At 42.6% G+C, this 60,948-nt stretch overlaps 1 protein-coding gene across 1 annotated transcript; it reads right to left on the bottom strand.

Moving 5' to 3' along the window:
* Positions 1-7,305: 7,305 nt before the first annotated feature.
* Positions 7,306-33,825, bottom strand: LOC149462370 (carboxypeptidase A2-like). The gene is made up of 11 exons (XM_089677004.1): positions 33,758-33,825; positions 27,189-27,270; positions 15,336-15,470; positions 15,130-15,228; positions 14,184-14,285; positions 13,576-13,674; positions 13,369-13,479; positions 12,343-12,433; positions 9,982-10,181; positions 8,469-8,553; positions 7,306-7,558 (listed from the first exon to the last, which is right to left on the bottom strand). Exons 1-11 carry the CDS (start codon positions 33,820-33,822, stop codon positions 7,371-7,373), a joined length of 1,257 nt encoding a protein of 418 aa, XP_089533130.1. The 5' UTR covers positions 33,823-33,825; the 3' UTR covers positions 7,306-7,370.
* Positions 33,826-60,948: the final 27,123 nt, after the last annotated feature.

The raw sequence follows: 60,948 nt of genomic DNA, 5'->3' as shown, positions 1-60,948 counted from the left end.
TACTCTTTATTTATTATATTTATTTATACTTATTAATCACTAAAGCAGTGATTGACTGCTGTGTGGAAGACTGGGCAGAGATATGACAGCTCTGCCTAACCCTCCATAATGAATGGGTGTGCGGTGACATCATCACACTCCCAATGTAAACAGAGCAGGAAGTGCTGTGTTTACTTTCATCAAGCGCTGCTTTGGTGCACTCTGTGAGAGCATTGGAAGCCCAGGAGCTGATCATTTAGTGCTGGATGCTGGATGCCAGCTATCCCAGTGCAGCTTTAAAACTGGGATGGGGACTAGAGTGGTTAAAAAGGTATTCTAGCTGGTGGTGCAAACCTATATGCTATTTCCACTGTCAGTGTCCAAAAAAAGAGATTTTTTTTCAGATACTAACTACCTGCTCAGTCACTCAGAGATTGTGGCCAGTCCAAACAGACTTTTTAGCTTCATGGCAAACCTGTATGTTAGTTGTATTTTCAGTATCTAAAAAACACATTGTTTTTTTTTTTCTTTTTGAAATGTCTGTTAAATCCCTCATGAATTATGGCCCGTCCATACAGGTTTTATAACTGTACTGCAAAACTGTACATCTTTAGTCTTCAAAGAAAGATACAAATTTAAGATTTCAAGTGTTTTCTGATTTCTGCCTCTACTTACAACACTTGAACGTTATCCAACAGAGGCGTAACATAGAACTATAGTCAGAACTATAGAGCAAGGGAGGGTTATAACTCCTATCAGATTTTTCCCCATCTGTGTTCCATTGCAGAGATTTCCTTTCACTTCCTGTCTAAAAGCCAATGAAAAACCTTACAAAATAAGGAATCCTCTCCTCAATACTGTTAGATGTACAATTGTTAATGACATCTTAGATAGATTGAATATTTGCAATTCACTTTCTTGGGTCATGTTCATGTCAGCTGGGCCTGTTATTTCTTCCCTCTCTTGGTGCCTGTGTATCCCCACTACTTCCAATTTCTCAATTGCTGGATGGGATAATCTAAAAAATTCCCATGATTTCCTATAGGAGGTCTTGAAAAACCTCTTCTACCGAGTCCCCTCCTAGGGGTATAGTTGTATTCAGTTCTACTGTCACTTGAGTCACTCTGTCTTTCAGTACCATCGTCAGTCTTTGAACTACCGTTTGTTTGACTCTGTTCTCATAGATGTCTTAGAGGAAGTTATATTTTTGCATGTCCATGAGTAGACTCTATCACTGGCAAAATCCTCTGAGCCTCTTACAAATTTCCTATGTTTCTTAGTTTATGTTGTGTCTTTTTGTGCCTCTCCTCGTTTTTGTAACCTTTCCTCTAATCTCTTGAAGTCAGTGTGATCTTTAAACTTAAGGATGTTGCTTTGTTACTGCTTAAGTTGTTTATTTAGTTCAATAAATTGAGTTCTCTCAATATCAAGGAGGTGCTGCATCATCCTTAACATATTCTCTGTCTGAAGGTTATTTCAACACTGCATGAATTCTACATTAGAGCTGAACCCCAGTGCTTGAACCTACACATACTACTCAGCACCTCACAATAGCTTCAAATGCATTGATCACTTTTTTGTACACCAATCCTTCCTTCCAGATATTCTAAATCTTAGAATTTTGTCTCAAATGCAAATCTTTGATTTCTGGTACCAAAAGAGCTTTATTTGAAAGATTAACAAGACACATAATCTTGAATGATACATGACAGATAATGTTCAGGAGAACAGTAAACAGTCTCATAGTGGCAGAAAGAAACTGTGTAGGGGTCCAAATAACAATAACAACAAAAAAAAAACAATTATAGTGCTCAGTTATTTAGGAATACATATATGGAAACATGGCGTTCACATGACCGAGAATATGAGCAAGTCTGATAGCCTTCAATAGTTTCTTATAGGAAAGTTGAAAAAGTGGGGGAAACAGCTCCAGATTTCTAAAAAAATAGAATGTAAGAAATTTGAGAGGAGTGGGAGAACATGGTTTATGGTGATTCTATGCACCAGCCATAGAGGCCATAGCAGCGGACATTCAAAAAAAAAAAAAAAAAAAAATGGAAAGGAGACGGGGGGAGATTGAAAAAGAGAAAATCCCATCATCCCAGAAGGCAAATCTTTGATTTCAACCCCGAGATGTTATACATGGCATTTTTCTGACACCATGTTATCCTTTAAGGACACAATTGAGGCGATTTGGACCTCTGTCTCTAATTGTTTATTGGACCGTGACCCTGTGGGAAGCTCATAAAGCTTCCATCAGGTGGACTCCATTCAACTCGCTTCCCACAAGAAAAAAGAGAGGGAAGCCTCTCTCAAGTCACTCTCTGACACACTCATGCAATTGAAAACACAATGTAAAAAGTTAGAATCCACATCACTACGAAAACAAATAAACTCAACTAGAACCAAATTCAACCTTCTCAACAGTTGAGATGGAACAGTCGAAATTTCTATGCTTGCACCTATAAATTAACTTACTGCTCATGTGTGGGACACCAAACCCATTAAATTACCCCTGTCAAATAATGTTATCACCACCAACCCTTCCACAATTGTGGACAAATTTACTTTTACTTATCTACACATTACCAACCCTCAAGCCTGTTCCCTACAGACCTGGCGGAAACCCTTTTTCAAAGTATTACACTTCCTTCTCTCTCTCAAAAAATGCTGGACACATTAAAGGCCAAGATCACCATCCTGGAAGTCCTTGGGGCAATGAAATCCCTCAAAATGTAGAAACTTCCAGGCCCCGGTGCCTTCTCAGCATTGTACTACAAAAAGTTTCTGGACCTCCTTGCTTCACATTTAACCAAACTTTTCAATCACCTGCACACATTTTCAGATCTACATCCCTCCTCTCTTGCTGCACACATTGTAATGCTTCAAAAACCTGTTAGAGATTCGGTAGATCCACACAACTACCACCTCATTTCATTATTAACCATGGATATTCAGATACTGTCTAAGATCCTGGCAACCAGAATCAACACATTTTTACACACTTTGATCCACAAGGATCAGGTGGGCTTTGTCCTAGGTGGTCTTCACCAATCATCGGATAACACCCGTAAAGTCATTCATCTGATCTATCTGATGCATCAAAAATACATCCCTGGCATGGTACTTATTCTTGATATCAATAAGGCCTTTGATTCTTTTTCATGGGACTACTTATATTACGCCTTAAGCAAATGGGGTATCCAACTCACTTTCTATCCTGGCTACAAGCACTGTACCATAACCCTTCGGCTACAGTGCGTTATCTTTCCTGCCACTCTACACCTTTTCAGATCCACAGAAGCACCCTACAGGGATGTCCTCTTCCTCCAATCTTGTTCATTTTAGCCTTAGAGCCACTGGCGTGCCTCATCAGATCTAGCCCTGATATCTGAGGCATTGATTTGGGACCTAACTCGTACAAAATGAGCCTGTTTCCCGACTACCTACTTTTAACTCTAACCCAACCACATACCTCTCTACCTAATTTATCCTGTACCCTTAAGCAACTCTCAGACATATCAGGTCACTCTATCAACAAAAACAAATCTATGGCCCTTAACGGCACACTTCCTGATACAGAGATAACCTCCTTGAAGTGAATTCTTAAATATATATGGGCATCCTCCTACCTTAATTACTTAGGAATTAAACTCACCTGTTCTTATCAAGCCCTATATGCTGCCAACTATATTCCAACTTTTCATAATCTAAAAGCCCTCCTCTCCAGCTGGTCCCTCCACCACTTTCTTGGATAGGGAGGATCAACGGTATCAAAATGACAATACTGCCGAAGCTGCTATACTTGTTCTGCACTATCCCAACCCCCACCTCCTCATATGCTCTGAAATCCTTTCAAAACCACATATTTCGTTTTAAATGGTCCAATAAAAAAACCTTGGATCCCCCGACATACAATGTTTACACATAAAGGACAGGGTGGTTTTGGAGTCCCTAAATTCAGTAAATATTTTGCAGCTGCACAAATTACCCCTTTTACCTTGCTGTATGTATCCTGACAGGCCCCCTGTGGGTGGATCTGGAGGCATTCTGCTGCTCAGCAGTTGCTATTTGCTCACTTCCTTGGTTCCTACCTAAATTTCATCCTGCTTCTATGAGCACTCTAATGAGACATAGCCTTGCAATTTGGGATTCCACCAAATATTTTAGTTACTCTCACCACACTTACCTCTCTCACCCCTTCTGGGTAACCCAATGTTTATCCCGGGACTTTAGTCCCCCAGAGCCTTCCATTGATGGCACCCTCACAAATTTATTTTTGCCCATTCTTTTCTTAATGGCCGCACCATCTATACTTGGAAAGAAATTAGGGAAAAATGCCATGCCCCGTCCTCCGAATTATTTTGATTCCTTCAAATAAAACATTGGCTCTCCACCATATTTACTGATGAAGCCCTTACAGGTCAGCTATCACTATTTGAACATATATGCCACCATACGCCTCTCTCCCCTAAACTGATCTCTATTCTCTACTCTCAATTGAATAATTCTAACCACCATACCAATCACGCTTATGTTTTCCAAGTAGGTGTTTGACCTCCAGCGCACTAGGGATAGAGCAGACTGGTTACAAATCTGGGACATAATAGCTTCCTGCTCTATTATTGAATCTGCATTCAAAACAGTTACCGGATGGTACCTGGTCCCATAACATGTAGCCCATCTTCAGCCCTACCATACTGGTCTGTCCTTTCGTGGCTGCACAATGCCGAGTGATACATATACATACTGTAACTGGTGGATATGTTCTATGCTTAAACAGTTTTGGACCAAGGTCTTGAAGCTCATACATTCCTTGTTCCTTTGAGAAAGTTCATCAACAGATAGACGGGTTCTTTATTAATGAGAAACTGACCATCATCCTGCTGGACACACAAAATAAATTCTCCCAGACCCCATGAATACAATATGCCCATCCATCACTGTTCATAGAGAGCTATACCTCATTCTAATAGTCCAACTTTGGGATGCTGGTTTTGGCAATTCCTGACGCTCACTCCCCACACCCCACTTCTCTTTCCCACCTTCCTGCTGTGAAATTCCTTCTTTCCTTTTTCCTTCTATCTTATTTTCTTGTTGCAGATCATACTGTTTACTTACATTTGGTATTTTGATCAGCTTATTGTTTCATGACCTGCAACAAATCTACCTGGCTCATTAATACCTATTCTAACTTGCAGGCTACACGATTTGCTTATTAATAAGCTATTTATACTGTTGGATGTTTTTACATTTTTGGAAGCTACATTCTAGCTGTCTAACATCTTCTTGGTAATAACAAAAAGTATTCTTGAGTTTTTCAAATTTATTGAAAGTGAAAACATTAAAAGTCAGCAGCTACAAATACTGTAACCACTGCCTTTTAATAGGAAGACACTTACCTGTACAGGGATCCAGTGCTGTCCTCATCCTAGCCGGTTCTTCACCAGTCCTCGGGTCCCTGGAACTGCCATGTTAACTGTGGGAATCCGGCTGTGATTACTTGTGGCTTCACATCTGGCTCTCCACTGCACATGTGCAAGCTGCTCTGCACCCTGTGATTAGTTCTGCAGCCTCCTGGGACCTGTGACATGTCTCAGGAGGTTGGGGGGGGGAGAATTTCCAGTGGTATCACCTAGGCAATTCCAGTCAAAGTGTCAGTGGGTACCTGTTAGTTATAGGTACCTCCTGCCCCCAAATAAGTCCCAAAAGTGTTGGGGGGGGGAGAATCAGCTAAACTTCCTTTTTGTAAGTTCCCTATGAAGTTCCTGTTAAAGTTCTGCTTTAATTTCATTATTTTTATTACTACCAATAAAACTAACTTGATGTATAGAGGAGTGTCCTCGGTTATCAGCTACACTAGAAACTCCACCAGAATGCAGGACCTCTGATTGGGCGAAAATACTACCTCTTCCTATTCCACTCTGAGTGCTGCTGTAAAGGATAGCGAGAAAATAAAATCAAATCTAACCCAGGCATTTATAACAGTTGCATTAAAAATATATTTAATTATTAAAAAAATATGTAACATTTGTTGGTTGTTTTTAATATCTTCCTGGAGCTCAGCTATAAGATAAGGAAATTCAACACCAGAAAATTCCATGAACACTCAAAGGGGTTTTGCATTGCAGTCCTGTTTAATCATTTGCCTACCGGCACTTATACCCCCTTCCTGCCTGGGCCAATTTTCAGCTTTCAGCGCTGTCCCACTTTGAATGACAATTGTGCGGCCATGCAACATTATACCTATATGACATTTTTATCATTTTGTTTTCACACAAATAGAGCTTTCTTTTGGTAGTATTTAATCACTGCTGGGTGTTTTATTGTTTGTACTGATATGAAGAAATGATGGGCATTGGTAGGCAGCACTGATGGGCATTGATAGGCGGCACTGATGGACAGCACTGATGGGCAGCACTGACTGGCGGCACTGCTGGGCAGCACTGCTGGATGGCACTGCTGGGCAGCACTGATGAGTGGCACTGCTGGGCACTGGTGGGTGGCACTGCTGGGCACAGGTGGGCACATGTGGGTGGCACTAATGGGCACTGATGGGAACAGGTGGGTGGCACTGCTGGGCACTGGTGGGTGGCACTGCTGGGCACTAGTGGGTGGCACTGCTGGGCGGCACTGCTGGGTACTGATCATCAGGGCAATGATCATCAGGGCCTATCTGTTTTCTGACAATTGCCAGTTATCGGCACTACTTTCCTCACGCAGTGGCAGCGTGAGGAAAGTGCAGCCGATGACCGGCAACTGTATTTACTTGGTGATCTGCTGTGTCATTGGACACAGCTGACCACGTAGTAAAAGGCCGCTGTGATTGGCCGTTTACCACATCACGTGATCAGCTGTGTCTGTAGGACTGGGGGCCTGCGAGAGGGCGTTTTCTGGGATGATGTCATTCGGCTATAGAGCGGTTAGCAAGTGCTTAAAGAACACATATTTAATTTATTGACATAATACATACTGTCCAACATTCCCAAGGGTAGCCATGACACTGTATGTTTGAGGTAAATGCCCAGGTGCTCACCCACAAAGAAATATGTACAAATCCAAAACAGGTATAGATGAACTCACAGATCTTGCAGAGGAAATACATCAAACCAGCAATATTTTATTGGTGATGTTTTGATGAAGCTCAGTCTATTTCTGCTTTAGAAAGATGGCTGAGCTTCATTGAAACATCGACAATAAAAACACTGCTGGTTTGATCTATCTCCTCTGCAAGACCCATGAGTGCCTGTATATCTGTTTTGGATTTTTTACTATCTAACATTTATATATTTTAAAAAATGAAATACAAAATACAGACAAAAAAAATGTTGTACATGAACTTTATTACTACCTAAATACTATGACAAGAAACTTAGACAACTTTGCCTTTTTTAATAAGGGTTATCATGAATATGCTCCAGAATTGTTTTAAGACCCAGATAGGTCTCCTGTGCAGTTGGTAGGATCTGAGATGCTGGAAGCAAGAAGCCATAGCGCCCTGTATCTCTCAACTCAAAAGCAAATGAATACTTAATTCCAATATCATAGGTCCAGTCAATACTTCCTCCACTAGCTTGATCTGAAAAAAGAATAATTATCAGAGCAAAATAAGTTTTATTACACTCAACATACACAAACAGCAAGGAGGTACATGAAAGCCAATTTACATAAAATGATACAAAAATAAATCAATCACAAACAAGCTTTTATCCAGTGTCCCTCTTACAGCTGTAAAGAATTGTATTTGGTTTTATTATAATGGTTTATTGCACATAACTATGCTCTACTTATGCTGTGCCAATTGGTAGGAGATCTGTGCATTCTATAGTTTACAGTACAACTCCAGTAAAATTCTAAGATTAAACCTATTCCCACTCCATTTTAAGCCTATTGTATCTACCCTGTAAAAGAAAAGATGTGTATAGTTACCTATTCTAAAATTTCTTTGGTCTAGTCACATGAGCCCTCCAGCTCTGGGTTCAGTGTAGAGGAGAGATTGACAATGACTACAGAGCCTGGATGAAGATGTCACCCATAGGCTTACAATAGGTTCTGTTGGCTGTCTCTCTGAAGCCGGTGCTTGAAGCCGATCATGTGACCGGCAACTTCCGAATAGCTAAGTATAGACATCTTTTTTTTTACAAGGTAGATAGAATAGTCTTACAAAGAGGCAGGAGTAGGTTTAGGCTTAGTTAGAATTTGACTGGAATTCTACTTTAAGTTGCACAAGTCTTCTTTGCACAATGCTGGAAAGCATAGCTTAGAGTATCAAAGAGCTAATTTAAATTCACTATTTCCTATTTTTTGCTTTCTTCTTCCAAAGTCATATTTCTTTATGTTGGCGTATTTAGTGTAATTTAATACATGCTAGCATCCAGAGAGAACTATTACCTGCAGTTATATTCATGCCATGTAAAGGCATCCATGTATAGTCCTGTGCCTACAAGAAATCTAAATATGGGTAACGTAATCAGAGAAATTTGACTTACAGATAGTGGAGCAGATTGTTCCAACTTTGTACTGGGTGCCATAGAGAGATCTCAGTGCGTTAGCAGCAGCGTGACCAACTGTGTTCTAGAAAGAGTAAAACATATTCAATTAAATTTAATTCATGTAGGCTAATAACCTCTGTAACACCTATTCAGTCCACTTTCATAAACCTGGACTAACAGGTTTTTTTTGGGGAAGATTAGAAATGCAAAACAATTCCATAGACATATACATCACATAAGTTTCAAATTTGACATGAAGGCATTGTTAACCTTGAGCATCTATTCATGACATCTTGCCTGCTCCACCCAACCACCATGTTAATATTTTTATTATTACTGTAAAGACATGCATAAACATACACTTTAAATATCAGTATAATCATTGTGAATGTCACATGACCAAGTTTAAAATATCAGTTTAATTATGGTCAGTGCTACTCAGTTTGTAAAAGCAAGAGAATCTGCTAGGGATAGATATTATTCACTAGACTATTATAAAATCAAGAAGTTTGCCACAGAAATGAAAAATTCTGACTCAAAACTCAAAGTACTTTTTCTAAGCTATTGTTACATATAGAGCAGAGGAACTGGCACTAAAAAAATCAGAGGTTAAAAGACATAACCAAGTAACAAGAACAGGAGAAAACATCCTAAAGAAGTCTTCAGTAGAAAAATCCAGGAGAAAGAAGGAACAGAGCAAGGCAAAAGAATATATTGATTATTGATCTGCAGGAGGACCTAAGACATCTGAAAGCATGACTCTAGTGATTGAGAGTGATGGATTGTGTAGAATGGGCAGGAGGTCAGGAATCTTCAAGGGTTATAGTGCTAAAGAGAGAAAGAGATTTCCTCATTGATATATAATATATCCACTAGACTGTTCAGAGAGCAAGGGTTTTGCCACAGAAATGTAAAATTGTGACTCAAAGTACTCTTTCAAAGCTATTGTTTTATCTAGCTCTTATTGTTTTATTCATATAGCTTTATATATTGTTTTATTATAAAATATGTATTTTACTTTTGTGGATTTTGTTTCAGAGTTATAATATAAATGAGTCATGTGAAATTGACCATATGACATTCACAATAATCTTACTTATATCTTATAATGAATGTTAGTAAAAATTATTATTATTATTAATAATAAACTATTTTCTCTGTAGCTCAAAAGACCAGGGTTTAAATATTTACTTATTATTACAGGTATTTATATAGCGCCATCAATTTATGCAGTGCTTTACATATATATTGTACATTCACATCAGTGCCTAACCCTCAAGGGGTGTACAATCTAAAGTCCCTAACTCCCATTCATACATACACATACTAGGGCCAATTTATACAGGAGCCAATTAACCTACCAGCATGTCTTTGGAGTTCAGGAGGAAACCGGAGAACCCGGAGGAAACCCACACAGGCACAGGGAGAACATGCAAACTCCAGGCAGGTTTATATTATATGTCATGCAATGTTATTGTGTGTTTTGAAACTTACTCTTAGACAGACTTACCAGCTCGGCGTAGTGAGCAGGATTGGTGCACTTGTATCCGTAAGGGAATAGCAGAAGCTGAGAGTAGCTGTGGATGCTTATAAATCCTTTGACGTTTCCATGACTCCTAACAAAGTTGGCAATAGACTTTACTTCCACCTCTGATTCTGCACTGGGTCCATGGTATGCATCAGAACAGGGGCTAGCGTCGGCTCCTGGCCCTACATTAAAAAAATCAGAGTTATTTAATAGATATTTTTATGTTACTGCTGCATGTATGAAGTTTGAATTTTTAGACTACACATAGCCCATTTTGCCCTATTTCTCAAACAATTCAGTGTAACTGACTGATGAAAACATTTATTTATTTACAGTGCCTTGAAGAAGTATTCATACCCCTTGAAATTTTCCACATTTTGTCATGTTACAACCAAAAACATAACTGTATTTTTTGGGGATTTTATGTGATAGACCAACACAAAGTGGCACACAATTGTGAAGTGGAAGGAACATGATAAATGGTTTTCAATTTGTTTTACAAATACATATATAAAAAGTGTGGTGTGCATTTGTATTCAGCCCCCCTGAATCAATATTTTGTAGAACCACCTTTCTCTGCAATTACAGCTACAAGTCTTTTTGGGGATGTCTCTACCAGCTTTTCACATCTAGAGAGTGACATTTTTGCCCATTCTTCTATGAAAAATAGCTCTAGCTCTGTCAGATTGAATGGAGAGCATCTGAACAGCAATCTTCAAGTCTTGCCACAGATTGTCAATTAGATTTAGGTCTGGAATTGACTGGGCCATTCAAATAATCATTAATATGCTTTAATCTAAACCATTCTATTGTAGCTCTGGCTGTATGTTTTCCTGTCGGAAGGTGAACCACCGTCCCATTCTAAAGTATTTTGCAGACTCTAACAGGTTTTCTTCTAGTATTGCCCTGTATTTGGCTCCATCCATCTTCCCATCAACTATGACCAGCTTCCCTGTCCTTGCTGAAGAAAACCATCCCCACAACATGATGCCGCCACCACCATGTTTCACAGTGGGAATGGTGCAGTGTTAGTTTTCCGTCACACATAGCGATTTGCTTTTAGGCAAAAAAGTTCAATTTTGGTCTTCTCTGACCAGAGCACCTTCTTCCACATGTTTGCTGTGTCCCCCACGTGGCTTCTGGCAAGCTGCAAACGGGACTTCTTACGGCTTTCTTTCAACAATGGCTTTCTTCTTGCCACTCTTCCATGAAGGTCAGATTTGTGGAGTGCACAACTAATAGTTGTCCTGTGGACAGATTCTCCCGCCTGAGCTGTGGATCTCTGCAGCTCCTCCAGAGTTACCATGGACCTCTTGGCTGCTTCTCTGATTAATACTCTCCTGTCAGTTTAGGTGGATGGCCATGTCTTGGTAGGTTTGCAGTTGTGCCATACTCTTTCCATTTTTGGATGATGGATTGAACAGTTCTGTGTGAGATGTTCAAAGCCTGGGATATTTTTTTTCATAACCTAACCCTGCTTTAAACGTCTCCACAACTTTATCCCTGACCTGTCTGGTGTGTTCCTTAGTCTTCATGATTCTGTTTGTTCACTAATGTTCTCTAACAAACCTCTGAGGGCTTCACAGAACAGCTGTATTTATACTGAGATTAAATTACACACAGGTGGACTCTATTTACTAACTAGGTGTCTTTTGAAGGCAATTGATTCCACTAGATTTTAGTTAGGGGTATCAGAGTAAAGGGGCTGAATAAAAATGCACACCACACTTTTCAGATATTTATTTATATTATAAAAAAAATTTGAAAACCATTTATCATTTTCCTTCCATGTTACAATTATGTACCACGTTGTGTTGGTCTATCGCATAAAATCCCACTAAAATACATTTACTTTTTTGGTTGTAACATGACAAAATGTGGAAAATTTCAAGGGGTATGAATACTTTTTCAAGGCACTGTATTTATCCCTGCTTTAGATCTGACATACTAATTGTTGGTTGTAGACGAAGGACATTACAGAACTAATAAAATGCCTATATGTCAACACTGAGATTTTGCTTACAGTAGCCATGTGAAACATTTTTAAAAAAACAATAAAACTGATGCTCAAAGCTAAACTTTCATTATCATTTTTCATATTTCATATAATTAGTATTATGGTTCTTTGAATATATTCATTAGTGTGTTCGAGAATTTGAATCCCATATTAAGTAGTATTGCACACCCTGTGTGTTATCCTCTAAAATATTAAATTACTAGTGTAAACAACAGACTGATATCAATGATAACATCTTTTGACAAACATCTTTTAATATGTTTAGGGTGGTGGGAACTAGTGACTGAAATGTAGATATGATCCTTGGTTTGTAAAGTTGTATTTACCTCCAAAGCCTGCATCCCAGTTTCTGTTGGGGTCAACACCTGTACATGTGCTGCCTTTATTGATGGAACGGGTTTTACGCCACATACGGTTCTAAAAACAATAAATAGTAATATGGTGAATACTAATATGTTGTATTATTTCTAGTCAGCAGATGGAGCTCTAATTTCCCTTTCACATATCTTCTTGAGGCTGCTTAGCAGTCTATTGTAAAAAGCTTGTTGTTTACAAAGCTCTGTAACTGAAACGGCAGTTACACACAGAACTGAATAACTAATTAAAGTGATTATTCTCTTACTCAGTCCGAAGTTTCAATTGGACAATGCCAGCCACAAGGCATGTTTTTGTATTGTCTCTTTAGTCATCCCTTTGTGCTCTGAAAGTCCTTTTGTCATATATTAATATTTGTTTCTAAAACAAAGACTGTGTACGTAAAGTAAATATACACTACGAATAACTCATAAACTAAGAAAAAAAACAAAAAAACAAAATGACCCTAAACTATTATATTTTACTTTTACGTAAGGGTTTATTTTAATACAGCCAAAACAAATATTTACATAGTTATATAGTTAGCTAGGTTGAAAAGGACACAAGTCAATTGAGTTCAATCAATAGAAATTTAAACAAATATATAAAGTGCAAGGAATAACAGGAGGTGAGACTCAGCAATGGCAAGACTTACAGAATAAACCTTGAAAAATTGCTGTCTGAAATGCCACATGAATCTTCCTAACCTGTAACACCTACTGTATATACATAGAAATGCTCCCCTTGTTATATCACAACGTATATTCCCGTTATACTTCCAATTCCTTTAGAAAGGCAACTAGGGAAAGCAGACTCAATTTATCTCACTGAAGAATACTACATGGAAATTTGTACTGTCACAGCAATTTACAAAGTATTATTGTATGCTTTCTTCTCATAACACCTTTGGAAAACTTAGAAACAGACTGAATTTGTTATCACTATGTTGGAATGAACTTGGTACCACACAGGAAATATCATTGGGGTTAGATACTTACAGTTGAGTGAGAGTAGACATATCCATCAGGATTGGTGACAACCATAAGGAAGACATCATAATTATCCAACAAAGAGGTAACAGATGCGTCCTTTCCATAGTCAGAAGCAAGCTTAAAAAATACAAATCAGATTTTGCTGTAAATTAATGTACCTTTAAAACAGGAGAGTATTGGCAGGGAGTCTCTATCTGTGTAGATTGCACTTACCTTATGTGCAGTCCACAGGGCAGTAGCTTGAGTTACCCACTCACGTGAATGAATACCAGCATCTATCCAAATGGCAGGGTGGCCGGCTCCAGTGCTGAACTGTAAGTAGAATATTAACCATTTTTATTAACCTATCAATAAGGTAGTGTGAGGAATATTTCACTTTTTTAGATCTCATGGTTTCCATTTTTAATTTACAATCCCTGATATAAAGCAGGACTTGTAAAAGCAAAAGTAGAATGGTGGTATTTGAAACTACAGTAATTCAAAATACCAAAGATGTGTGTTCTGAATTTTTTATTTTTCAAAATAAATTGCAGTGAAAATTTATTGTAATACTTGTTTTGTACTGCAGTTGAAAATATAGCTGCTTTAATAATACACAAACTATAAATGAAGGCAAGACTACAAATCTGTTGGCATTTTGGAGGTCAAAAAAATAATTTATTTCTTTAGAAAATGTTATTCTATTATGTGCTTTGCTATTTAACATGTACTACACATTGCTTATGTCAACTACAGCTTTAGAAAACTTTTCAGTCAATATAAAGTTATAATATCATTATCTACCTCATACTGTATATCTCAAGTATTATTAACAGAATCACCTTAAGAACATTGAGAGGACGCCCTTCATATGAGTTACCAATCTGTTGTTTGCTGACAATTGCTCTGTAATCTGCTAAAATTAGGTCAATGGCAACGTTTATCTATAATAAATAAGATAAAGCACAAATTACAGATACATTTAAAGAACATAGAAATATTTAATTTTCATCACAGCTGCACATACTGTATATACACATAATATGTTCAAAAGAAAAGTATATCTCAAGCCAAAGTTTTTTTTCTCATTTTTTAGAGAGTGTAGGGAATTAATCATTTTTCTTTTGCCTATGTGTCCCATTCAATAGATTTTTCCCTCACTTACTGTCTTGTAGACAATACAAAAAAAAGTGAGGGAAATCACCTCTTAGACAAATGTTCGTATTGGAGGATTTCCACTTTATTGCTGTTCTGGTGATAAACCAAAATGATGGATTTTCCTTCGCTTTCAGACCTGGTGACAAATAATGGATGTGTAAACCCCCCCACCTAAAAAAAAAAAACACCTTCCCATTCATATAAGGGATAGCAATTAAATCCCTATAAGGTTTTGGCATTAGATATCCTTTAATTGGAGTTTTCATTTGTATATGTTATATATATTATTCTGTTTAATGCCAGAATTAGACATATCAGACCTGTACCTAGAAATGGCAAATATTAAAAAAAAAAAATTCCTGCGATTTGCATGTGAAATTATTTTCTGCTTCTAGCAATGGAAAAGCAACTCAAATTAGTCATTTTTTTGGGCAATATTCTTTTTATTCTGTAGAGAACACAGTAAAATTAGAGAAATACACAGTATGTAAATGATATGTAACTGACTCATGTATGGGGCTTATAGTTATTTACTGCTAGAAAGGTAACATTGATATTATGTTTCTGGACACCATGCACAGAGGGTTGTGGACCACCAGTTTGTGAAATCTAATAGATTTAATTTCTTACAGTATCCAAGGTGTGATAAGCGCCAAAGTTAAAAGAGCCAGAGTTGCGTTCCTTTCTTTCATTGCTTTCCATTTCTTCTTTTTCTTTGTCGATCACTTGCTACAATAAATAAATATGTACCAATCAATAACTAGAAAAATCAAGTTTAGTTATCATATCAGATATTCCTATATTAATTATGCACATGTCAGGTTCAAGTAACTCACCTGCAGGTCTTCTATCATGATGGAGTAGTCAATGTTGTTGTATTCCAGATAGGCCTTCACAGACTGAAGACTTGTGAAGGGAACTCGGACATCAACTGGTATATCAGGTTTGGCAGGTTCAATCCAGAAGTCAAGCTTTTAAAAGTAGAAAAGGATTTGTGATGCATATTATCAGTTAGGGCATCTGACACAGGGTTAAGTCACTACAAAGTGAAAAATACATATGGCTATGTAATATTTCCCAAAATATGAGACACATATCACTAGTGGTACATATGCTCACTCTGCATGGTACATGTAGTGACTTAGCATTTACAAGAAGGCTTGGACTTAAATATCTGCCCCTATACTGCCTGGAAGCCACTTGAAAAATCACACGTGGGAATATATATTTATTATAGTAAGAATCACTAGAAGTGGTGAAATAAACTATGGGCTGGTAGTGTACATTACAGTTTCACAGAGATCATTTTTGGGAGAGCAGGGTTTTATTTTTATCATTGTATTGAGGTTTTTTAATCAAGTGTACAAAAAACCAAGGGGTTGCGGCCCACACAGGGGTGCACCAGCCTGCTTAAAGACAGGTACTGAGTCTCTTGGTCATATCTCCAATATATTTTACAGATGGGGATTTGGTCCTCCCTTCTTTCAATAGGTTTCATCCCTCTACCACCAACCCAAAGCCTATGTAAAATATGCTGGCTACTGTTCTAATGCATTTTCTATTTGTCGGGGGAACTAGGCAGGGCTGCCCCTTCTCCCCTCTCCTCTTCACTCTGGCTCTTGTACCACTAGCACAGCTGATACACTCCAACCAGTACATCAAGGGGATGGAGTTTGGGGATGCCTGCACAAACTCTATTTCTTCACAGATGATGTGCTCCTTTTTATTATGTCTCCACACACCTCAGCACCCAATCTTCTTCAAACACTGGACGGTTTCTCTACAGTCCCTGAACTAAAATCGCAGGTACTCGTTATCTTACCATCTTCATCCAAACTTGCTTGACTGGGGCTCTCCACTTTCTGCTTTACCTAGACATCAAACTTTTACATTTTTTGGATGATCTATTTCAACTTGACTATCCCCCCCATGCCAACCCACTTCACACCATTGCTCTCTTGTTGGTCCCAATCCCAGTTTCATGGATGGGGAGAATAAATGTAGTCAAAACGACTATGTTGCTCAAAATCCCATATCTCTTCTAGGTCCTGCCTATTCCAGTTTCAGCTTATTACTTATGAATTTTACAGCATTGGGTTTCATAAAACATATAAGGAAAAAAACTTGTTTATCTAGGTGTCAGGAATGGATTCAGCACTGGTGGTGGGACTCTCCTGCCGTGTGGGCTGCAGTACCAGAGCTGACCAGCGGGTGCTCTCAGCACTGGTGGTGGGACTCTCCTGCCGTGTGGGCTGCAGTACCAGAGCTGACCAGCGGGTGCTCTCAGCACTGGTGGTGGGACTCTCCTGCCGTGTGGGCTGCAGTACCAGAGCTGACCAGCGGGTGCTCTTAGCAGCCAGAAGCTCACAATCAGCCAAACCTGGGGCTGATTACAGAAAGGTGTATATAAGGCATGACCAGGCCTGTGCTCTGCGCCTTGGTGTATGTTTCCCCATGAGCCCCTGTAGCCTGTTCCTGTGAGAAGATACCTTGTTGCCGACCCTGCCTGATTCTGATTCCTGTTGACCGTCTCCTGTTCTGACTACTGGCTCATCCCTGACCATCCTTCTGCCTGATCCTCTGTACTGCGCTGTCCGTGAGTTACTGAACCCGGCTTGTGACCTTGACCATTCTCTGCCTGCTCCTTTGATACCTTGCTGCCCGCACGTTGCTGACTTGGCCCGTCTGACCACGCTCACTACTCTGCCATCCATCCATCCTGCACGGATCCAGCTGTACCTGCACATACCTCTGGCGGATCCCTCTATCACTAGCAGGTGTACTCAGGGGCCGCGACCTGGTTCCTGTCTGCTCCAAGTCCATCCCCACCATCAGGGGCCCTGGTGAATAGCAGACTGGGACTTAGACTCCGCGCCCCGGGGAATCCTGCCCTGAGGACCGCTAGAGGTACCACCAGGCAGTCGTTACAGAACCCTACGGCCGGCCTGACCATTCCACCTCTCCAGCCCTGACTACGCCTGTGTTCCTGCACCTCCTAAGATTAGTGGAAGGTTAGTTTGCTCACTGTGCGTTTATATATATATCTGGGTGGCTAATAATAACCTGTATTATACTATACCTGAAACCTGCGTTTCCCTGTGTCAGTCCACACCTTTCTGGTCATTCCTTGATTCCTGACATCACACCAAGGCCTTTCCTGACCAGAAGTGGCTGCACAGGGAAGCCATCTTGACTTGTCGTGAAGGATGCATCCTGATGAGGTTATATATTTGTCTATGCTAGTCTTTGATGACAGGGAATATGCCTATCAGACTCTGCGGGAGTATACCCGGGATCAGCTGCTAGAGTCCATACGGGTCGCTCATTCCCTAGTAGGTCAGGACCTAGAGCTCTCTGAGGTGCAACCTTTGATTCAGGCTTGTATTGAGTTGGCTTCATCTAGTACCCCTGAAAGCAGGGATGAATTTCTTCCTCCATTCAGGGCGAGTCAAGTAATATCACTGGTATGGTTGTTGGAGGATGATCCGGATTGCTTCTTGGAGCATTATTCAGCATATTCACCACAGGTGCTAAAGAAGTGTATAAACGCAGTGCAAACTTTGATCAGACAGGCCTTGTGTAAGCTGAGCGTTGTCCAACCCTTACTGCAGACATGGTCAGACTTGTTACACCCAGCCTCAATCAGCTTGCAACAAACCAGTCCTGCTTCTCATCATTCCTCTGCTCAAAGCTCTTTTCCTGCATTCCCGACAACACCCCCAGTGACAGCCCCCCCAGTGACAGCCCAGTATACCCAGCAATCTACCACATGTCGGTACCCTGCTCCCACTCACTGTACCATCGTACCAGTTGACTCGGTGCCCGCTGTCGAGCCAGATGACTCGATGCCAGTTGACTCGGTGCCCGCTGTCGTACCAGTTGACTCGGTGCCAGTTGACTCGGTGCCCGCTGTCGAGCCTGATGACTCGATGCCAGTTGACTCGGTGCCCGCTGTCGTACCAGTTGACTCGGTGCCAGTTGACTCGGTGCCTGCTGTCGTACCAGTTGACTCGGTGCCAGTTGACTCGGTGCCCGCTGTCGTACCAGTTGACTCGGTGCCCGCTGTCGTATCAGTTGACTCGGTGCCAGTTGACTCGGTGCCCGCTGTCGTACCAGTTGACTCGGTGCCAGTTGACTCGGTGCCCGCTGTCGAGCCAGATGACTCGATGCCTGATGACTCGGTGCCCGCTGTCATGCCAGTTGACTCGGTGCCCGCTGTCGAGCCAGATGACCTGATGCCCGAGGACCCAGTGCCCGCTGTTGAGCCACATAACCTGATACCTGATGACTTGGTGCCCGCTGTCGTGCCAGTTGATTCAGTGCCCACTGTTGTGCCAGTTAATTTGGTGCCTGCTGTCGAGCTTGGTGACCCGGTACCCGCGGTTCTGCTAGAAGGCTCGGTGCCCGCTGACGTGCCCGGTGACCCTGTGCCCGCTGTCGTGCCAGATGACTTGGTGCCCGCTGACGTGCCTCTGCCCGCTACACAGCCCGCCATACCAGCCCCTGATGTCCAGTTAAACTGGCCGATAACTGATACCCAGCCTGCTCCTGGAAATCCTGTGCCCAGTGACCTGCCTTCCTTGGTTCTCCTACACAAAGAGAAGTCTACCAGCAGGAAACCCAGCCAGCCGGTTTACTCCGGCAGTAGGATATTCAGCCAGTTACCGGACCCGGGCGGTGGAACATTTTGCCCACTAAGGACTGTTTGGAGCATCCTGAGGCCGCTCCTTGAGGGGGGGGTTCTGTCAGGAATGGATTCAGCACTGGTGGTGGGACTCTCCTGCCGTGTGGGCTGCAGTACCAGAGCTGACCAGCGGGTGCTCTCAGCACTGGTGGTGGGACTCTCCTGCCGTGTGGGCTGCAGTACCAGAGCTGACCAGCGGGTGCTCTCAGCACTGGTGGTGGGACTCTCCTGCCGTGTGGGCTGCAGTACCAGAGCTGACCAGCGGGTGCTCTTAGCAGCCAGAATCTCACAATCAGCCAAACCTGGGGCTGATTACAGAAAGGTGTATATAAGGCATGACCAGGCCTGTGCTCTGCGCCTTGGTGTATGTTTCCCCATGAGCCCCTGTAGCCTGTTCCTGTGAGAAGATACCTTGTTGCCGACCCTGCCTGATTCTGATTCCTGTTGACCGTCTCCTGTTCTGACTACTGGCTCATCCCTGACCATCCTTCTGCCTGATCCTCTGTACTGCGCTGTCCGTGAGTTACTGAACCCGGCTTGTGACCTTGACCATTCTCTGCCTGCTCCTTTGATACCTTGCTGCCCGCACGTTGCTGACTTGGCCCGTCTGACCACGCTCACTACTCTGCCATCCATCCATCCTGCACGGATCCAGCTGTACCTGCACATACCTCTGGCGGATCCCTCTATCACTAGCAGGTGTACTCAGGGGCCGCGACCTGGTTCCTGTCTGCTCCAAGTCCATCCCCACCATCAGGGGCCCTGGTGAATAGCAGACTGGGACTTAGACTCCGCGCCCTGGGGAATCCTGCCCTGAGGACCGCTAGAGGTACCACCAGGCAGTCGTTACAGAACCCTACGGCCGGCCTGACCATTCCACCTCTCCAGCCCTGACTACGCCTGTGTTCCTGCACCTCCTAAGATTAGTGGAAGGTTAGTTTGCTCACTGTGCGTTTATATATACAGTCATGGCCGAAATTGTTGGCACCCTTGATATTTCTCCAGGAAATCATGTATTTCTCACGAAACGTATTGCATTAACACATGTTTTGCTATACACATGTTTATTCCCTTTGTGTGTATTGGGACAAAACAAAAAAAGGGAGGAAAGAAAGCAAATTCGACATAATGTCACACAAACCTCCAAAAATGGGCTGGACAAAAGTATTGGCACCCTTTCACAACTGCGGATAAATAAGAATGTTACAAGCATGTGATGCTCCTGTAAACTCACCTGGGGCAAGTAACAGGTGTGGGCAATATAGAAATCACACCTGAAAGCAGATAAAAAGGAGAGACGTTCACTTAACCTTTGCATTGTGTGTCTGTCTGTGCCACACTAAGCATGGACAACAGAAAGAGGAGACGAGAACTGTCTGAGGACCTGAGAACCAAAATTGTGGCAAAATATCAACAATCTCAAGGTTACAAGTCCATCTCCAGAGAACTAGATTTGCCTTTGTCCACAGTGCGCAACATTATCAAGAAGTTTGCAACCCATGGCACTGTAGCTAATCTCCCTGGTCGTGGACGGATGAGGAAAATTGATGAAAGATTGCAACGCAGAATAGTCCGGATGGTGGATAAGCAGCCCCAAACATGTTCCAAAGACATTCAAGCTGTCCTGCAGGCTCAGGGAGCATCAGTGTCAGCGCGAACTATCCGTCGACATTTAAATGAAATGAAACGCTATGGCAGGAGACCCAGGAGGACCCCACTGCTGACACAGAGACATAAAAAAGCAAGACTACAGTTTGCCAAAATGTACTTGAGTAAGCCAAAAGCCTTCTGGGAAAACGTCTTGTGGACAGATGAGACCAAGATAGAGCTTTTCGGTAAAGCACATCATTCTACTGTTTACCGAAAACGGAATGAGGCCTACAAAGAACAAAACACAGTACCTACGGTAAAATATGGTGGAGGTTCAATGATGTTTTGGGGTTGTTTTGCTGCCTCTGGCACTGGGTGCCTTGACTGTGTGCAAGGCATCATGAAATCTGAGGATTACCAAAGGATTTTGGGTCGCACTGTAGGGCCCAGTGTCAGAAAGCTGGGTTTGCGTCCAAGATCCTGGGTCTTCCAGCAGGACAATGACCCCAAACATACGTCAAAAAGCACTCAGAAATGGATGGCAAAGAAGCGCTGGAGAGTTCTGAAGTGGCCAGCAATGAGCCCAGATCTAAATCCCATTGAACACCTGTGGAGAGATCTTAAAATTGCTGTTGGGAAAAGGTGTCCTTCCAATAAGAGAGACCTGGAGCTGTTTGCAAAGGAAGAGTGGTCCAAAATTCCGGGTGAGAGGTGTCAGAAGCTTATTGATGGTTATAGGAAGCGACTGATTTCAGTTATGTTTTCCAAAGGGTGTGCAACCAAATATTAAGTTAAGGGTGCCAATACTTTTGTCCAGCCCATTTTTGGGGTTTTGTGTGACATTATGTCATATTTGCTTTTCTGCCTCTGTTTTATATTTGTTCCAATACATACAAAGGGAATAAACATGTGTATAGCAAAACATGTGTTAATGCAATACCTTTTTTGTGTGAAATACTTGATTTTCAGGAAAAATATCAAGGGTGCCAACAATTTCGGCCATGACTGTATATCTGGGTGGCTAATAATAACCTGTATTATACTATACCTGAAACCTGCGTTTCCCTGTGTCAGTCCACACCTTTCTGGTCATTCCTTGATTCCTGACACTAGGTATACCATGGAGATATACAATGGAGCTGCCTATGTGGTGGACTGGGCCTTCTGAACTTGTAGGCCTAGAGGCTGCCAACTGAGACCCCCTCTGGAGTGCAAACCTACTCTCGCTATGCCCCTTCGACCGGTCACAAATTTCTAACTCCATCACGAAACATTCCCTTTGCCTATGGAACAGACTTACTTTAAGCTTATCTTTCCACATAACCCCCTATTATCTTTTTTTCCGGAATCCGTAATTTTACCCAGCATTCATATCCCTAACATCCTTTCGTGCCTGGATGTCTGACAAACTGTTTCAACTTCACAAGTTGACATCGTTTACCGCCTTCAAAACATTTTCAAATCTGCAAGCATCTCATGGACTGCCCAACTCATAAATGTTCCTCTTAATAAAGCATTTTTCCTCTCAGTAAGACAAACCAGGCTCCTCCATGGACTATATGATTCACTTTGAGCATGTATGCTCTTACACCCCTTACTGTTTTTGAGGATTCAGAGGCATAGGTATGCATTTTTACACCTGGTGATCTTGCCCTGTTCCATCTATCCTTTGGATAGAAAGTTTCCACATCATTTTCGCCCTCTTCTCCATAACGAAATCCCCTTTTGGCTCTGCTCAATTCTGAGGAATGAAAGAAAGGAAATGCTGGCTACTGCATTGATCATAGCAACAATTTCCTTCCAATATTGTAAAATGGAAGGGTAGGCCCAGAATATATGCATGAAATCCTCCATTGGGTAAGCACATTTTCCAACAGGCTGGAAAAAACAATGTGTTAACCTGTGCAGACAGTGGGGTGTGAAACAGGCCTGGTGAAGAATTTTAAATGAAACAGGTTTGTCTCTAATTAATTACCAGTTGCCTAAATGGGGAGTCCCAGATGTCTGTCCAATCTTTGTCATCAAGATCCAGTTTATCCCTTAACCATTTCTGCCTGAGGGAAGACAGATCTGGGAGAGATACCATGAGGAGATGATTAGGAGAGAAAAAGGCATCAAAGTGCGGTTCTCTATAATATGTGAAATTGTCTTGATTTTGAGCAAAGAAATGAGGTAAAGAAGGGTTGTTCCACAACGGGGTATGTGGGGAGACAGCCCTACAAGGCAAACGTTCGCAGCTGAGACCCCACTTCCAGGCTTGCAGAGTAGTAATTATGGATGGAGTTAAAGGATATGGGGATTTGGGTCTTCGATATAGCAATTGTAGAGTTTCCAGTGACTGTGGGATGGCAGCTTCCAATATTGTGAAAGGGTTGGAAGTGTCAGGGGATAACCACCAGTGTACTGTCATTAACTGCAGGGCAAAACAATATTTGTGGCAGTCTGGCATAGCCATTTGTGGGGTGGGACACATGAGTATAGCCAATTTGTATCTTGGTGTGAGGCCACCCCAAAGGAAAGATGACAAAGGTTGGTTTTAGATGGTAAAGAATGATTTGGCGATCCAGTGGGGAGAATTATGGAACAGGTAATTTAGTTTAGGCAAAGTTTTTATTTTGACATGATCATTACGGCCCAGAAGTAAAAACAGAAAATTTCACCATGCCTTTAGTTTAGCCTTAACATTCTGCAATACAGGCAACAGGTTGAGGATGATATACTCAGAGCTATAACGAAATATGATGACCCCTATTTGAACTGGTCTACCCATTATAGGGGAAGGTTAGGCGAAGCTAGAGAGGAAGCATCCGCATCTATTGTAAATAAGAGTGATTTGTTCCAATTAACCTTAAAACCGGTAACTGCAGTAAAGGCATGGAGAACCTGAAGTGCTACCTGTAAGGAGGGGCCTGCATCATTCAAAAATAAAAGGAGATCATCTGCATACAGGGCTACCCTTTCCTCCAATCAGCCAACTTGGAGACCTGTGATATTGGGAGAAATCCTGTGCCACTGGCTCCATTGCAATGGCAAAAAGGTTTGGGGAAAGAGGGCAGCCCTGCTGGATTCCCCTAAATAATGGGAATGGGCAGAGAGACCACCTACTTGTAGTATAGATGCAACTGCATTACTGTAAATAGTATGTATCCATTGTATAAATCTAAAACTCATGTCAGAGGGGAAGGAGGCATAGGTAACAACCCGAGCCTCTATCTCTGCCTGAAGACATTTTGTAGTGGATATTTTCTGTGACCTGATGGCCACAATGAAAAAAAATGTTTTGGCCCTTGGTAAATGCCTTGAAGGCATCTTAAACCAAGTCTGGAGAAGAGGATCCCTCATTTACCCTCCAATAATCTTGGATGCTAGCAGAAATATTATTCAAAGTTTCAGGATGGGAGAGCCTAACCTCCACAAGGATCCTTTACAGGAGTTGTATGCCCTGAGTGTTATAAGTAGGAGGCTATGATCGAACAAGCCAATAGGTAGGTAAAAATCCTCCTGAACATCTGCTAGGAGAGGATTGGTGAATGCTAAGTCTATACGAGAGGAGGTTTTATGCGAGGCAGTGAAACAGGAGTAACTCCTACCTGAGGAGATCCTCCACCTCCAGGCTTCTTTAAGTTCAGCCTCCATGGTCCATGCTGAGAGTTCACTGGTAGAATGTTTAGTAAGGGAGTGCCTATCTAAGTCAGGGGATAGGATGGTGTTAAAATCTGAAAAAAAAAAAAAAACGGCTATGTTGGGAAGTACTGGGTCACCTTCTCAGTGTAAAGGAGGCTCTTCAAGAATGGGGGCGGTATGTATAAGTTAGTTACTGTATAATATATCTCTGATTCCAAAAAGTCAAAATCACTATTACATACTGTTTCTCCCATGAGGGTCTGTATGGACCCCTTCTATGACACAAGGAAGGGATTTACTGATAAGGACTGAGACCCCACTAGAGAAGGTAGAATAGGTCACCACAAATACCAGAAGGCATGTAAACAAAAATTAAAAGTCACTTTCAGTAAAACAAGGTAGAAGTCCAGTTAGATACTAAAGGCGCCAAACAAGCTCCTAATTGAGAGTGCTAATGCAAGACTGATCTCCAATTAAGGCAAGGTTCCCCCATGATAGAACAGCATGTAAGGTGGCAGCCTATGTTGACTGTAATTCCCTACAGAGTCAACTAGTTATCCCGTGGATAGTCGGGAGGCATCTTACTTGCAGAAAGTCATCTAGACTGATAGGCAAAAGATGAAAATTAGGATGTGGGCTGACTTGCTAGAATGTGCAAGGATGTGTAAACCCATAGTATAGTGGAAATAGGCTTCAGTAAGGTGCAGGTTCTGGCATTGGGTACTCCCAGCATAGCTGGAACAGTTTTGTTGCTGAAGACCGGCATCTAAAAAGCTAAGGAAAATCTCCAGTGATCAGGAGCAGGCTAAGAGTAGTACATGGGAAGAGATGGTACAATAGAACAGAACAGAATAATAGTATGAAATCTTGTCAGAGGCCATTGCCAACAGCAACGAGAGCCAAATGCTAAAATTTAAGCAAAGCCTTATTTTTTTTTTGCTTTTTCTATGATTGAAAACCTTTTGTAGCAGTGGGAAAAGATATCAGTAGGACTGGCGGCTCCCAAAGAAATCAAACACAACCTTATAACAAGCCATAGTACAGCAATCAAATTTACACAGTCAAGGTAAATCTAAAAAACTTAGAGGAAATTTCACTTCTAATGCACAGCCCATCTATATGAGCCCTATGGCAGGAGTGATATTGATAAGTGTAGCGCTACCCCCCCATAGGGGCTGCTCGATGATGCTTGTCCCCAATGGTTAACCTGACCTTGCAAGCCTCCTGACACCTCTGACATTCTGGGTTCAGACATATTTTAGTAATAGAGAATAACAATGCAATTCTTTAGTAACTTCTCTATATTAGTGCTTGTCAACAGTCAATTAGCAACATTTAACAGATTATACAGTCATGTGAAGCATCAACCATTTAAATGCAACACCTGCAGTAAGAGGAGAAAGAGAAGGCTTGTTGTCTTGTCAGCTCCCTCTGGGCCACTAGCACTACAAGGGATATGCAGAAAATCCTATATAAATGTATACTCCTGGATATGTAAGTACCTTTATTTAAGTAACAATGACCTTAGAAAAGAAGATGTTCTTTTAACTAGAAACTGAAGTTTGAGTCCTGAGATGCTAAAAGTTGCTGGTGGTGTCTGCTGTCTTCTACTAGCAATGGTGGGGCCCATAAACATTACTGAATACTGATAATTTGATGAAGATAAACAGATAAGATGTGGTACTGCTCAAAACAAAGATCTCCTGGTAACTGAGGTGTAAAGATGTCTGCATGCACTGTCCCTAGAGTGATGACAGAAAGAGGTTGGGCAGCCGCCCGCTAACCAATCATTTTGATAGCAACACCTCCTGAGCAAGAACAAAGAGTTCTTGCTCAGACTCTTGAATGTCTACAGAGAAGTGTAGTGTGACTCTCTAACAGCTTGTCAGCATGGCAACATGGCAAACAGCGATGGCTGTGAGGGCCGGACAGTGTCAATCCTGGTGCAGAGAAGAACTGATGCAATCCCAGTGTGGCGATTGGTATCCCAGCAATGCAGATTCGCTGTTCCAAAGTTCCATGGCTGAAGATCTACAGTCTCTGTCTTGAGGAGAATGGCAGTCTCCTTGCACCCAGCTCTGAATCTGCACTAAGAGAGTGAGCCTGCCACTTGCAGTAGAATCGATCTGGTTTGCCAGCTCTCTGGAATGCTTAGTTCAGCCAGCACTCAGGAACAGGTGCGGACTGACAACTCATGGGGCCCCAGGTAATAGGGGATCATGGGGCCCCTGTGTCCTTGCCTAAACTCCACAAAACTATGAAAAAGGTACCAGGGGCATCTCATGGGGCCCCCTACTGACCCCGGGCCCTCGGGCAGTGCCCGAGTTTCCAAATGGTCAGTCTTAGGAATACAGTATATATTGGCTGTAGTACTACCAAGATCCTCTGCTGCCTGGAGAATTGGCTCTACTCTGCTGACAGGAAGTGATGTGGCTGTCCCAGTACTGGGCACTAGAGGAAAAAGGCATAATCATAGTCCCATATATAAGTGTCCTTGAACTGCATATAGACATATCCAGCACTTGGCTACATGAGTTTCCGAAAATTCTTTCCTGTTTCACAGGAAATGTGGACAGTATACATTACTGTTGTGGCTGCAGTATCTATGCTAGACCATAATATCACTTTTATTGCAAGCAAAGGAGAAAACTTTGATATACTGGATTCCCTTCATACAAAGAAGGAACTTTTTTTAAATTTGATCTTAATATTTTTTTGGGAAAATGTTCTAAAGTTATACTGTATATGTGTAAAAAGAACATTTTTGCATACAATATGCTAATGTTTGTACCTGCAGATGTGTCAAAGATTGTAAGTCTTGCAGCAGACTGAGTTGCTCATTGTTGTTTGCATTGATCCGGAGCACCTGCTCTCTGCAGAGGAGAAATTTTTAAATTTACTATGTATGATCATTATGCTACTGTAGCTTGTTTGCTCAAAGGTATTATGTAAAAATATGCTCCAATGTATCCTTCTCTGCCACTAAGTCAAAATGAATATCCCTCTGTTATATAGACAGTGACAACCATTTGTATATACTGTATTTTATATCACTTTCAAATCACAATATAGAGCAATAGGTCACATATAGAGATTAAAGTGCAGTCAAAATAAAAAACAGAAAAATCAGCAAAAAGAACACAACTGATGATCAGTAAGATGTGTTCCTTGTGATGATGCCTCTTCGTAATCTTTGTGTGGTGGGAATTAAATAGAGCCTTACTATGCCTGCCTTTCTTCCCAGCTCTGTCATTCATAAAAGCTTTACAACAGCTTCTATGAATGAATCCTGATCTATAAGTGGAGTATGTATAGATGACTGAAAGGTCCAGATATGAATGGGCTCTTATACTAAAATTGGAAATAGGTTATCAGCTCCTGGCACTTTAACAGTAAAGTAATTTGCAAAAAAAAAACCCTCTTTTTTGTCCATAAAAATTCAGCCTTTAGTACATTGTTTGTAAATAGATTGTCAGCTAATTGGACTTTAACATACATTAAAATATGACTTGTTCCTAGGGCTTTACAAAATGTAGTGAATGAGTATACTATATGTGCTTGTAATTTGCCTTCCTAACAGACTACCCTTCCCTGTCCTCTCTCTTTTCATAAAAATGTGCCTGTGTGCCAGATTTTTATATAAGAAAAAGAAAAAAAACCAAAATGAACCGTGCCACAGAATCCAATCAGTGTAGCAGCTGTTAAAAGAAAGAGTAACTAGACTCTGAAAGATATTAACAAGATTTGGCAACACTCTCTGATTCTCTGATTATGTATCCAGTAACAAATGTTACAAAATAACAAAGGAAGAATAAAAATAATAATAATATCAAACAATCAATAAAACACATATTTCTCTTGTGCTTTCCTTATTGATTTCAACACTATGCAAAAAATATGTTAAACTTAATAATATACACTAATTCATATGCAAACTTCATATTTTTCTATAGTCCAAATGTGTGATATTATCATCTCAAACCTATATGTGAAAAAATATATATATATATTGTGATAAAAAAATAATAATACTAAATGATTTGCACAAATATACACTGCTCAAAAAAATTTAAGAAACACTTTGAAAACACATCAGATCGCAATAAGGAAAAATATTGTGCTGCATATCTATTCTGATATGGACTGGGTAATGTGTTAGGAGAGTAAGGATGCCCCATCGTTTGATGGAAATGAAAATGATCAATCCTCAGAGGACTGAATTCAAAGAGACCCCAAAAAACAGTAGTTTGTATAGCCCCCATGTACTTGTTTGCATGTCTGACAACGTCGGGACATGCTCCTAATGAGACAACTGATGGTACCCTGGGGTATTTCCTCCCAGATGTGGACCAGGGCATCACTGAGCTCCTGGACAGTCTGAGATGCAACCTGGTTGTGTTGGATGGACCGAAACATGATATCCCAGAGGAGTTCTATTGGATTTAGGTCAGGCGAGCATGGGGGCCATTCAATGGTATTAGTTCCTTCATTCTCCAGGAACTGCCTGCATACTCTTGACACATGAGGCTAGCATTTTCGTGCGGAAGTTAGAATTTTCATTTTCAGGTGAAAAATTTTTTCTAAAAAACACAGTGAAAATTTTTTTTTGAAAAAACAATATTGTCTTTGTGTATGTGTATGATCCAATCCACCACCTTAAACAATCACCACCATCATCCCCACCAAACCAACTCACCAGATGCATTGGATGGTATATATTAAACCAACACACTTGTGGAGAAGACATCAATAGACGAAACATACGTAGGGCGTGCCTTTTTGGATGTGATATCAGTTCTGTGTGGAAATCTGTATTTGCAGCTAGAGGAGAGCTGCTGAGGCCAGCATAATGCATTCATATGTGATATATGCCTAATTTTGGGTTGGACAAATTTAAATGTAAGTTTTTAGTTTAAATTCGGATTTTATAAATATATACAATTTCGTGCAACAAGAATTTCTTCTTCCTTCCCTTGACATATTTTTCATCAGATCTATCTGAGTGAAAATGTGTGATTGTGGTCTACATATAACTTTCAGATAATCCTTAAAATTACTGTGAATTTCTGTGAGTATGCTGGATTAATTATAAGCCAGCCAATGCAACTGGTAAATTAGTTTAGTGGAGATGGTGGTGGATTGGATTGTACACATACACAAGGACAATATTGTTTTTTTTTTTTTAAATGTTTTTTTCTTTCACTGTGTTTTTTAGAAGAATGTTTTTCACCTGAAAATGAAAATTTTGTAAGCAAGATATTTCATTGGAGTTTATATGACACATATGAACTCGAACATTTGTTTTTTGTATATATATTTGTGTAAACCAGTTAGTATTATTACTTTTTAATCATATTAACTTTTTTTTCACATATAGGTTTTAAATGATAATATCACACATGGGGACTATATAAAAATGTGGGGTTTTCATATTGATTAGTGGATATAATTTAGTTTATTTGATGTATTTTTCAAATAGTGTTCATAGCAATCAATAAGGAAAACACAACAGAAAAATTTGTTTTATTGATTTTTTGATAGTATATATTTTTCAGTTGTTATTTTGTAAATGGATACATAATCAGAGAATCAGTGTGAGTGCTGCTGAAACTTGTTAAGATTTTTATATAGGGAGAGTTCCCCATGCTGATTGGCTGCAGAAGAAGGCAGGTAGGCTACTCCCAGAGTCAGAATGGATGCTAGGATAATAGGAGGATTTATTGCTTCAAAAATGGCATTCTATATCATTTGTTATCCATGAAGATTGGTGTGATTTAGATTCACCATAATGCTTATCCCTAGTCAAGAACAACAACAGTTTATTTTGAAAAAAAAAAACTACAATTTAGACTACCACATGATAAAATATTTAAAAAGTGCATGCTCTGTTTGCTTAAATCTGGTAACAATAAATAATAGATAGTTATTTAAAAATCTTTTACAGAATGTTACTCTTTGATTAACTTACCTATCATCTTCATTCCTATATAGTAGTTTAAAAGCTATTACATAAAAAGTTTTTTTATAAAATTCCCAAGTGTGCAGATAAAATAAAAATAGCCAGATGTGTACAAAAGAAGATATTTGGCATATACGGTATGTCACTTTTCTTTCCCTTGCTCTAAGTTATCTTCCATGTTAAAGCCAAATTCCAGCCAACAATACCAATTATTAGTCCATTAAAAGATTAAAAAAGTTGTCTTTTTTGCAATGTTCATATAGCACCCTCCTAGATAGGTGCAAGGTTAGGTAAATTTAGTTATTTAGCTTTCCTGTAATCAATGGAGCTGCTTGTGATTGCTCTGGTCCGCTCAGAGTTTCAGAGGCTGTGAGTTTAGCTACTTCCCCCTGCCTTCTTGTTAGTTCTGGAAATTAGTGGGCTAGATGAAGTATTTATGTTGTCTAAGCCAGTCTCTGTGGGATGGTGCCCAGATGGTGGCTGGGAGTGAGTATACATAGTACGAAGTCAGGAGCTGCCCTATTCTTCTTCCCCCAGTAGACGAGGTTCCTAGCCAGAAGGGCTGCTGCTCTTCCTGGCAGTCAAACTGAAGTTCCTGCCTGTCCCATTGAGGTCCCAGCTGCTAATTTTTAGAGAGCTGGAAGAGGGGCTTCACTGAGTATCTGGTCTGGAGGCTCCACTGAGGAAGCTGTCTGCCTGAGTCTGGAGCAGGGGCGGACAAACCATTTGGAAACTTGGGCACTGCCCGAGGGCCCGGGGTCAGTAGGGGGCCCCATGAGATGCCTCTGGTACCTTTTTCATAGGCTTTTTTGAGTTTGGCCAAGGACACAGGGGTCCCATGATCCCCTATTGCCCGGGGGCCCCATGAGTTGTCAGTCCGCCCCTGGTCTGGAGAGAGACATCCAAGTCCCATGGACTCTGTGAGTACAGAGCTGAGAGAGAGTTCCTAGTGACTGTTATGACTGGTACAGCTATTGCCCCCTGGTGCACTAAGTTTAAGGCTTGCCTGGCCTGGAACATTGCTAATGGTGTCCAAGTGCTGTACACTTTATGTCTTACTGCTGGCGTAACCCACAGCCTCCCTAAGGCCCATCCAAGTTAGTTTGCAATAAACTTTAAAAAGGCAACCCCTAGACTAGAGTCTACTGAGCCAAAGGACTGAATGTTGCTGTTTGTCTGGCTTCCTCTACACAAAAAGGGAAAGAACCTGGGACACAAATCAGCAGCCCTTCCGAGGGTTAGCGCAACATTCACTTTCAGTCCAGAGCTCTCTCCATGGCCAGCACCATTCAACCCATTTCCTCTGTGCCCAAGCTGCCCTAGACCCACCCATGATTTGACAGTAAAAGCAGACACAGCCAGTCTTAAATTCATTTCATTTCAATGTCACTCTGCTTTTACTCTCCTTCTCAGCACAAGAACTGCTTGGCTCTTTCTGCTGCTTTTTCTTCTCACAATTCAAATTCCTCTCTACACGAAATGCAAAAGGATGACACCTGGTCAGATTCAGGTATTTACACTGCATGGATTTAAGAAAAAATATATTTAATGATCTTTCAATGATTACAGAGCTGCATAAGTTTGCGTCTATTATACATGCCCACATTTCAGCTTTAAAAAGAATTGTCATGTTTTTGGACAAGTCAACTGTGTCCACAAACAGCATTTTAAATGTATTTTGTTTGGATAACCCCCTTCTTACATTAATATTCTAAAAAACATCTTTAAGGCCAATTTACAGTTCTGTACATTGGGTATGTTTTCCTGCATCTTTTCAGTTGTTTTGTTCACACCAATGTGTTTTAGCCCTGGTTCACACTGAACGCAGCTTTGAAATTGTGCTACTTCACTTGCAATAGCACAATTTCAAAGCCGCTGATCAGTGTGATTTATATGCAAGTCACACATGCAATCACAAAAAAATAGTGCAGAAACCTTTTTTTCAAAATTGGTGCTGCACTGCAATGTCGAAGTCACACCAATTTGAATGTTTCCATGGGCACAAATAGAGTTCGACTTTTTATGTGATTTTTACCTGAAAAGTCACAACAGTGTGAACCAGGGCATATTGCAGTTGGCTTCTCCTTAGTTGTGGTTTCTGTCAGGAATATTTTCTATAGGGATTACTAGTGGAACATGTAAAACAACTATATAGGGAATTGTGCATGTTTTTGCTCATCATACCTCATAGAAAAAGTAGTAAATTCTCTTCCCAGCACAAAGCAAAATTTGGGCAAAAAAAATCAATCTTTAGCAAGTTAAAATGTACTGCCATAAATGAAAATCTGCATGCCAAGTAATGTAAACTAAAGTGCAGTTACATATACCAGCTTAATAGAAAGAAATAGTAGTCCCTTCATATAAAGGGACTACTGTCCTGCTGTCTTGTGATCCTTATTTCATGTTGACTATCCATGCATTTTTAAAGTTATTATACAAAAGATCTGCCCTATTGGCTTGGCCAAAGCTTCTCAGCTCTTTTTTGACTTCATAAACAGGGCAGATATCTAGCATTGTATCCTGAAATGTATGTCTAGTCTAACTAAAAATGTTACTACAGTACTCAGTACTTCCATAATTATTATTATTATTATACAGGATTTATATAGTGCCAACAGTTTGCTCAGCACTTTATAATATGTCGGGAGACAATACAGCAACAATACAGTTCAATACAAGAGGGTTAGGAGGGCCCTGCTCCTTGGAGCTTACAATCTAAGAGGGAGGGGCTGGTGGTACAAAAGGTAATAACTGTTGGGGATGGACCGGTAGGAGGAATAGAAGATTCCATTATTAGATGAGGGCAGGATAGGCTTCCCTGAAGAGATAGGTTTTCAGAGATCGCCTAAAAGTGAGCAGAGTAGGCAATAGTCTGATAAATTGGGGTAGAGAGTTCCAGAGCATGGGGGAAGCCCTGGATAAGTCCTGGAGAAAAGCATGGAAGGAGGAGACAAGGGAGCTAGAGAGCAGGAGGTCGTGCGAAGAGCAGAGAGTACGGTTTGGGTGATATTTGGAGACAAGATTGGTGATGTAATTTGGGGCAGAGATATAAATGGCTTTATATGTTATTGTTATAATCTATGCTTTAAGTTAGCTTTAGTTTGCTAACAAAGACTTTTCTACTGCAATTTGCCTGGGATAACGACCCTTAGTAAGATTTTAAAACCAGGAAGAAAAAAACTATTGCTAATAGTTTTTAAATGTTGTCTTTACCTTTGTAACATTTACAAACATGGCAGCTAAAATCTGGTTGTTGACTGTAACAGACTTTGTGAGATTTGTTATAGAAAACATCTTCAAGGTTAATCCATTGCCAACCTATGTCTATTAAACTCAACAAAAATGCATTTTTGAATATCATCTTGTGAGGAGAAATATCCACTCAGCCATTTACCACTTACCCTATAAATGTTTCCTTAGATAGAATGCCTGCCACTAGGGCAGCGAGGAGCAGAAGAAGTTTCATGGTACAAGCTGAAAATGCTGCAGAGTAGTGAAGAGTATTTATGCGAATCAGGATGGAAACTAAAATGTACCTCAGAGTGAGAAGCTACAGATGGTTCACTTATCTCAAGGCCACTGATATAAGGCTTAGTTTATTTGACCTTGTACTAGGCACAAGTCAAGGAAAATAATTTACATTATATTATTGTAGAAGCTTATCTTGCATTTAGGAAGCAACTGAATGTTAAACAAATGTTTCAGCTAAACTGGTAAACTATATCAAGTGTTTTAATCTAATCCTAGCAAAATTCATCTGCAAAATGTTCATCTATTAGTTTGGACATGCTTTGTGTATTCCTTCCACTGACACAACTGCTGGGGCAGTATTCCTTCCATTGACACCAAAGATGAAGCACTGCCTTCCAATGACGCCAATGATAAAGCACTATTCCTTCCATTGATACTAATGATGAAGCATTATTCTTTCCACTGACCCCAACAATGAAGCACTATTCCTTCCTCTAACACCAATGATGAAGCACTATTCCTTCCACTGGTGCCAACGATGAAGCACTATTCCTTCCACTGATGCCAACGTTGAAGCACTATTCATTCCACTGGTACCAACAATGAAGCACTATTCATTCCACTGGTACCAACAATGAAGCACTATTCCTTCCACTGGTGCCAACGATGAAGCACTATTCCTTCCACTGACACCGATGGAGCACTATTCCTCCCATTGATATCAAGGTTGGGGCGCTATTCCTCCTGCTACTGACCACAGGTGCTATGTAATTTTTCTTACTCCTATTGACCACCAAACCTGAGACATTGTTTACTCCCACTGACATTGGGCCTTTTTTTAACCCCACTGGCTACAGCCCAGCCCCCTAAAATCAGTAAACCAACTTTTGTTTAGAAAGCTTGCAGACCCATGTGCTAGTACATGGCATGCTACATGGTTAGCTCATAGGATAGTGAGGAATTTCTTCCATCTGAATGGCCATCAATTACTACTCCTAGGAGTGTATCTATAAAAAAATTGCATAGCTGTTCATCTACTGAAACACCATGTAAATTCACTGTGTAAATGGGGTAAAATGTATGAATGTGAAATATACAATAATGAGCTTACTGATTAGCTTACCTATTACCTATGATAGTCAGCGGCATCTAAAGGCTGTAATGTAAAATTTTCTGTATTTCTGCATTAATTGGGAATTATCAGATTTCTCCACTTTGCACAATTTTTTAGTTGTGGTTTGACTAAACCTTGTATGTTAGAAAAAAAGCTTTCCATTGCTCATTATCAGTAATACTGTAGTTATTGAAATAGTACATTTTGCAAATACAAACTTGTCTTAGAGAAAACATCTGTGAGTGTTATTTTTTTCTTATTAACTGTAAAACAAGCTCTTGCAAGAAAGCTGTTGGGAAAATAAAATTTCCTTTGTCTGCATATCTGCCTTGTAACGATATAGTGAAGTCTGATACTCTCTTTAAATCATCTACAACAAGCCATATGGCACAAACCATGCAGGATTCATCAGTATGGCAAGCTAGTATTACAAACTGGAAAACATATAGAAACTATTGGTCAATGTCAATTGACTGGGGGATTTCATGTAATAAAAAAATGCAATCACTTTTTTTTGCCAGGACTGCAAGTTGTGATTCCAATTTTATATATGGCTCCATATGCTGCTCCAACCTTACTAGCTCCTTAGACGTTCTTTGTTTTTGGTCCAAGGGGGAACAAATTCAGCTTGTTGAGTGAATATATGCAAAGTTGGGAATTCTGCCTTTTATTTACCTGAAATATGTCAGGTGGGCTACTATGATACTGGAGGAAAGCCAAGATTGATTTTGTTTACTAATCCACATGGATAAATGAATGTTATCTGAAGTGCTACTTACTGTATATTACAAGTATTTAGAGCATAATGAATAATTCCCATAATGTCTGTAACATGTGTGTAATAGTTTCCTTTCTAGCCTTTTGCCGGGCAAATGTAACTACCTTTAACATTTGATCCTAAGGGAATAATGGCTTGAGAATTTTCCACCATCAGGAGAAACACTATGAGGGAGACATCTGCACTGTGTGCTGTCTATGGAGAATATCTTGCAAACAACCAAGGGTGTTCAAATGAATAAACTTCCAGCTGCAGAGTGAAGAAAAACATGTAACATTGGTATTATTGCCACTGCTAAATATGACAGCTTCTTCCAGGTTGTTAGGAAAACAGAACCCACAGCAGTCCTAACAACCAGTGACTAATCCCTGCTTTGCACTTTTATCTATCAGCTTGGGATTCCTGACTGAAAGGTGAATGTACAGCATATCATTACTGCTCACTGACTGATTCCTAGAGGTTACAGCATGCATTATGGCTCACTGATCAGTTGCTAGAGCTTACAACACATCATTTCTACTTGCTGATTGGTTGTAGAGGTTACTGCACATCATTACTGCTCACTGATTAATTGCTAGAGGGTACTGCACATCTTTACTGCTCAGCCATTGGTTCTTAGAGGTTACTGCACATCATTACCACTCACTAATTGGTTGCTATAGGTTACCGCACATCATTACTGCGAACTGATTGGTTGCTAGAGGTTATTGCACATTATTACTGCTCACTAATTGGCTGCTAGAGGTTACTGCACATCATTACAGCTCACTGATTGGTTGCTAGAGGTAACAGCACACAATCTCCTCCCTTCCTGCACACCACAGACTGCGGAGGGGACAAGACCTACCAATAGACAGAAAATTCTAGATCATGTTATTAGCAATAAGCATAGCAGAGAACACACAACTATGAAGGTTGACTGAGTGCAGGTAGGAGCAGAGCCCAATTTGAGCAGAATCTCTGGGCATGGACTGCCAGGATATTTAAAGAGTGCAGGGTTAAAGGGGGCACTACAGAAAGACTGCAGGGTTGAGGGGTGCACTTTGTATGAGGTGCATTGTTGAGGGGTGCTCTGTGTACACAGTTCAGTGTTGCCCTGTGTATGCAGTGCCAGATTGAGGGGTGTGCTATGTATGCAGTGCAGGGTTGAGGGGTGCGCTATGTACGAAGTGCAGGATTGAGGGGTGCACTATGTATGAAGTGCAGGGTTGAGGGGTGCACTGTGTATGAAGTGCAGGGTTAAGTGGTGCTTTATGTACAGAGTGCAGGGTTCAGGGGTGCACTGTGTACGGAGTTAGGGTTACACTGTGTATGGAGTGCAGGATTGAGTGGTGCGCTGTGTATGGAGTGCAGGGTTGAGGGGTGCGCTATGTATGGAGTGCAGGGTTGAGGGGTGTGCTGTATACAGAGTGCATGGTTGAGGGGTGCACTATGTATGGAGTGCAGGGTTGAGGAGTGCACTGTGTATGGAGTTCAGGTTACACTGTGCATGGAGTGCAAGGTTGAGAGGTGCACTGTGTACGGAGTGCAGGATTGAGGGGTGTGCTGTGTATGGAGTGCAAGGTTGAGGGGTCCCCTATGTACAGAGTGCAGGATTAAGGGTGCACTGTTTATGGAGTGCAAGGTTGAGGGGTGTGCTGTGTACATCCAAGTTCTCCCCTTCCCCACAAGTACAAAGCTCTCTTCCTAACAGATTTAATTTCAGAGCTCACCCACTGAAAACACACACACACACACACACAGACACACACACTCACACACAGAAACACACACATACAGACACACACACTCACACACAGAAACACACTCACACACACACACACTGAAACACACACACTCAGAAACACAATACACACACTCAGACATGCACACAGGCACACACATGCAGACATACAGTACAAAGACACACACACATACAGACACACACATATACACACACACACTTTTCACAGTGGGGCTGCAGACTACCAGTGAGGAGGAGATTCTGCCTATGTGGATTCCCCGCCCCCTCCTTCCTCTGGTCTCCTATAGAGATTGATGTGTAGAGCAGGGAGGGTTGTGTCAGGAATGGACTTGCCAGTAATGGTGGGACTCACCTGCCTTGTGGGCTGCAGTACCAGGGCTGGCCAGCGGGTGCTCTCAGCAATCAGAGACTCAACCCTGCAGCCAGCCAAACACCTGAAGCTGATTATGCAGGTGTATTTAAGGGATGGCCAGACCTGCAGTCTGGGCCTTGGTGTGTGTTTTCCTGGGACCCTGTATCTTGTTACCTGCATCCCTGTTCCTGTTCCTGTCTGACTGATTCGTTGCTGACCCTGCCTGATCCGGACCTCTGCTGACTTCTCCTGTTTGATCCCTGGCTTGTGACCCCGACCATTCTCTGCCTGACCCCCTGTACCTACCTGTCCATTAGTTGCTGTACCCGGCTCGTGACCTGACTACTCTCTGCCTGCTCCTCCTGTTCCTACTTGCCCGATTGTTATTGACCCGACCTGCCTGACGACGCTTGCATTGTATGTATTGTTATCTGTGGGTGGTTTGGTTTGGTTCGTTTGCACTGTGTTATGTTTTAGTATTGCACTGCGTTTATGTATTGTTAGTGTTAATAAATTATATTGTTTATAACATATCTGAAGCCTGCGTTTCCCTGCGTCAGTTCACATACCTCTGGTCATACCCTGGAGCCCTGACAGGTTGTGAGTGGCCGCCAGAAGAGGAGCTCTGTCACTTGTAAATACAGAAGCAGTGCTTCTGTATTTACAAGTGACAGAAGTGAGCAGTGCTGGAGGTGGCGGAATTAAGGCTGAAAAAAAAAACATGGCGGGCAGCGCAAGCTTAGTGGGCAGCTGCTTTGGGCCCCACAACAATGACTGGGCCCTGGGCGGCTGCCCCTTTTGCCTCATATTAAAGACACCCCTAGGTGTACAGCTCTGATCATGATCGGTGTAGTGTACAGTGGCAGGATGCCAGCGTGATCAGTCCTTGTGTTCAAAGCTCAATGGTTCAGTATTGGCATATCATTGTACTTCCTTGAGGCATCACCCATCTTGGTGACCTCAGTAGTTTTGCTGTTGTGGCATCCAAATCCCTGGTTTTCAGATATCATATTGGGATGATGGCACTTTTAAACACCATGCCATTATCTAGGGTATATATTTTAAGGGGGACTCCATGAAAAAAAGATGAGGCCCCAGATACTAGCCCCCCATGTGAATGAGTAAGGGGTACATAGTACTCCTACGCATTACCGTAAAAAAAGAATGTACCCTAAATATAAACACATCCAAACATTGACAAGTCCTATAAAAAAAAAGTTCCACAATGTACATCCATCATGAGTCATGACATTCAGCAATGCAGGTACCTGTCAATCATGATTAACAATGAACACCGACTCGCCGGAAGAAGAAAATCCAATGAATGCGGAAGACACATCTGTTACCATCACTTGCACTGAATGACATTGCCAGGTCCTTGCTGCTAAACCTAGTGGCAGGCTCACCTCAACACACACAGCACACTCCAGAATTTTACTTGCAGTCTCCACTGGTTAAAAAAAGCCTTTAAGCCAGACTAGTACCCTATGATTTGTGAGCATTTGACTGTAGAGTCCCCAGAAAGTTTGTAAAAAACAGAAAACAGACCTTTGGGGTGCCCCAAGAAAGACACAGGATATAACAGTGTAAAATAAGGAGGGATATACACCCCTTTATCAATGTATTATTACAAAAATGTTAAAAATGAACCACTACATATTGTACCATAATTCAAACATATTTAATCCCTCTTGGGTAGTCTTACATTAACAATGTCTACTACTGAAAACCACGATCTCCCATGTGGGGTGATAAATTCCACTTAGCAGGTATTATCCTTTATTATAATGACATCATGTCCATCTGTGCATTTCACATTGCCTGTCTCCTGCTTCTTCAGGTGAGTAAGACCAAGCGCAGGGTCACACCAGTCAGACATCAAAAGCAGCAGAGCTTCATAAGCAGGTACCTCCCATGTGTGGATGCAGGAAGGCACATGTATGGGACGGTAAGCTAGATATTAAAGATTATCTAATTCTGGTTATTCTTCAAGAATATCCCTGCCAGTTCACAACAAATCACCAAGTTGGGAGCAGGTCAGAGTGGCAGCCCAAACTCCAAAGTTCCCCTCAGTACATCTGCCACTCAAATATGTGACCCCCAGCAAAAACATTGGAAAGCTGCCTAAAGTAAAGCAGTGCGAGATTAGGCCTTCAGACTCAGGCCTAGCTCCTTATAGCACATACAGTTGCAAGAAAAAGTATGTGAACCCCTTGGGATTACGTGGAGTTTTGCATGAATTGGGCATAGAATGTGCTCTGAACGTCATCTAAGTCACAACAATAGAAGAACACAGTCTGCTAAACATAATACTACACAAACATTAGCTGTTGCCATGGGTTAATTGCACATAACATGTAAACATTCACAGTGCAGGGAGGAAAAAGTATGTGAGGCCCTAGCTTAATGACTTCTCCCAGAGCTAATTGGAGCCAGGAGTGAGCCAACCTTGACTCCAATCAGTGTGATGATATTGGATGTGTTGCTGACAGCTGTCCTGCCCTTAAAAAACACAAACCTGTTTTGGGTTTACTGGTTTCAAGAAGCACTGTCTGATGTGAACCATGCCTCGCAGAAAAGAGCTCTCAGAAGACCTACGATCAAGAATTGTTGACTTGCATGAAGCTGGAAAGGGTTACAAAAGTATCTCCAAAAGCCTTGATGTTCATGTGTCCATGGTAAGACAGACTGTCTACAAATGGAGAAAGTTTAGCACTGTTGCTACTCTCCCTAGGCGTGGTCGTCCTGTAAAAATGACTGCAAGAGCATAGCCCAGAATGCTGCATGAGGTAAAGAAGAATCCCAGAGTGTCAGCTAAAGACCTACAGAAATCTCTGGCACATGCTAACATTTTTGTTGACACATCTACAATAAGGAAAACATTAAACAAGAATGGAGTACATGGGAGGACACCACGGAGGAAGCCATTGCTGTCCAAAAAGAATATTGCAGCACATTTGAAGTTTGCAAAAGAGCACCTGGATATTCCACAGCACTACTAGCAAAATATACTGTGGACAGATGAAACCAAGATTGAGTTGTTTGGGAAGAACACACAACACTATGTGTGGAGAAAAAAAGGCACAGCACACCAACATCAAAACCTCATCCCCACTGTAAAACATGGCGGAGGGAGCATCATGGTTTGGGGCTGCTTTGCTGACTCAGGGCCTGGACGGATTGTTGTCATTGATGGGAAAATGAATTCCAGAGTTTATCAAGACATATTGCAGGAAAACGTACGACCATCTGTCCGCCAACTGAAGCTCCGCAGAGGATGGGTGATGGAACAGGACAATAACCCAAAGCATACAAGTAATTCAACAAAACAATGGCTGCAACAGCACAGAATACGTCTTCTGGAGTGGCCCAGTCAGAGTCCTGACCTCAACCCGATTGAAATGCTGTGGCATGACCTTTAGAGAGCGATTCACACCAGACATCCCAAGAATATTGCTACACTGAAACAGTTTTGTGAAGAGGAGTGGTCCAAAATTACTCCAGATCATTGCGCAGGTCTGATCTGCAACTACAGGAAACATTTGGTTGAGGTTATTGCTGCCAAAGGAGGGTCAACCAGTTATTAAGTCCAAAGGTTCACATACTTTTTCCTCCCTGCGCTGTGAATGTTTACATGTTATGTGCAATTAAACCATGGCAACATCTAATGTTTGTGTAATATTATGTTCAGCAGACTGTGTTCTTCTATTGTTGTGACTTAGATGACGTTCAGAGCGCATTTTATGCCCAATTCAAGCAAAACTCCACGTAATCCCAAGGGGTTCACATACTTTTTCTTGCAACTGTATGGCCTTCCCAGGCAGCTGGGAGGTCACAAAGAGCAGCACACATCCTCCCCAGGCAGAGCCAAAGAGGTAAGAGAGCTTCTTGAAGGTCATCCCAAGATATTTATACTTTCTAGCAGAAGACACCACTGGTAATAAACCTCTAACTTGGAGAGAGAGAGATTTAAATATTCCTAAATCTAGTTATTGGATCCTCTTACACTATTGCCGGGGACACTCTTCAACAGCAGGCTGAAGCAAACAATAACCAGGGCTTAGAGGAAACCTGACAGATGGCAAACTATCAATTCAGCTCAGCCTTCTTCTAATCTAGCCTAATCTTTTTAAAGGGTCACTCATGCATAATACCGGGTGGCTATGTACATACGCCTTGTTGCAGAAAACGTCTGAAATTAAGAGGGGATGTTTGGTATCCACTTTATTATGCACAGCATACATTCCTTTGCTGCTTTCCAGTACCATCACTGCTGATATATGCTTTATATTTTCACAGGGCACTATTCGTTGTAGTATTTATTAATTTGTGGATGGATTATGAAATACTGTAGCTGCTTACTTTTAATAAAGGACACTTACCTGTCCAGGGATCCAGCAATGTCCTCATCTGAGCCATGATTGTAAAGCTTTTTTTTGTAAATAACAAACATGTCATACTTACCTGCTCTGTACAAAAGATTTGCACAGAGCTGCCCCGATTCTCTTCTTTTCGGGTCCCCTGCAGGAACTCCTGGCTCCTTCTTTCTTGTTGGCACCCCCTATAGGAAGCCAATTCCCATGGAGGCACTAGTGCTGCTGCGTCCATTGACAGATAGACAGCGGGACTTGGCCCCGCAACCCCCACTCCCTTATCACTGGAGTTGATTCACAGGAGTGGGAGCCAATGGCTCCTGTTGCTATCAATCTGCCCAGTGAGGAGGGACAAAGCCAGGAGAGCTGCAGCTCTCGTGCACAGCACTGGATCACGATGGGGCTCAGGGAAATATAAGGGATGTGAGGGGGCCAGTTTGTGCATTAAAATAAAAAACCTTGAGGCTTTAGAACGACTTAATTAAGAGAAACCCGCAGTGAAGCCCTGCAGCTTCACAGCCTGTTTCCTACTGTGCATGCTTGAAGTGCGCTGTTCTTTGTGAATGGTCCCACAGTCTTCTGGAATCTGTGAAGTGTCCCAAAAGGCTATAGGGGAAGGAGGAGGGCTGAACTTCTGGCTCAGTTTGCTGGGTCAAAAACAGGTTCTCGCTCCCCCAAAAAAGTGCCAAGGGTGGCAGTGGAGGGGGGAGGATACAAACTAGTGGAGCTTCCCCTTTTTGGTGAAGTTTAGCTTCAAACATTATCAACTGTGATAACTAATTGTAGCACTCACCTCTGAAAGGGCCTGCTGATCTGTCCCAAGGCTCCAGCCCAAAAAGCCATGCACATATGTAGCACACAGTCTCTGAAACTATTCTGGCTCAATGATTAGTCTAATGGTATCCTTTTTTGATGCTCTTTTGAAAATTTGAGCTTGGATGAATGCAGTGTAACTGTGGAATACTCCAGTAAGTTAGGTAGTAACGTTAGGATTCCAATTCTTCTTCTTAAAGATTCCTAGCACAGTCATTACAGCAGCAAATGATGGGCTGAGCTACAGAGGGAAACCAGGAACAGTATGCACTTTTAGTACAGGCTGACTCAGATGCAAGAGGGAAAGTAGCAGCACATAGTCACTGGGATAACACATACCCATCTGTATTCACAAATGTCTCTGGATAGTTGGAACCCTCCTCCTAATATCAAGCAGACATTTCTCACGTGAACTCTTCAGACCAGCTCCCCAAAAGGAAATCCTTCAGTCACCTCCAGCAAAGTTCAGCAGAATAGGACCCCAGCTAGCACCACTGGGAAGAGAGCAGGTTGAGTTCTCAGCACAGCTAGAGAATTGACCACACTGTGCTCTCATGCCTAGTGTGGTCAGTTTTTATTAGGAAATCAGAGGGACTGGTAGGAACACCAGGGATTTCACACAAAAGAAAGAAATACAAAGAGAGCAGGATACCTTTTCATACAAGTACATGCTACAGCAGGCACATATCAGGAATATGAAATGTTGGGGTTATATATTTCCTAAGAGTTAGACCCCTTGTTTAGATTGAAATGCCCCGTGTCCCACCGCATACTAGCACATTCTGACAAACTTACCTTTCAAAATGAAGCCCTCCAGCAACACACTGTCACCACTGCTGTGGCCTCTATCTTCACCCGATCTTCCTCCAGGTTTGCAGCCTCAGGTAATTTTAAAGGCCACACCATAATGACACCACCCCTTCGCATGTGCACAGGAGCTGCACAGTGCTCTGCATTCCATGGCACACTGTGTGCGTTAAATGAAGTGCATCACTGCGCATGCACAGGTGACATTATCAACTATTGCTGATGTGTATATCTGCTAGATACAGTGCATGTTTAGGAGATATTGATTGTACCTATAGGCAAGCCTGATTGTAAGCTTACAGTACCTCATCATGTTCCTGGATAGGTGAATGATTTCGCATACTTTGCTGAGGGGGAAGGAAGACTTGACTCAGCAAGGTGTCAAAGAGCACCCCTAAATACTCAATACCATGAACAGGAACTAGCTGCTCTAGTCTGGATTTACCAGCCACCCAAAGTCTGCTAGTATGTGTAAGAGTATTTCTTTGTGTGACAACCTTATCAAAGAACTTGCCATAAGGAGAATGTTGTCTAAATAAACATATACTTATCTGAATGTTGTCCAGATAAACATATACTACTCAGCAAGCAAATAATTCCTACTGTGGACAACAAGATCTTTGAAAAGGTTCTAGGGGCTGTGGTGGAGCCAAAGTGTAGACATAGGAAGAGAAGACTTCTTTTCCACATTCTGTCAGACCTCTTCTATAAGATCTATTACTTCTGGCATAAGTAGAAATAAGAGTAAATGTTTTCAAGCTTAGAATATTTTTGGAAAGCCTGGTCAGGAACCACTTCCCCCACCCAGTCCTGTGCCTATTTTACTGCTGTTACATACAGAGAAGTTGGGGCAAAGTAAAAAATGCATGGATCCAACATGTTGCACACTGTTGAGCTGTACATGAGCTTTGTGGGCAACTCTGAGGATGGACCTCTCCTCCCCGGTTCCAGGGATCCTGTATGCTTATGTGTTGTCGTATATGAATACATGCTCAATTGAACTGCCTGGAAAATAAAAGGGCAGACCTCTTGAGACTCATTGACTGCACTGTGAATTGCCTCTCTAAGGTAGGACTCACAAGCCAGTTAACACAGTAAACCTGGCACACCACACCACATATCCAGCAAGCCCCAGGAGCCGAATGAGCAGGTGACCTGTGGCACTGGTGGGATCTTGAGCATCCATTACATCTGTGAAACCTTGAACTCTGATAACAGGCTGAGGATCTGTGGTAGGAATCAATTTCAGAAAAGTAATGTAAAAACTGAGATCTACAATGTTCTCTTGACCGATGCTTTGAATCCAAAGTCCTAGGGCTCTTACACCTAAAGGACATAGATGACAATCAGTCAACTACATTTTTTTAAATAGGTAGCTGTCCCCCTTCCAACTTCTCATTTGAGAAATTCAGTGCCTCTGGTTCACTGGTAACAGCAGGCTGGTTCATAATGAAAAACAATACTAAAAACAAACAGAAATAAAAACATCACTGCAGGCCAGAAGAAGGGGAATAACTCAGTGGAAGAGAAAGACCGACCCAGAACACTGCAAGGACAATAAACCTCTATAGAGCCCTCCTGTCTGGCAAGACTACACAGAAATTACTGCAGGGCTGCAACAGTTCCCCTTGTGTGGCTGGTGTCTGACCATGGCTGGTGTCTGAACTTCTAATGGACACTCCCCGAGTGTCCTGATGATGTCATGGTAGCACTGTGCAAGAGGAGCACATGACATCAGCATAGAGACCATCAAGATAAATGCAACAAACAAGGGTGGAAGTATCTCTGCTGCCATCTTGAAATAAGGTTGCCTGCACAAAAATCTATCATATGAAGATATGGGTGGTAAACCATATACAAGCTACCAAAAGCCATTTAGGTCCAAATCATAATGCCCAGGTACCACAGGTGCTTTAGAATCAGCGAAATGTATCTCCAACACCCAGAAAGGCTAAACCTATGTGGGAATTATGGAATGGGAATCAGTGTCCAAGCACTGAAGTCTTCTAATACAGGCATGTCCAATTATATTAGGCAATAAACACACAGATAAGGAAATCCTAGAGCAGGGACAAAAGAAGGACACAAGGGGTCGGGCTGGTCTTGAATTTAGGCTAAGGTAGGGAAGTCCTAAAGGGGGTCAGAGGATGGAGCTGACCTGTTAGTAGGCTGACATGAAAAAGCAAGGAAAATATGGATTTCATAACCTTTGTTCAGTTGGAGGTATTTCCTCTCACTAGACAGGTAGAAGGTGGAGAGATTTTTCCTCACTTTTTGTTCAGTCTGACATTCATCACATTAACAGGAAGAGAAGAAAAATCTCTAAAAAAAAGCAAACCATAGTCACATAGTCATGAATAAAGATATGGCAGAAACTCTAACTCTCCCACACTTCCAATAACATTTTGTCTTGGAATACTTTTTAAATGATCTTGGTTGTGCTAGTGGATATATTTTGTTTTTCTTGTTTTACTTGCTTCCCTTTTTCTCATGCAATTTCAGATGCATAAGAGCTATACAGATACAGTATATACACTACACTTACAAAAGTATTAGGACACCTGCCTTCACACACACATGAACTTTAATGGCATCCCAGTCTTAGTCTGTAGGGTTAAATATTGAGTTGGCCCACCCTTTGCATCTATAACAGCTTCAACTCTTCTGGGAAGGCTGTCCACAAAGGTTTAGGAGTGTGTTTATGGGAATGTCTGACCATTCTTCCAGAAGCTCATTTGTGAGATCAGGCACATATATCGAAAAAAAAAAAACCTGGCTCGCAGTCTTCGCTCTAATTCATCCCAAAGGTGTTCTATAGTTTTAGATCAGGACTCTGTGCAGGCCAGTCACGTTCCTCCACCTAAAACTTGCTCATCAATGTCTTTATGGACCTTGCTTTGTGTACTGGTTCGCAGTCATGGTGGAACAGGAAGGGGCCATCCTCAAACTGTTCCCACAAAGTTGTGAGTATGAAATTGTCCAAATTGTCTTGGTATGCTGATGCCTTAAAAGTTCCCTTCACTGGAACTAAGGGGCCAAGCCCAACAACTGAAAAACAACCTTATACCATAATCACCCTCCACCAAACATTACACTTGGCACAATGCAGTCAGGCAAGTACTGTTCTCCTGGCAACCAAACCCAGTCGCATCCATTGGATTGCCAGAAAGAGAAGCGTGATTTGTCACTCCAGAGAATGTCTCCACTGCTCTAGAGACCAGAGGTGGCGTGCTTTACACCACTGCATCTGACGCTTTGCAATGCACTTGGTGATGTAAGGCTTGGATGCAGCTGCTCGGCCATGGAAACCCATTCCATGAAGATCTCTATGCACTGTTGTTGTGCTAATATGAAGGTAACATGATGTTTGGAGGGCTTTAGCTATTGACAGTTGAAGACTTCTGTGCACTGTGCGCTTCAGCATGCGCTGACCCCACTCTGTCATTTTATGTGGCCTACCACTTTTTGAGTTGCTGTTGTTCCCAGTTGCTTCCACTTTGTTATAATATCATTAACAGTTGACTGTGGAATATATAGTAGAAAAGAAGTTTCACGGATGGACTTATTGCACAGGTGGCAACCTATCACATTACAAAAATTTAATGTAAAAGAGTATGTTAATGATGCCCATGGGCTGTATATATTATTATGTGTAAACCCAACATTTCATATTCCTCTTATGTACCATGTATGGAAATGTATTCTCTTTGTATTGCTTCCTTTGTGTACAATACCTGGTGTTCCTGCTAGTCTCTCCACTTTCCTATTAAAACTGACCACACTAGATGAGACAGCACAGCGTGATCAATGTTCAGGTTTTATTGCAAGGTTGTTTGATACCGACACATAGACTCAAAATATCCTTTGTTCATTCAACAGGAGTTTAAGGCATTTTAGAATATAGTACGGAGGGATTTTTTCTAACAACCCAATCTACATTTTGTTTACCATTGGTATTTTAAGATAATCTTCTCCAATTCGTTTGACAACATATGCAAATAGGAAATCTGGAATATAGATAGATAAAACACTTCTAGTATCTGAGGGTATCACTATCTTTAAATATTTAGAAACAAGAGGATCTTAGGATTTCTATCATCTTAATTTATTATTTTTATATATAGTTATTTAATATAAACCCATGAATGCTACAAGTGAAAACTGTGATTATTTCCATAGATAATCCCATTTGTTTCAAACTGTTTCCTTTATCTCAAATTAAGAGATAAGTAAAGCTCCTGCTGCACAGTTGAAAGAAAGGTTAAACTATTCAGATAAAAATGAATCGTGAAAGACCTGTAAGGGTTTTACTAAAAGTTACTCATAATATACATCTGTTTAAACATTCAGTACATCACAAAACAGATGTACAGTATAACTAAAAGTAATAAAGGGTGTTTAAAACAAAGACAATCGGCTCACCATCATAAAATGTAAAAGAAAAGCATTACCAAACTTTTCTTTCTTTTCTTGTGGGTCACAATAGTGCTCTTAATCCTGTGGCTCAGAGTCACAGAGGGCTTCTGCCCATTATTATTATTATTATTATACTACAGTATTTATATAGCGCCAAAGGGTTTTGCTCAGCGCTGTACAATAGCAAGGAAGACAGAATATGGGACAAGACAGAAACAATACAATACACGAGGGGTTCGAGGGCCCTGCTCTTTCGAGCCTACAATCTAGGAGGGAGGGGAAAGTGGTACAGGAGGAAATGGCTGTGGGGGATGGAGTGGTGGGAGGAGTGGAGGAGATCAGCTGTTAGGTGAGGGTGGGGTAGGCTTCCCTGAAGAGGTGGGTCTTCAGGGTGCACCTGAAGGTGATGAGGGTAGGTTACAGTCTGATGGATTGGGGTAGGGAATTCCAGAGGATGGGGGAAGTCCTGGAGAAATCCTGCAATCGGGCGTGGGAGGAGGAGACCAGGGAGCTAGAGAGTAGGAGGTCCTGTGAGGAGCGAAGGGCACGGGTAGGGTAGTATTTGGGTATCAGGTCGGTTATGTACTTTGGGGCGGCGTTGTGAATGGCTTTGTAGGTCAGGGTTAGCAGTTTGAATTTGATGCGCTGGGCAATCAGGAGCCAGTGAAGGGTTGTGGAGCGGTTGGTGAGGTGGATGAGTCTCGCCGCTGAGTTCAGGATCGACGAGTGGGGATAGCGTTAGTTTGGGTAGGCCAGTGAGAAGGGAGTTGCAATAGTCCAGGCGTGAGATGATGAGGGAGTGTACGAGTTGTTTGGAGTCTGGGGTGAGGAATATACGTATCTTGGAGATGTTGCGGAGGTGGAGCCTGCATGATCTTGATAGCAATTGGACGTGGGTTAGGAAGGAGAGGTGTGAGTCCAGGGTGACACCCAGGACTTTGGCATGTGGGGTGGGAGTGATGGTGGCATTGTTAGTAGTGATGGAGAGGATGGGGGGGGGGGGGGCGAGACCAGGAGCTCTGTTTTGGACATTATCAGCTGACGTGGCAGAGCCGCTCCAGCGTCTGGAATTATTCCGACAATATTATCAGCTTCCACCCAGTTTCTGATTGGCAGCAGAGAGGTGAGTTTTTTTGTTTGAAAAAAATGAAAAACTTTTCCTTTAACCTTCTTAACCATTTCAAGATTTAAATCTGAACAGATTTTTTTAATTGTAATTATGCTATTAATCTGTAAACAACTCATTAACAGAAGTGTTCAATAGGAATCAGCCAACTTTGGCTTCAGGAGCTTGGATGAATGCCCACACTTTTGCCTGCTATGCCCCCCCGCCCATTTGTTGAAAGCCAAAAATCCTATATAGAAGTCATATTTCTACTGCATTTACTGTATATATGACAGCTTCCTGCTGTCAACGGTTTCTCAGGAAGCTGCTGATGCTGACTTTCTGTGCTGGGTCTGGTATGGAACATTATTTATTTTTTGTGGTGTTCCCCTTAAAATTTGTACCAGACTTAAAGAACCTGTTATGAATTATTGGTGAACCTGGTGTAATTTTTTTTTTGGAGGGTCTCCCCCATTAACATTACAGTGGACCATCATCTGTAAGCCAGTTGAAATGCTGGTTAGTGAGATAGCTGTTGCCCCAGCCGGGTTAACCTGGTTTCCTGTACTTTCTATTGAGCTCCACCTCTCTCTCCCTGTGCTGATAATAAAAGGGGGAGGGCTCTACCCAGACATACAATGTGCATGGGAAGAGACTCAGACAAGCCAAAGCATGTAACCTTCAGCTTCTTAGAGAGAGGAGAGAAGGGGGAGCAGTTCCACCTTGGAGAGCAAGCCTGCCTGCTGTCGCATCCACCATGTAGGGGCATTCCTGGGACCTGAAGTCCACCCTGAAGAACACTAGCTGCTGGAGAAATAGCTAAATGGACTATGACATGTAGGTCTGTGTGGATTTCCCCCCTCATTTTCTCTTTCCCATTAGAAGAATGTGCTGGGATGAGACATGGCAAGGACACAGCCATTGATATGGCTATGAGTTTTCATAACATTATGTGCCAGCTTAATTAATCTGATAAACAATGTGATCACAGTAATCATGGTAAAGTGATGGGTAAATTTAATGATATAGATATATTTTAATTGGTTTAGACAACTTTTGGTTGGAAATGGAATATCAGTTATTTGGAAAATCTGTATTATTACTATACAGGATTTATATAGTGCCAACAATTTTCGCAGCCGTTAGAAGCTTTCCTTAACCTAATATCTAATATCTTCTTATTAACAGTACTAACATATGTATGAATGAGTTGGATCTTAATAGAATAATTGAGTTATTATATTTATATTTGTTCTAGATTGGGAAAAGTAAGTAATTAGACTTCATAGTCTGTGAATATACATATGAACATATATCTTTGTCAGGGCTCCAGGGTATGACCAGGGGTATGTGAACTGACGCAGGGAAACGCAGGCTTCAGATAAGTTATAAACAATATAATTTATTAAAGACTAACAATACATAAACGCAGTGCAATACTAAAACATAACACAGTGCAAACGAACCAAACCAAACCACCCACAGATAACAATACACACAATGCAAGCGTCGTCAGGCAGGTCAATAACAATCGGGCAGGTAGGTACAGGGGGTCAGGCAGAGAATGGTCGGGGTCACAAGCCAGGGATAAAACAGGAGAAGTCAGCAGAGGTCCGGATCAGGCAGGGTCAGCAACGAATCAGACAGGGACAGGAACAGGAACAGGAACAAGATACAGGGCCCAGGAAAAACACACACCAAGGCAGAGACTGCAGGTCTGGCCATCCCTTAAATACACCTGCATAATCAACTTCAGGTGTTTGGCTGGCTGCAGGGTTGAGTCTCTGATTGCTGGGAGCACCCGCTGGCCAGCCCTGGTACTGCAGCCCACAAGGCAGGTGAGTCCCACCATTACTGGCAAGTCCATTCCTGACAGTACCCCCCCTCAAGGAGCGGCTTCAGGATGCTCCAAACAGTCCTAGCTGGGCAAAATGTTCCACCACCCGGGTCTGGTAACTGGCGGGATATCAAAGACTGGCACATCGGGCAGGACTCCGGGCAGCGGCACACCGGGCAGGACACCGGGCAGTGGCACACCGGGCAGGACTCCGGGCAGAGGCACATTGAGCAGGACTCCGGGCAGCGGCACACCGGGCAGGACTCCGGGCAGCGGCACACCGGGCAGGACTCCGGGCAGCGGCACACCGGGCAGGACTCCGGGCAGCGGCACATCGGGCAGAGGCACATCGAGCTGGACTCCGGGCAGCGGCACACCGGGCAGGACACCGGGCAGCTGGACTCCGGGCAGCGGCACACCGGGCAGGACTCCGGGCAGCGGCACACCGGGCAGGACTCTGGGCAGCGGCACACCGGGCAGGACTCCGGGCAGCGGCACACCGGGCAGAGGCACATCGAGCTGGACTCCGGGCAGAGGCACATCGGGCTGGACTCCGGGCAGAGGCACATCGGGCAGGACTCCGGGCAGAGGCACATCAGGCAGGACTCCGGGCAGCGGCACATCGGGCAGGACTCCGGGCAGCGGCACATCAGGCAGGACTCCGGGCAGCGGCACATCGGGCAGGACTCCGGGCAGCGGCACATCGGGCAGGACTCCGGGCAGGACTCCGGGCAGAGGCACATCGAGCTGCACTCCGGGCAGAGGCACATCGAGCTGGACACCGGATCACCAGGCAGAGCAGCAGGCACCGGGCCACCAGGCGGAGCAGCAGGCACCGGGCCACCAGGCGGAGCAGCAGGCACCGGGCCCCCAGGCGGAGCAGCAGGCACCGGGCCCCCAGGCGGAGCGGTGGGCACCGGGCCCCCAGGAGGGGCAACAGGCATTGGGCCCCCAGGAGGGGCGACAGGCATCGGGTCCCCAGGCGGGGCGGCGGGCGCCGGGCCACCAGCGGAGCGGCGGATGCCGGGCCCCCAGGAGGGGCGACAGGCATCGGGCCCCCAGGCGGAGCGACGGGCATCGGGCCCCCAGGCGGGGCGACAAGCATCGGGCCCCCAGGCGGAGCGACGGGCATCGGGCCCCCAGGCAGAGCGACGGGCATCGGGCCCCCAGGCGGGACGACGGGCATCGGGCCCCCAGGCGGAGCGGCGGGCATCGGGCCCCCAGGCGGAGAGACGGGCATCGGGCCCCCAGGCGGAGCGACGGGCATCGTGCCCCCAGGCGGAGCGGCGGGCGCCGGGCCCCCAGGCAGGGCGACAGGCATCAGGCCCCCAGGCGGGGCGACAGGCATCGGGCCCCCAGGCGGGGCGACGGGCATCGGGCCCCCAGGCGGAGCGGCGGGCACCGGGTCATCAGGCACGACAACGGGCATCGGGTCACCAGGCATCAGGTCATTTGGCTCGCCAGCGGGCACCGCGTCATCTGGCAAGGCAGTGGGCACCGAGTCACCAGGCACGACAGTGGGTTCCGAGTCAACTGGCATGACCACGGGCACTGCGTCAGACATTGGATCGTCTGGCTCAACAGCAGGCATTGGGTGACCAGGCATCAGGTCAGTTGGCTCAACAGCGGGCACCGCGTCATCTGGCAAGGCAGTGGGCACCGAGTCACCAGGCACGACAGTGGGCTATGAGTCAATTGGCACGACAGCGGGCACCGGGTCATCAGGTACCCGATCGTCTGGATCGACAGTGGGCACCGGGTCATCTGGCGTTGGATCGTCTGGCTCGACAGCGGGCATCGAGTCAACTGGCCTAATGGAATCATCAGGCTGGATCAGTTCATCAGGCTGGGTAGAGGCATCAGGCTGAATGGAGGCATCAGGCTGAATGGAGGCATCAGGCTGAATGGAGGCATCAGGCTGGGTAGAGGCATCAGGCTGGGTGGAGGCATCAGGCTGGGTGGAGGCATCAGGCTGAATTGTGGGCGCCGAGGCACCAGGCTGCACCACGGAAGGCAGGTTCTCAGATGGGAGGCTGACCGGTTTAGATACTGGCAGGATGGCATTGGTTGGAAAGAACTTTCGCCTTTTCCTGGTTTTAGTTACCGGAGCACCGTAAGTAAGCGCAGGTTTGTAAACGGATGGAGCAGCTGGAGACAGAGAAGAGCTGGAGGATGGAACAGGGGAGGGAACAGTTGCTACAGAGGGCTTCTTTACAGGGTTAAAGGCAGGATAGGTGCAGTGAGTGGGAACAGGGTACTGACATGCGGTAGATAGCAGGGTATACTGGGCTGTAACTGGAGGTGCTGTTGGGAATGCAGGAATAGAGCTTTGAAGAAATAGATTAGAAGCAGGACTGGGTTTTTGCAAGCTGACTGAGGCTGGGTGCAACAAGTCTGACCATGTCTGCAGTATGGGTTGAACAAAGCTCAGCTTACACAAAGCCTGTCTGACCAAAGACTGCACTGCATTTATACAATCTCTTAGTACCTGTTGTGAACATGCAGAATAACGCTCCAGAAAGTAATCCACATCATCCTCTAATAACCATACCAGGGACTCTACCTGGTCGGCACTAAATGGGGGCAAAAATTCATCCCTGCTTTCGGGGGTACCAGATGAAACCAACTCAGCACAAACCTGAATCAATGGCTGCACCTCAGAGAACTCTGTGCCCTGATCTACTAGGCAATGAGCGATCCGTATACATTCTAGCAGTTCATCCCGGGTATACTCCTTCAGAGTGTGATAGGCATATTCTCTGTCATCAAACACTAGCAGAGATAAATACGCAACCTCATCCAGATCCATCCTTCCCAGCAACAAGCCAAGATGGCTTCCCTGTGCAGCCACTTCTGGTCAGGATTGGCCTTGGTGTAATGTCAGGGCTCCAGGGTATGACCAGGGGTATGTGAACTGACGCAGGGAAACGCAGGCTTCAGATAAGTTATAAACAATATAATTTATTAAAGACTAACAATACATAAACGCAGTGCAATACTAAAACATAACACAGTGCAAACGAACCAAACAAACCACCCACAGATAACAATACATACAATGCAAGCGTCGTCAGGCAGGCCGGGTCAATAACAATCGGGCAGGTAGGTACAGGGGGTCAGGCAGAGAATGGTCGGGGTCACAAGCCAGGGATAAAACAGGAGAAGTCAGCAGAGGTCCGGATCAGGCAGGGTCAGCAAAGAATCAGACAGGAACAGGAACAGGAACAAGATACAGGGCCCAGGAAAAACACACACCAAGGCAGAGACTGCGGGTCTGGCCATCCCTTAAATACACCTGCATAATCAACTTCAGGTGTTTGGCTGGCTGCAGGGTTGAGTCTCTGATTGCTGGGAGCACCCGCTGGCCAGCCCTGGTACTGCAGCCCACAAGGCAGGTGAGTCCCACCATTACTGGCAAGTCCATTCCTGACAATCTTGGTTTTCTCTACATTCAAATAAGGTGGTAGTAATTAGCCATCCCTTCCCCCATCTATGTAAGCTAAAATTACATTCAGACTCCAAGGGGAGGAGGGGAGAACTACAAGAGAAGATCAGCCCGCGAATTTGAAACAAATGATTGTGGGAGGGCTTGGTTCTTTGTGCATTTTAAGTACGTTACCCCATTCATAGAAGGGCACTTGTGTTCAGAAGCCTAGAGGACACACACACACACAGCTTTACACCTCACACAATTACATATTATTATATACATATACTTTTTATCTTAAGAATTTAACTATATTTTTTGGACATTACTTAACCATTCTGTATTCCAATATTTTATTTCTAATTTTATGCAACATTATTATTATTATTAAATCATCTTTTTGAGTTTATGCAAGAGTTGGAAGGACTTCTTATCTGAACATTTCTCATCAATACAAGTTAACAAAATATCGGGACAATACAATATTTTACAGCAGCACTTTACAATATAAAAGGAAACAGTACAGTCACAATACAATAAAAACAAGATTATTAAGAGGGGCCTGCTTATAAGAGCTTACAATCTAGTAGGGTGGATATGGGGTTACTTTAGATTAACACGAGGTGGTTACTGTATATTGCAGCTGCCTTAATTCTTAACAGAGCCTAGATGGATGGGATACATAAGAACTTTTTCTATAAAAATGAAAACTAAAGGTCTTATAGTAACTTGATGTGCGGTCCATGATGTGAGAGTAATAAATACAATTACAGACCCATCTCACCAAGCCCACACACCCTGTTAGGATAGATGCCATCTGCAGCGGGCTGTTTTATAGTTTTTTGATCTGGCTGATGATTTTTTTGTTTTTTCAGATTGTTGGTACTTTTTGTTTTTATTTATTTTTGAATCCAAAGCAGAATGGGTCCACTGTGAAATGTGTCTCTTTCCCTTGTAAGTGCAGTGGTAAGCTGAAGAAAACTTAGGATTTGACATCTTAGACATTTCTGCATGACCACACTGTATTGTTATCATATATGTTGTGACATCAGGAAAATATGTAAGACGGAAACCAAGGACTTGTGTTTTCTAACTAAAACTAACAACAGAGGAAGCAAATAGAAATTATAATATTGCCAGGAAAAGGTTGTGTTTTTAGAACATTGGGGATTAGAACACTGTCTTTTTGGGGATAGATAGTACTTTCTTTTGAAACCATGCTTTGAGTTATATACTTTATCTTTGCAAAATGAGGGAAAAAAGGTAAATATTATGAAAAAAGATGATTTTTCTGGTGATTTTGACCACATAAAAAGATAAAGGACCAGGAACAGTGTTTTTTTTTTCAAAATTTTTTTTTTTTACTTTGTCTGGAATCAAACAATCCCAAATTTGTGTGTTTTCTAAGTTATGGGGAAAATATATGCTGTAGCAACAATGGTGTTTATGTTAGATTTTATTTATGAAGATTTTTTTTTCTTGCACTGTGACATGATAACAAAGACCCTATCTTTGAAAATATATTGAAGTACTCCAAAAGTTGCACCATTTTGAAAAGAAAACAGCCTAAACTGTTAGAAACTTGGAACATTTGTAACGAATATTTTTTTTTATATTAGAGTTAATTGAAATTAAAGCAAAAAAACCCATAACATTTTAAAATAATCTTGTAATTGTTGTTTTTAGTTGTTTTTTCTGTTTCTTGTGTATATAAGTAGGTAATGATGCTATACAACTACCCCTATACATGAGAACATCACATAAGCATGTCCTAGTCACATGGTGTGAACATAGCAGGGCCCAGAAACAAGAAAAGAAGGGCATTCTGCTGTCAATGGCTTAAAACTAGCACGTCTGATTTTTGGCACCAAACAGCATTTACAGTGGATTTAAGAGTGGCGTTTAGGAGTGGCAGGACACCAAAAACTACAACAAAATGCTTCAATTTAGAAAAGTAAACCCCTCAAGATTTTTGGCAAGGTGTATAACTTTGACTTTGAGCCTTTAATTTTCAGAATGCAATTAGCAGCAAACTTAGGAAAACAAATTAAATACATTTTCAACAAAAGCATAAAATTAAGTGACAGATTTCGCAAATACGCTGGTCTCATGATGAAAACTGCATCCAAAAATGTGTTCAGTTACACCTCAGGTACACAGGCCTACCAGTAAGTATGCCGTAGTCACTTGATGGGAGCATGACAGGGCTGAAACCCGTCATGCTGTTTATTAGGTAATGTATTGTATTTAATTTGGCTCAGAAATGGCAGTACCCCAGTGCCATAAATTACTGGATATCATTTAGGTTTTGTAGTCTACCCTATGCTATGTAACATAGCAGAATAGTGTAGCTCAAAACAAATGTGTAGTTCTTACTTCTGAAGATTTTTGTTCCCTTATGATGCTACATTGCAATATGCATAGGGGAAAAAACGGTGTATGTAAATAGTTAGTGTAACATTGAGATAACATTAAGTTGGGTTGATGAGGGCTCAATTTAGCATGACTGCTAATTGTTTTTACAGGTATGTGATCATTAAATATTTAAATTATCTTTCATTTGCTTACGAGAGCATTTGATGCTTGCGCAGCAAACGCAAATGTCATCCAGCTCACCCAATGTCATTGTTGCAATTTAGGCCTCCTTCAGATGGGCCGAAGACTTGTCCTGTGAGCAGCCTTCCTTCATTTTTGCACCTGCACCTGCCTCAGACTGTGTGTGGGCAGCCTACAGAGGTGGATGCAGGCACAGAGGCTACATGGACACAGCTGCATGTAGCCTCATGTCAAAATTCGACATGTGAGTAGTGCAGTAAGACACCATCGAAGTAGTAGTTAAGAACTGAATTTCAGGCTTCAGTGACCTCATCCAAGGTGGACCTGCCCTGGTGAAGTTAGACAGCACAACAACTGTGGCCTACATCCAGAAACAAGGGGGCATGTAGTGTCTCCCTCCTGAAGGAGGTTTCTCTGATTCTAGAGTTGGCCCAAGTCAATATCCTGCAAATATCTGCTGCCTGTATGCCCGGTCAGGGGAATCTTTAGGCAAACAATTTGTCCAGGACAATCCTGGACGATAATGAATAGCCCAGAATGTCGCAAGTCTTTCGAGAACTAACAAGCTTGGTAATCACTTCCTGAGCTAGACCTGTTCTCATGCTCAGTCAACATAAAGTTGTTTTCTATTCCAGAGTCCAGCATCCAAAAGCAATTGGGGTGGAGATGCTGATCACAAATTGGATCTCCAGGACAGCTTATGCCTTTCTGCCTCGCCCTCTGATTCTCAGCTTCCTGCTGAGGCTGTGACAGGGGAAAGTGATAGATCTAGTGGTGATCCCAGATTGGTTGAAGGGGCCTTGGTACCCTCTGCCCCTCCTAATGAGTGCCAAGGATCCACTCCCTCTGCCGGTAAGATCAGATTCTCCAAAGTCACATTCATCCAACACCTGATAGGCTCAGGCTCATGGCTTGGGTCTTGAGAGGCAGAGGTTAACAGATCTCAGGGGTTCTGTAAAGGTTGTGAATACTCCTATGAAAGCAAAGAAGAACAGCACTAACAGTGCCTATAGTAGAATATGACATAAATTCACGGGAATGTTGCTGATCAAGCTTTTACACTGAGCTCTCCAAGCCTGTCACTTGCTGAAGTTTCTGTAGGTGAGGCTTAATTTAGGTTTATGTGTAAATACGACCACATTTCATCTATGTCTGCCTTCAACGACATACAGTGGGGATCCAACACTCCTTCAAGCTGCAACTTGGTTGAAACCTACCTAAGGGATTGTGATTTGGGATCTCCCATTGGTGTTGGACTTGCTTGCATCAGATGCTTTCAAAGTGGCCCCTTGTTGTACCTCTCGCTGAAAACTGCTTTCCTGGTGGCAATTAAATCAACCAGAGGAGTGTCCGTATTAGCAGCCCTGGGGTTTAAAGAACCCTGTCCCACGTTCATCCTGGATAGGGTGGTACTCATGCTGATGCTCAAGATCATGCCTAAGCAGCCTTCATAGTCCATATCACATGAAAAGTTGTCCTTCCTACATCCCTCTTGGGGAGTACCCAAGAAGTTAGCCCATCAGATGTGGGTCAAACTTTACAATTTAACATCAAGGTGACATTTGGCATCAGGGTTGGTGAAGCTCGTCTCCTTGGCCTACAAGTTGAAAGGGTTGGCTGTGCCAAGGGGGATCACTTCTGTCCACCCAAAAGATCTCGACATCAGGCTGAGTGTGCCCAGACACTATCTGCAAAGCAGCTACATGGGGTCAATATATACGTTCATGGCTCATTACTGTATAGAAGCAGTCTTAATGACAGTTGACTTTGGCAGAGGCATCCTCACTTCTGCTTTGTAGCCAGAATTGAGGAGTGTGTAGAATTAACCCTTCCCTGTGTGGCTAGTTAGTTTCCAGCTGTGTTGACATGGAGCTGTCAGGAAAATTGAATGACAGATACTTACCTTAATTCTCCTTTCCCGACGGGCTCTATGTTAGCACAATTCCCACCCAGCTTGGTAGGACTAGTTACAGAACACTGAGGCTGCAGGTGGGCTCAAATTTATGAGTTAAGTACTGGAAGCATGGGGGGCGGGGCCCTTACCCAGCTGTGCTGACATGGACCCCGTCAGAAAAGGAAAATTATGATAAGTATCTGTCATTCAATTTTCTGTTTTCTCTCTCTCTCCTTCCAAAAATTGCAGCCAATCCGATAAATCTTAAAAAATGTCCTTTAAAGTTGTTCCATTTTTCAGGCTTCAAGCATAAAATAATTTAAAAAGGGGTTTTTGGGTAATTGTGTGTGAGTGTGTGTTGCTGGTGAAGAGTTTTGCTGGCAAGGGGGATTTTTGTTGGTGGTGCGGAGGAGTTGCTAGTAAAGTGATTTTTGTTGTTGAAGGTTTTGCTGGGAGAGAGTGGAGTTGGATATGAGGAAGGAATGCTTTCTTGGTGGGAGGAGGAAGAGTATTTGGCTGTATGTTGCCACAATCACCCGTTTTTTGTCAGCATACTGTCAGTTGCCCATTTGTTGTCCACATATTGTCATGATTGCCTGTCTACTGTTTGCATATTGTTACAATTCCTTATAAATTGTCAAAATTGCCAGTTTTTCATTTACATAGTGCCACAAGTACTAGCTTGTTGTACATATAGTGTTACAATTCCGATTTGTCATCCCCACATAGTGAGAAATGCCCATTTTTTTTTGCCCACGTGTTTTTTTTGCCCACATTTGTGCATTTGTTGCCCATATATTGTCACAATGAAAGTAAAAGTTACCCTAAATATTTTTGTTTCTATGTATATGCTCACATATGTGTATTTTATAAATTGTAGTCTTTTTTTATTTTCATGTACTTCTTCCATCTGAAGTACCTGGTTGATCCTGCCAGTTACCTTTCTTCCCTGTTCTAAACTGATCAAACAAAGCACAGAAGCTGATATGTGCTTGCACGGTCAGTTTGCTTCCTTTGATTGGTCACTGTGCAGAAAAACAGAACAATTTTCGAAAATGGCGCAGGTAGGGAAACAGCTAAACTGCAACATAGTCATATGCATGAATATGCCGTGGGGGTGTAGGGTTATACTAAATAGTCTGTAAGTCCAAATATAGATGTGGCAGCTCCTCAATGAGACAGAAGTAATCTATGCATTATATAAAAAAAATAGAAAAAAGTTTATTAAAAATCACAAGTGGTAACTCATACGATGCAACAGGATAAGAGCGTGTAATCCCCCTAGTGTGATTTGCTGGCGAGCTTCAGTGGGTCTGCAGGAGCCAGAGAGCAGATACCGCTGGAGCTGGAGATGTCCTGGAGCCACCTTGGAGTGCATGAACATTGCAGGACTGCTCATTTTTCAAGCCTTGAAAAAGAAGCAGTTACGATCTGAAACATATAGCCACGCTCCCCAACCTGCAGCCCCCAGAGGTGTGGTGTCACTTCTGGTTCTTTGCAGTCCATGTGCTCTAGGGTGGCTCCAGAGTTTTTTGGTTTTGATTCTGGTGAACAGCTCCTGCCAGTGGCATCTGCTCCCGCCTCCTGAAGCCAGACCAAGACTCAACAGTAAACCGCACTGGGTGGATTACATGCTCTTAGCCTTATACATCTTGTGAGTTTCCACTTGTGATTCTTAACATATTCTCTTATATACGGCACTTAGTTAGCAACTTCTGCTGAGTCTTTCAGACACAGGGCATTCCTGGATTAGGTAGTTTGTTCAGTCACCACACCCCCTGACCAATCACAGACTGCCTTTGGCACACACCTCCTTCCAATCACAGTCTGCCTCTTGAACACGCCCCCTGCTCAAGTACAGCCTACATCTTGCTTCAGGTTGAACAGAATATAAAATACAGGCAA

Source organism: Staurois parvus, unplaced genomic scaffold (assembly GCF_062004578.1).
Source record: "Staurois parvus isolate SC_StPar_1 unplaced genomic scaffold, SC_StPar_1.0 ptg000175l, whole genome shotgun sequence".
Taxonomy (NCBI): Eukaryota; Metazoa; Chordata; class Amphibia; order Anura; family Ranidae; genus Staurois; species Staurois parvus.
Note: the sequence above shows the minus strand (reverse complement) of the source record. Positions and strands in the feature narration are given on the sequence as shown.

Bases quoted from the DNA above. Each gene is read 5' to 3' on its own strand.
- LOC149462370 (XM_089677004.1), bottom strand. From the start codon at position 33,822: ATGAAACTTCTTCTGCTCCTCGCTGCCCTAGTGGCAGGCATTCTATCT. The intron at 15,471-27,188 runs GTACAAACATTA...TACTTTTAAAAG, and splicing joins AATCTTTGACACATCTGCAG to CTTGACTTCTGGATTGAACC. The intron at 10,182-12,342 runs GTAAATACAACT...TTTTTAATGTAG, and splicing joins CTGGGATGCAGGCTTTGGAG to GGCCAGGAGCCGACGCTAGC.